Source organism: Medicago truncatula, chromosome 6 (genome assembly GCF_003473485.1).
Source record: "Medicago truncatula cultivar Jemalong A17 chromosome 6, MtrunA17r5.0-ANR, whole genome shotgun sequence".
In the NCBI taxonomy this organism is placed as follows: domain Eukaryota; kingdom Viridiplantae; phylum Streptophyta; class Magnoliopsida; order Fabales; family Fabaceae; genus Medicago; species Medicago truncatula.
In genome coordinates this window covers 6,875,307-6,947,146 of record NC_053047.1, presented here as the reverse complement: position 1 = coordinate 6,947,146, position 71,840 = coordinate 6,875,307, and the positions used below count along the sequence as shown (strand labels likewise).

Genomic DNA, 71,840 nt, shown 5'->3' with positions numbered 1-71,840 from the left:
TTCAATGGAATAAGGACACATTGATTCGCGAAAGAGGTTCTTGGGTGAGGATATATGGAGTACCACTACATGCGTGGAATATAGATTTTTTCAAATTATGTGTCCTTGATTGTGGTCGTCTGTTATGAATTGATGATATTACATTGGATAGAGATTTTTTCAAATTATGTCTCCTTGACTACATACGTGGAATATAGAATTTTTCAAATTATGTCTCCTTGACTACATACGTGGAATATAGATTTTTTCAAATTATGTTTCCAGAACAAATAAATTTTATTTCACTGCCACTTTTAGTAAATGATATTTAGTTATTATAATTTTAAATTATAGGAAATATTTTTGTTTTCTTCAAAATAAAAATAAAAAACTCATTTAACTACTAATTTAAAGATGGATTGGATAGTAAATGATGTTTTTTCAGTCCCGTAAGTGTAGTTCAGTTGGTAGCTACCATGAATAATTTGTGCAGGGGTCGGGGTTCAAACTCCAGATTCCCCACTTCTCCACATATAATGTGTGTGAATCTAGCCACTAGGCTATCCGGAAAAAAAAAAAGATGAATTTTCAATGGTACCATAGAAATTAAATATTTTAAAACACAACTTTTTTTAAGGCAAATAAAATAAAACAAATTAACGAAGATTGACTCCGGTTTTAAAATGTTAAACCACAACTTTTTTTAAAATTTTATTATAAAAAGAAACAATACAATTAGCGTATATATATATATCACTTTCAACAGCCGCATCGTTCTTCTTTCAAAAAAAAAAACAGCCGCATCGTTCTCCACAACTTCTAGGGTTTCTTCCACAAAAAGTTCGAAGGGTTTTCACGTACAACTTCAACAACCTACTGTTCTCATGAATATCCCTCCTCTGGTAATCCTCCATGACGACCTTATCGTCGAAGTCCTAATGTTCCTCGACATAAAATCTCTAATGTCGATGAAGTGTGTTTCCAAGTCTTGGAAAACCCTAATCTTGGATCCCGACTTTGCCAAAATGCACCTTAAGAAGCAATCTACACGAACAAGTCACCTCGCAATCCTCTCAAACATGTCTGAAGGTTCGGGAGAATGTAGGGCAGTGCCCATCTCTCGTTTGCTGGAGAGTAACTCACATTCTATAACCCTTACCGATCCATACCACCAATTCTTTTACAAGGATGCTGGTAGGGTTGTTGGTTCATGCAATGGATTGGTCTGCATGCAAGATTGTTATTTCGCGGAGTATCACGAACACTCGTTCTCTTTCTGGAATCCTGCCACAAGGACAAAATCTGAAACATTGGTGTCTTTTCGCAACTATCCCAAGCCCAGGAAAAATGTTTGCAACTTCACATTTGGTTATGATATTTCAATAGACACTTACAAGATTGTGTTCTTATGTTTGAAAAGGGATGATAGCGACCTTATTGCAACGGCCGTAAGAGTTTTTACTTTGGGTGATAATGATTGGAGAGACATTGATTGTTTGCCTGTGGTATTGGTGCGTCATCCTTTTGGTAAGTATGTGCGAAATGGCGTTTATTTGAAAAGTAGTGTTAGTTGGTGTGTTCGTTGCAGATATTATTGTCATTTGAAAAATCTTATTGTTGAACAATTTGTGATGATCTCACTTGATTTGGGGACAGAGACATATACACAATTGTTGCTCCCTCGATGTTGTGATGAAGAGCTACATAATGTTCCAACTCTTTCTGTATTGATGGATTGCCTCTATTTTTCTTATGATTCTAAGAAAACCCATTTTGTTATCTGGCAAATGAAGGAATTTGGAGTTGAAGAATCTTGGACTCAATTCCTTAAAATTAGTTATACGAATCTTCTAAACAATTTTAAAACTAAGGAGTTATATAATGATTCATTATTTCATCGCTCTCGATTGACACCAATGTGTTTTTCCGAGAATGGTGATACATTGATATTTGCTATCAATATACCAGACCAGGCAATTCTCTATAATTGGAAAGATAATAGAGCAAAGATAATTGAAAGTACCAATAAAATTTTGTGGTTCACTGCCAAGGGATATGTTGAAAGCTTGGTATCGACTTCTTGAAAGTAAGTTTTTGTTCGATGATTTACTTGTTTGAATTTGTGTTAGCTTGTGTATGGTACAATGTATTTTGTGATAATTATATCATGGTTTTGATTTGATTATATTGTTGAATGATTATCTGTTTTATTAACTGTGAATTTTCTCGATTTTATTTACTGTTCTAATTTTGAGTTTTTATGTGTCCATTGATAGAATGCACCCTTTGTTACAGACTTACAGCATTGATGTACGTAAGTATTTGCAATCTAATTGAACCAATTCAATTCCTATATAATGCAAAATCAAAGAAATTTGGATAATAGATAATTAGGAGATATAGAAATTTGGATTGAAATAATCCTGCATGAAAGAAACCGTATGATCTATGCAGAATACTAGGATAAAAAATCGAGTTTGACTATAGATTTTTTATCTTGATCAATTGACCATCGATGTCCCAAATGCATGAAATCTCCGACTACATGGAACCCAAATGAAACTACAAAATCGACCTAGTTTCCAATGAAAAAAAGAAAGATAAAACTTAATCTTTTCGTCACGATAGAAAAAGCGAGTTATATAGTTGTATTTAGGTTTTCAATGTTTGAGCCCCGGATGACAAAAGGTATTGAACTAAAGTTATTTAGCCATGACATATTATGTATAATAGCTTTTTAAAAATACTTTTGGACCAAGCAGGATAGGAAATATAATACCTGTAATTAATGAACATGGTTTTTTTTAATCAACTTTGTTACTTTTGGACCATGCAGGATCACCATAAGCTAAAGAAATTGTGTTTTATCTGCTCCTCCCAATAAGCAAAGGAACTGATCATGCTCATACAAAGAGGTTCTCATCAACTGTTAATGCTACCTTGTTTAGATCAAGCAACGAAGCATTCTGCTTATCCTTTTCATTTTTATTTTATTTTGATTGCATGGATATTATATGATGTTCAAGGCATTTTACATTACACATGTTTCTTGCTACATTCATAGGTTGTTTCCTACTTTACTCTAATTTGTTGTTTATTGGAATACATTTTTATTTTGATTTGGATACAATTACCTTGCTTTCTGATTCATTTTGTACACATGTTGATAGTTTGCATATTGTGGCATACAAAAGTTGGTGCGAGTGGAATTTATGCAACGTCTCGAGTTCAAAGGGAAGTCCATTGATAGTGGCCCCTGGGGTTTATCCGTGTAGTTTACTTCGCACGTATAGTATAGTTCTCACCAAAATATGAAAGACCCTAAGAGTGTGTTTGGATGGGGGAATGTTTTGAGGGAAAGTAATGTTTTGAGGGAATTCAACCATTTAAGGTGAATTCTATTGTTTGAATTCACCTCAAAGTAGTTGAATTCCCTCAAAACATTACATTCCCTCAAACCATTCCTCCATCCAAACACACTAAGGGTTTCCAAAATTGAGAATGTGATAAAATGGATAATTGCAAATTGATTATTAAATCAAAGGTAAAATTTATGGATGACAACTACTTGACCACAAGAATATTGATAGACGAGAACTCAATTGTAGTTGGTGTTCTTAGTAAGGAAAAGGTAAAAGAAGACTAAGTCTAGGACTTACTTAAGTCATTACTCTACAAGACAGTACGAAAGTGAGATGAGAAACTTCATCAATTTTTTTCATACCCATTAATATAATGATAGTCATTTCCCATTTTATGCACAATCCAAACTTTCTTAATTTTAGTATCACTAGCCACATGTCCATTTGCCTCAACCAATTATGTTATGCCAAGTGTATTTTCCCATATGCTATATTGAATCATAACAAAGACTCCTCCTTGTAAAATAAATGAGAATTGTAAAAGATTTGTTCAAGGTGCAATTTGGGTTTATGAGGTAAAAGATTCTATGATTCAATTTTTATTTTTCATAGATGAGTGACCTGGTAGGATATTTAATATAAGGAGCAATATAATGAATCACTTTGATTTAAAATGATCTAATATAGAGATAATATTGAATATGTTATGACCCACTTGTCTTATTGGGAGTGTGCATTTACCTATAAAAATATTGTATGACAATATAATGAATCGATGAAGAATTTCAATATTATCCTAGTTTCTAGATAGGAATAGTTAGGGTCTGTTTGGGAGAGGGTTTTTTTTTTTTTCGGGGGGAAGGTTTGTGGACATGCACTCCCTTGTTTGGGAGATAAAAAAAAAATTGAGGGGAAGGTTTCATAGCTTTTTCCAAACCCCTCAAAACCCTAACTTGGTACATTTTCAGAGTCCCCCCAAAATGAGGGGTTTAGATGGTAATATGACTCACATTTACAAGTTTGACCTCAATATAATTTTAAAATTCCAATTCTACTTAACCCTAATTTCACTCATTTAACCCAACACACACACACACTCTACCCCCGCCCTCTCTTAGTTGGGCGATCTCCGACAAAAACTCGATTTCGATCTTGATCTTAATCTCAGTCACGATCTCGATTTAAATCTCAATATCCATTACGTTTTCGATTGCTGATACCTCCGGGTTTGTAATTCCTATTCACGATTTCATGTTTCGTTTAATTTCGAATCGCGATTTTGATTTCGCAATTTTGATTTACGTGTTTCAACTTGCAATTTTCGTGTTTCAACTTTTGATTTCCATTCCTGTTTTTTTATCTCCTTCAGTGATTTTGATTCATAAAATCATATAGCTATGTTGATTTATGTGATTTATGATTTATGTGTTTCATGTCTTATGGGATGATCTTTGTATTCTCGTGATTTATGTGTTTCATTGTTCTTATGTGATTCTTGTGTATGATTTAGGCGTTCTTATGGTGATTTTGACTAATTTGGTGATAGTGTTCATTCGTCTCATAACTGTCCAAATTATTGAGATGTTCATACAAGAACAACAATTGTTGAGTGTGTTATTCCCCAAATATTGCAAAATGTTTGAACTTTGAATATGTGTAGAGCAAATAATTTCAAACCTCAGTTGAAAGTAGTTTTAAAAAAATTGCAAAATGTTTGAACTTTTGAATATATGTAGCAAATAAATTGACAGGCTTTGACACGACATAAATTGGTGTATTTCTCCATTTGTATAAGGGTAGAGAGAGAGAGAGAGAGAGAGAGAGAGAGAGAGAGAGAGAGAGAGAGAGAGAGAGAGAGAGAGAGAGAGAGAGAGAGAGAGAGAGAGAGAGAGAGAGAGAGAGAGAGAGAGAGAGAGAGAGAGAGAGAGAGAGAGAGAGAGAGAGAGAGAGAGAGAGAGAGAGTATGCGGGGGCCTCAGGTTTCTTGTTTTTTCATGTTTCTTTGTATACTTCAATTGACATTATTAATTTCCTACTGCACTTATGCATATTTTTAAATCAAATTATGTGTATATTTCATATTTTTTTAGGGTTTATATTGTTTTATCCCCTCTAATTTAGGGGGCTTTTGAGTTTGCCCCTTGTAAATTTTTTTTTTTAGATTCGATCTTTTTAAAATATAGATTCTTCACGATTATCCCCTATATCATTTGAGTCAGCAGAATCTCTGATGTGACGCTAACGTGACTTTTTATTTTTATTTTTAATTTTTTTATGCATGCCACATGTAATTTATAATTAAAAAAAAAATGAAAAACATTTTTTATTTGTTTTTTATTAATATTGTTTTTGACAAAATTATTTTAAAACATATTAATGATTCAACAATAATTTTAAAACAAAAACAATATAGGGGTTTTTTGTTTTTGTTTTTGTTTTAAAATAATTGTCTTTTTAAATCATTAGGAGTTTTATTTCGTATTTTTAAGCTTCGTGCTTATCAAATTAAAAATTTAGTCCCGAAATCTGAAAATCAAAATTTCAATAGTTGACTGTTCCCGCCACATCATACACGGTGGGAAATTTAATTTGAGTTAACACAAAAATAACTTAACCATTCCTTCCCTCCACATTTTTCACTCCAAAACCAAACTCATTTTCGCGAATTCCTCAAAATCTCGTTTTCTCTTTCTTCTTCTTCTTCTTCTCTACCAACGATAATGGAAATCGATTCATCTTCTTCTTTGCTAAAACTGAAAGAGAGTGAGGTTGTTGTTGTTGTTGTTGATGCAAATGGAAAACAACAAGTGAGTCGTCGTAACAACTCACGCGGAGTTCGTGTTATTGGAAATCGAATCTATGATTCTGAAAATGGAAAATCTTGTCACCAGGTTCTTCATTTCTAACCTTCTTTCATTCTTCATTTTCTGTTATGTATGTTTAATAACATGATTTTCGGTTTCAGATCTATGTAATTCTGACACGGATATTTCATTTTCCAAAATTATTATTGGTATAGATTTGTTAGTTTCGTGTCTGACACGGATATTCTTCATATGTGTTGATGTCAAGTCGGTGTTGGACACAATACATATCTGACATCGGGATACACATAATTCGAGGAGTATGTGTGCTTCAAAGATTGACATTGACACATGTGGTTACATTCAATTATTCAATTTTCTCAAATTGTTATTGTTGTAATGCGTCTTGTCCCCTGTCTGTATTTGTGTTTAAGTTGTGATTTGTAGTGAGATGTAATCGTTTAATGTGGTAGTAGACAACATATTGAAATGATGAAGTAAAATTAAGAGCAAACAAAGATGGGTATGACTTGTTTGTGAGTGTAGGAAGGAAACACGAATTGTTAATAACAGTGTGCGCTTTATGTTGCTACTACTTGGCATGGCACACTCAGAGTGTGAGACTTGAACTGTTTGTGTTAATGTGATTATTGAAAAGATTCATCTTCTGATTTTGTTTGTGAATGTAATTATGGAGTTTGATTAATGAGCTAAAATTGGTGTTTGAAGTCTTGGGTTGTCGGCAGAAATGGATGTCATAATTAGTTAGCTTTGAGTATATTGTTAGCTCAAGATCCTAAGTTAATGTGAAAACAGGAAAAAATTATTTGATGGGTTGTAGGGTGATGATTTTGAAGGTTTACTCTGTGTGTTGTAGTAGATAATGTATTGAAACAAGGAAGTAAAATTAAGATCAAATACAGATGGTGTGACATGTGAATGTAGAAATGAAACACAGATATGAACTCAAAGAATACGGTTTTACTTGTCAACAATAGTGTGCGTTTGTTGTTGCTACTTGACATGACACTGCACAAAGATATCCTCTGTTTTACTTGTGAATCTGATTATGGAGTTTAATTAATGGGCTGAAATTGGTGTTTGAAGTATTGTGTTGTCAGCAATAACATCTGTTGTAATTGGTTTGCATTCAGTGTATTAGTAACTCAAGGCCCTAAGTTAATATGAAAAATCAAAAATTTCTTTGGTCGGTTGTAGTGTGATAATGTTTGAAGGTTTACTCCGTGTGTTTCTTGTTTTATGATTTTTGTTATGTGTTTGTTTTATTCTGAGACGTGGTGATTTCTGGAGGGAGCACATTTTGAACACTGGTCTACGACTTATTATGGGACACTGAGAATTATATGAAAAATGTGTACTTTGTTGATTGGTTGTAGGATGATGATGTTTTGAGGTTTAATTTGACTAGCTTGAAACTGTGTTGGTATTTGATTTCCTGTTTTGATGCTAACACATTTGTTTACTTGGTTTTCCACATTGAAGTGTCGGCAAAAAACAATGGATTTTTCTGCTGCTTGTAAGAATCCAAGAGGTGGGAAGCCTTGTGTCATCAGGTTCTGCCACAAATGCCTCTTGAACAGGTTTGGTTCCCCCTTTTTTTAATTTGGTTTTATCTATAGACTAATTCTATTTTATTAAGAGTATAACAGTAGACTAATTTATTGTGTTTTTTGAATGCTGATGATTTGTGTTGAATTTAGATATGGGGAAAAGGCGGAAGAGGTAGATCTATTGAATGATTGGAATTGTCCAAAGTGCAAAGGCATCTGCAACTGCAGTCGTTGCATGTAAGTTGTGGTCTGATAATGTGTTTTGAATTTGGTATTGTAGTCTTCATTTTCTACCATTTTGTGTGTTGGTTCTGAAAGATGAGTAACATTGTAGGAAAAATAGAGGTCATCAACCTACTGGTATACTTGTTCATTCGGCCAAGGCATCCGGTTATAACTCTGTGTCAGCAATGCTTGCCAAGAAGGCTTCTGAAGGTTTGGAATCGAACAATATTGTTGTTTTGCCTTCAAAAGAAGCAAATTTGGAAAAGGTGTGTTGATTCTCTCCATTTTTCTGTAGTTGACACATAAGATAAATTTGTGTTTGATGGTTAATAAGTTTCCTCTTCATCGATGCAATTGAAACAAATGATGCAGAAGCAAAAATGTGTTGATTTTCATAGTTGTTTTTGTGGTTGATTTTCATATTTGTTATATACTACAGGAGCTTGTAGTGGATCTATCATGGGAACCTGAGAAGGAAAACTCATTATGTGAAAACATAGGGTTAAAGGTTGAAGATGAGAAAACAAAGAAAATGAAGCGGGAAAAGTTAAAGGAAATATCTAATGGCAACAATGTTGACAATGCTCGTGAAAACAAGAAATTGAAAAGGCCTAAACTTTCCAATGGAGTTTCCGATGGTGATGTGAAAAGAAATGCTGATGCTGAAATGGAAACAAAAGTAGAGCAGAGTCATGGAATGATTCATTGTCAGATGGATGCTCCTAAGGCTTGTTCTGCAAATGATGATTCCTTCATTCCTAATCTAATGCATGGGAGAATTTGCCAAGGTACTGTTGTGATAGCTGATGGTGAAAATGCTGGTGCCAAGTCTCAAACAAATGCTATAGCTTTGAATGCTGAAAAAATTAAGGAGGAAATTCCTTTGCCCCTTGGCACCGAGATGACCAAAATATTAGACCTTGAGTTTGCACCCGAAGATGTTGGGAATGCATTGCAGTTTTTAGAATTCTGCAGAGTGTTTGGAAAGGTATTCCTTTATGCTGAATTTTCTCTTATATCTTTGGTTAATAACCTTTTACTGTTGCATCTAGTAGTTTACAAACTGAATATTTTTATTGTTGCTAATTCCTTAAAGCACATCGGTTAGTTACACACAATATCTTGTTGGTTCAATCAGCAAGCAAATTTTGTTTTCTTTTTAAGTTTTGGCTGGTTTAGTTGGGGTCTAACTTAACATACTGTTATTGGAGTCTAAGATCAAATTAATAATAGCCATGACAAGAAATTTGGACTACTTTACATTTTATTATTATCATGTAATCTAAAAACTAATCCTTAGATTACTCTGCAATAGGTCATTTAATTGATTTATTCCTTTAAATTGAATTAAATTTTCTAGACATAATGATGCTATTGTAGCTTAATATCCGTTCATAATTGCTATATCAAGTTTCCTTACATTTGTTCCCATGTATAATCAGCCTCTCGATCTTAAGAAAGGAGAAGCAGGAGCTATTTTAAGAGCATTGCTACGTAAGCAAAATTTGCGACGTGGACAAAATGCCTTAGTTGTTGAGTTCCAAATCAAGCTGTTGACTTTGATTGTATCTGATTCAGATAATGAGTGAGTTTATTCCTTTTGACTTTTTATTTGTTATTTCATTTTTTACGGGTGAGAGGGATTTATTTTGTATAGTATGTTTGGAATAAACTGTTATTTTTGGATCACTTTGGTGTAGGTCTTCATCCTTAACTGCTGGCAATGGAAAAAATTCATGGTTGAAAGTTCTGGAGGATTTGATTACTGAATCTGGTGCTGCACTAAAAGATTTTCCGGCGGATTGGCTCAATAAAGGCATTAGCGGATATAATGATTTGGACTTACCTAAAAAGCTTATCCTTCTGAACTTTATCTGTGATGAAGCTTTGGGCACGATGTAAGTATGTCAATTTAAACTGGAAATTGCTTTGAGATCTTTCTTGTTACTTCATTGTTTGATAATCATTATTACCTTCTTTTTTTATTATAATTCTTCCTGTCTTTATCTTGTTTAATGTGGTTGGATACTTACTTTATATCTTCAGGAAGCTAAGGAGTTATATTGATGATCAAAATGCAATATTGGCTGAAGAAATGAAAGCAGCAAAATCTAAGGTCGCTGAAGCTAAGGAAAAGGTAAGATGATGCAAGGTGGTTTGTTTTTTGTTTCTGAAATGGTGCTATTCCAAACTGTCACATGGTGTTCATATTGTTGTGTACATGTTATCTACAGGAAAAAAGTCTTAAACAAAAGTTGCAGGATGAGATGGCTAAAGCTGCTATATCAAATGGAACAAACCTCTCAATTTCAGAATATGATGCTCTTGTTTCAAAAATTAAAATTGAAGCAGCTAAAGCTCATAGTGAGTTGCTTGAGGCAAAAGGCACAATTCCTAAACGTATGTTCCGATGTTTGAGTATTTCATATGCTCTACCTTTAAGTAAACTCCATGCATAAATTTCTTCTATCTGATAGTAATATTTAGGTTGTTATGCGTAGTTTACAAGAGTACCTAGGTTGTAAACAAGTTAAAAAAGTTCAAGAAAATGATAAAGAACTTGAATGTTGGTTTTTTTTTTATGATAACACTTTGGCTAAGGTATATAAGCATTATAGACTTCAGTATTAATAATTGGGTGATATGCTGATCCTGAATGATATTAATATTTTTCATATCTTGTTTACATTCCCACAACATTTTATTCACTTTCTCAACATCTATCTTCGTGATTATCTGCACTGAGTTGAGTAGATGCTAATGAACCTTGAATGGAGTCTTGAAACCAAGTGGCTCATGTTAATGCTATAGTGGTATAGTACTGGTATGACACATGCTATTACAGGGGAACTTTGTATTCATGGTGTCATAGTGTGATCAACCAGTCATATTGTTACTGGTTGCTGTCATTTGCGTGGTTGATGTCATGGTGTGATAAAAAAAAGTTTATTGATCGAAAATAAACATCCAATTTGTTTAAATTCAGTTGGTTTAAATTTGCCAATTTCTTATGAAGAATATGATTGTTGCATCAGTAGATATTTCTTTAACATCCAAACTAGAATTTATTTGGTAAACCAAACAAATGCACTTGAATATGCAAGTATATGGTCACTCTTTGTTTTGTAAGAGTTCAATGTTCTGCTATTGCAATGGTTGACATTTTTTTTCCTTATAACATTGCAGGGAACCAATGCTGTGATGCAGTGAGAATTGAGCCTGAGTACTTGGATAATAGTGGTAATGCATTCTGGAAATTAAAAAGCTATAATGGTGAATATGCTTTCTTGTTACAAGGTAATTCTAGAAACAATTTAGCTTAACTTCTGTGAATGATACCTTTGAGATTTAGGCTCTAGCATGTTTACTAATATGTATCAACATTCAGATGTGAAGATCCATGATGAAGATGTTGTTGAAGTTGATGAAAAATGGTTTGTTTATGGAGCTGAGCAGAAGGATGAGGTCACTAAGTACATTTCCTCTAGGAGAGATTGGTTACCAAAACTGACTTCAGTTTAGTTGTTTGACAGATATTATCAATTACATACTAGTAATCTGCCAGGGATAATTTAAGGTTTTAACATGTATTGAAAGTGTCCTAAGTTCCAGTGTTTTGGTGATAAAGACAAGAATCCTTAGGTTTCAATGCAATTAGTTACAATTTGTAGCTGGTTAATTTTATTTTTTGTAACTTTTCAAATAGTAAGGATGCAGATTTTGACCAAGTGTTGAGGTAAAATGTTTTTAAATCAACATTTTTTGCTATTAAATTTTAATTATGTCGAATCATGTTTTCTTTAGATGATGTATGTCTCTTGCATGATGATTCATATTTTTTTCCCAGAAACCTATGTATTCCATGGTTATTGGTTCGTTTTTGGAAGCACTATCCTTGCACTTATTAAATTGGAAAGAAGAATACAGTTTATTTTAGTTGAAGTAGTAATAATATGAGCATTATACTTGTTTGCTTCTTGGATTTTTTTTTGGTTGGGCTTAGATATGATTTTGTTTGTGTGCAATTATAAAGATATTTAAATAATTCAAATATTGAAAGAGTTGGTAACATGACTCTTGTAGTAAAATCTGTCAAAAAAATAAAAATGACTCTTGTAGTAAAAGAATGAACCGAGATTTTCTGCAGTCACATAGTTGGAAGTTGGATGCCACTTGATATTGAATCATCAAGTGGCATATAAAAGGTATCATCGTGCTACAAATTTTTATTGACTGTGGTTAATTTGCTTTAGATATCATTCGTGTAGTTATCCATTTGAGAGACAATCCAACCTCATATAAAAGGTATATCCTATTGTTGACTTGATGATTAGTCTCATAATGAATCCATGAAACGTGAGTTCTCTGAATACCTTGGGTTAAAAAAAATTACCAATTTTATCAAATACCGTTTGTATAATAAGTTGTTGAAATAGTTTTTTTTTACTAATAAATTGCAGAAGTAATATTAAATAAATTTATAAGTCATATCTCAACCAATATATATCAAAATTGTTAAGACAAATATTCATGATGTCCCATAATTAAATCTGAAATCTCCTATTTATGTGTATGAGTTTATGTAGTATTTTCCCCAAAAAAATATTAAACAATTAATTTAAAATATATTGTTCTCATTAAACAAATAGATAAATAGAATAATGTGAAAGATAAATAATGATGCCACGTAATCTCAAATTTGGCGGTTGAGAAGCAACGACCAAAACTGTATGTTTCTCTGACTCTCCTTTTGCTGTGTCTGAAAAAAACAAACCAAAATGATGTTATTTGAATGCAAAACCATGCCAGGTGGAGCCACCGTGTCCTCCTCCTCCGGTCACCGGTTCCACTGTCTACCTCCTCTTCAACTCACAAAGTCTCCACTTGTTTCTGTTCATCCTCAATCCATTTCATGTTTTCATGCTAAGCTTTTCTTCAAAAGCAATAGGTTTAGTTTTGTTCCAGTAAGAGCTGCTGATTCTTCAACTACTACTGCTTCTCAGTCTTCTTCTGATGTTCCTATTGATAGTAGAACACTTGTTCCTGATGATGAAATTTCCATTACTAAGGTACTCGGTTCCTTTTTCATTATCTTTTTTTAGGCTATGTTTGGTGGTGAGATAAAATTTTGAGCTTATATTTTTCTTACATGCTTATGACTCTATTTGGTAAAAAATAGCAGATAGTTGATAACTTAGCTTATAGCGAATGGACTTATAAAGGATAGATGAAAAACATAGTTTATATAGCAGATAAGCTAGCTGATTGAACCCTGTTTGATAAACAGTTTATATCACAAGCACTTATCATGATAAGTGCTTATGTATAAACTTACATAAGCTATTTCTATAGGAAAAGAAAAAAATAAAGTTAAATTGTTTTTGTATATGCTATAAGTTGTTTTCATAACATATCTTGGAGAATTTATGAAATTAAGCTGAATTTTTTCTTATGAAAAGTGTCACAAGCTTATTTTCATAAGTTTTTCCCAAACAATGTCACAAATCTTATGCTAGTAGATAAACTTAAATAGGCTAATCCAAACAGGCTTGTAGTGTTTGGTAGGTTGAACTAGCATGTAAATATAAAATGACATAAACAATACATGATTAATTAAATTAAGATAACAAGAATAAAATTGAGAGAAAAAATGACATGGTATAAGTTTTAAGCTATGAGCTATTTGAATTAGCTTATCAAATCACATTATAGGCTAGTAAAAATAAGCTATAAGCTCTTAAGAAAACAATGGTTACCAAACAAGTCTTTTTTAGTCTTATGAACTTATAAGCTATAAGCTAGTTTATTGTACTTTCCAAACAGTCCCTAAAACATTTTTTGATAAGCCACTTCAAGTAGTTTATAACTTTAAGCTTATCATTTTCTTCTCTCAATTTTACCTATGTAGTGAAGTTTGTATAAGATATTTCAATAATCAATAAAGAGAGAATATAGTGAAGTTTGTATGAAAAGGAGAATGTAGTGAAGTTGTTTTTATAACTATCCAGAACTTACACAATGCCGGAAATCATAAACTATCTTCACAAGCTCTCACAAACAGTTACATGTGTTGTTTATTGTTAAATGAGTTTGGGTTTTACTCTCGAAATCTAACTCAATGGACGAGTCTTCCTAAGTACACATGTACATTGTATAGTCCGGAAACACAAATGCAATTTCAATATTTATGTCATAAAATAAGTTGAAATAAACTTTTCAAAACACAATATTACTGAATATCAACTTAATTAAGTTGTTCACACAACCAACTCTAAGTATAAAAAATCATTTAAGTTATTAAGAATCAATCAGTAAATTTTTCGATCAATGTATGTGACTGACACATCATCCTTTGAAATATACTCTTGACTTTGGAGGAGCCAAATTTACAAACTATCATGTACCGTTGAAGTTTGGGAGATGCATAGATACAATTTCCATATAAGTGAAATGTTAACATCATAATCTTATGTGTATTTTATTATTGAGCAAAGTTTTCATGCTTATTAATGGAATTCCTTGCTTTATATGCTGAAAATTTCATAACTAGTAGTTAGGTATGAGTTATTGATTCTCAGAATATTGTTCAATTTTGCAGATTTCATTTGGTACGATTGGATTAAGTCTTGGAGTTTCACTCTTGTCGTGAGTATTTTTTTCTTTTCCACCTTCATTGATATACAATTATAGTTTTTCACCTTATGATTTTATATTTTTCCTTTTATTTGTTTGAAATATGCAGCTATGGTTTTGGAGCATACTTTAATATTCTTCCTGGATCTGAATGGTCAGCTATAATGTTAACATATGGTTTCCCTCTTGCTATCATTGGCATGGCACTCAAGGTGAATAAACACTTAGTTCATGTGAATCAAGTTATAGGGTGGAGTTCATAATAACAGATGAAGCACTGGCACAGAAACTATGCACGACACTGATACGTAAACACTTAAAATAATTTGAGAAAATAGAAGCAATTGAACGTAAACTTGTGTCTATGCAATACGAGTGTCGGAGACCGACACGATTTGTACACTCGGACACACCTTCGATTTGAAGTGTCGATGCTACAATGTGTTCGTGCAGTTCCTTTGTGGTTCTATGCATTGGTTTTGGCTGATACTCTTCTGGGCCATGGACTCTTTATCTGTAGCACTGACACTTCAGTTTCCAACACACAACACTGACAAATGTAGTGTCATTCAATTTACTTCCATTTTCTCAAATTATTACCCGTGTCGACGTGTCAGTGCCGGGTTTGGTGTCCGTATCTATTTAGTTCTTCCTAGCTCTTTATTATTCTTCGTATTGTTTTTATTGGACTGTCCTTTTTTCAGTATGCAGAACTCAAGCCAGTGCCATGCCTCACATATTCAGATGCTTACAAATTGCAAGAAAAATGTGCAACTCCTATTCTTAAACAGGTAATCTTATCATAACTCATTCTTCTTGCTACATATTGTGTTATTTAAATGTATCTTGTGATGGAGTTCTCTTGTTTTCCACTTCATGTTGTGACACTCTTATCTTGGTATGTTATATTAAATATTAAAGAAAAGAATCACATAAGGATTTTTCTATTAATTACCAATAGATTCAATATTTCTTCTAATCACTTAAAATGGTTCTTTTGTGCTTTTATAGGTGAAGAGTGATGTTACCAGATTTCGCTATGGGGATGAACAGCATTTAGAGGAGGCGTTGAAACGAATTTTCCAATATGGTCTAGTAAGTTATTTGAATTATCTTCTCTCAATTTTTTTATTTTTTTTATTGAATTATCTTCCAAATTGTCTCAAAAGTGCTTATGCCAGCAAATAAGCTCTAATAAGTCAATCCAATCAGACCTTTAAGATGAATTGGTTCTTGACAGCTTATGTACATGTCATATGTTGTTTCCATAACCTTTTCCGAATGGTCTCAAAAGTGCGTACACCAGTAGATAAGTTTTAATAAGTCAATCCAAATAGACCTTTAGGATGAAGGAGCAAAAGTCTTCCTTACTACTTTCTTATATCTTCATCCATACTAGCTGCATTATCTTGACAATGAGGTTTCCTCTATGTGCTCTTGTTGCAATTTTGAGACATCGTATTATCTGCTTTATGTTTCAGGGAAATGGAATCCCTAGAAGAAGTGCACCCATTCTACAGATGGTTCGTGAAGAGGTACGCTTGTCAATTTGAATTAATTCATTAGAAATGACAACATTATCAATAGAGTTGGTGTTGCACCTATAGTAGAATAGATGGTCAGAACTAGGCTTACGTAGTTTGGTTATGTAGAGAGAAGACATGTAGATTTTGTAGTAAGGAGAGTAGATCAGATGCAGGGTAGTCAAATCACGAGAGGTAGATGAAGATCTTGAAAAGCTATAAAGAGACTATTAAGAAAGATCTAGATATTAACGAGTTGGATATAAAAATGTTATAAGATAGGAACATTATGATGTCGATTGATCCATGTAGCCGACCCAACTTAGTGCGATAAGACTTTGATGTTGTTGTCGTCGTCTAATAACATGTCTATGTTTTAGGTCACACAAGATGGAAAATATTCTTTGGTCTTGGTTTTCGAGGCTAAGGCTCTGAAGTTGTCAGATTTTGAACAGAGACAGGTATTCAACTGTGCTTTCCTGAATACATTTTTAATCGCTTAGATTTTGTATTCATCTTTCTTACCTCTTCACGAGCATAAGGACACTCTTAATTATATTACTCTTGCAAACTTTCACACAAAAATGTTGCAATGATACGAATTGTCGGCTCGAAGCTTAAGCATTCCACTCTGATCAAAGGACCAAATTACCTAATCACTACTGATATATTTATTCAAAACCCTACAAAATTATTTACTGTTGAGGTGTTTCATAAGCTCTTATAAAGAGTCTCACAAATGCTTATGTCAGCAGATTATAAGCTCAAATGATTCAATCCAAAAAGGCCTTAGTAGTCCTAACCCTATTCATAACCACATTATAAAGAGACAAAAAGATTTAACCTTAGAGGCCTGCTTCTAGAATTTAATCAATTCAATTCTTATTCTCTGTAAATGTAAGATCCTCTGGAGTTTTAATATATTTCTCAACTTCTTCTATTTGGTGTTATAGGCTAAATTTACTTCATTCTTTGGGCCTGGAATTACAGCAGAAGTTGGTGAGTAAATTTTTTGAAAACTATATTTATTTTGCTTAGTCTTGAGAATTTAAAGACACAAAATGTGTATGAAAATGAATGAATGGATTCTGACATAATATTTGTGCTGCAGGTAACGGCGAAAATGATCTATACGAGGTTCGGCTTATCTCCAATACAGACCCTAATGCTGCATCTTCTCCATGAAGTTATTGACCATTTTATTCTCAGTCCATGTTGCTTGATTTAGTTAATTACAGGACTTAGGTCCTATGAAATATGTATAAAATTCAAAGGTATAGATTATTTTGTCATGTATTAAATGTTGACACAGATTGAAAGAAATAGAGAAGCAATTGAAAAGGAAGAGCCTAGCCAATGTTAATCACATTATTTTATTTTTTTACATTTGATATATGTTGAAATGTTTCTTATGTAGTGTTATTTATTTTCTTGTTTAAGAAGTCATTATTTTACTCCTAAAATAAAGGAGTTGACTATGTATTTCTCTCCTATAAAAGGTTCCTTTTTTTTCCTTCATAATAATATAACAGACAATTATTACTCATATGTTTTTCTACATGGTATCATGAGCTCTGTTAGGGTTAGGGGTTAGAAAAAAAATTCCGATGACCCATTCTTTTATCCGACCCGTTCTTACCGATCCAAATTATGGTGGAACCTACACAAACACCACCACCCCCTCCCGGAGGTCGTGGCGGCGGCGGAGCCAACAACAATTCCGACGGTGACAACGCCAATTCCGGCGGCAACAACAACAATTCCGGCAGAGGAAGTGGATTTACCATGTCAGAGATGCCCAGTTTCATGACAAACAATTTTAACGGTGGGTTCGGTTATGGCAGAGGTGATCCCAACAACAACCTTTTTGCGTCTGGTTATGGCTACCCACTTGATGGTGGTTACAGTAACTCAGGAGGTGGAGGTCAAAATAACTCTCTTCAGGTTAATGTTCAGAAACTGGATGGATCAAACTACACTGAAGGGTCCCAAACTGTTCGACTTATTCTAGATGGCAAAGGGAAGTTGGGTTTTCTTACAGGTGATGTTCCGGTGCCTGCAACAACACATCCTAATTACAGATTCTGGTATGAGAAAAACATATATGTATCTGCCTACAACAAAAGATGTTTGGGATGCTGTAAAACTGTCTTACTCTGATATTAAAAGTTTCTCTCAAATTTATGATTTAAAATCAAAGTTATGGAATTTAAAGCAGAATGTCATGGATGTCACTACCTACTATAATGAATTGATGGCCCTTTGGCAAGAGTTGGATCAGTGCTATGATTATAACCGGAGGTGTATTGAACATAGTGTTCAGTTTATTAAGACGCAGGAGAACGATTGTGTCTTTATTTTTCTTGTTGGTCTCAACAAGGAACTCGATGAAGTAAGAGGTGCAATTCTTGAAAATAATCCTCTGCCAACTATTCGAGAAACTTTTTCAGAAATCAGAAGGGAGGAGGCTAGACAAAGAGTGATGATGGGAAAGTCAAACTCAGCAACTGATGGTTCGGCCTTGTCACAAACATTTTCAATAAAGACAGCAAGAAATATGGTAAACTATGGTGTGATCATTGCGAACATTATTATCACACACGTGAGACTTGCTAGAAAATTCATGGAAGGCCACCTAATTGAAAAAAGAAGGGTGAGGGTCGTGCCCTTCAAGCAACTTCTGATCAAGAGCCACAATCTTACCCAAATGCATTTCTATTCACTAAGGAACAGCTAGACCAAATGAACAAACTCCTCGACTCTCAAACATCTTCGTGCTCCATAGCCCAGAAAGGTAACTTCCCAAAATCAGTCCATCTTAGTGTCATTCCTATTCGTACATGGATTGTTGATTTTGGAGCCACCGATCATATGACCGGTGAATCAGGTTTATTTTCTTCACATAAACCATGTGCAGGAAATTCCAAAATTAAAATAGTCGATGGCTCTCTTTCAGCCGTGGCAAGAAAACGTTCTATTGTTTTGTCTCCTTTACTAACCATCCAAGATGTGTTACATGTTCCAAATTTGTCTTTCAACTTATTATCTGTCTGTAAGCTAATCACAAATGAAAACTGTCAAGTTCATTTCTTTGATACTCATTGTGTATTTCAGGATTTGATCTCGGGGAGGGTGATTGGCACTGCTGAGCAAAGTGGTGGACTCTACTACTTGGAAGATGAACCAAAAACCAGACATCAATCTGTACCAATAAGTTTTTCTTCTGTTAAATCTTTTTTTTGTTTCATAATAAGGATGACATTATGTTGTGGCATTTAAGGTTAGGCCACCCTAGTTTTAAGTATATAAGTTTTTTGTTTCCTAAACTTTTTGTTCAATAAGACATTTCTTCACTTCAATGTGAGGTTTGTGAGTTTGCTAAACATCATCGAAGTTTTTTTCCAATTCAATCTTATAAACCTTCAAAACATTTTTCAATGATTCATAGTGATGTTTAGGGGCCTAATTGAACAAGTACTTTATCCAACAAAAAATGGTTTATCACTTTCACTGATGATCATACTAGACTTTGTTGGGTATACTTGTTGAAAGACAAATCTGAAGTAGGTCTAATAATTCAAAACTTTTGTAAATTGGTGCAGACACAGTTTAACACCTAAATACAAGTTTTTAGAATTGACAATGGTACTAAGTTTTTTTAATAAAATTGTTGAAATTTTTCCCTTCAAAATGAAATTGTGCGTCAAAGTTCATGTGTTAACTCACCCCAACAAAATGGGATTGCAGAGAGGAAAAACCGGCACCTTCTTGAAGTTGCACTCCAACCCCTACCTCACTACGGACATTACACACCGTCCTCCACCAACAAGAGCAATGTCTGCCCCCCCTCTTGTAACTGATCCCCCGCCTCTCCGTACCTAACTTTTAAAACACGGTACCAAAGCTCTTCCTTATCCACCAACATCCTCCAATAACACTTCTCCATCAAAGATAAATTAAAAACTCCATCAAACCATTAATATAAATAAAAATATGAACTATATAAATCATTAATTTGGTCCATGAATTATTATCCTCTCTTCGATTTGGTCCATGAACTATATAAATATATGTACCAAATAGTCACTAAATTATGATGAATCCATCAAAATAAAAATACGATAACTTCATGATCTGATATCCAAACTCTTATTTGTATTTTTTTTTGACTAAATATACATTATTATAAAAGACTAATACCTCAAATTCGTCCTTGAATTTTCAAAAATCAGTCAAATTCGTCCCTAAATTTTGCGAATATCTATTTAGTCCTCGAATTTACAAAATGTCCATCAAATCAGTCCCTCCGTTAAGTTGGTCTGTTAACGGAGGTGACGTGTACCGTTAACCTCTTACAAGACTTACCACGTCAGATGTCACGCAAGCAGAGACCAAATTGATTGATTTACAGAAAATTGTCAAGGACTAAATTGATTGATTTTCAGAAAATTACAAAATTCCCAACGACTCTTTCTTCCCTAAATATATAAATTTGGAACCCTAATGTTATAATTTGTCAAAGTCCCCAAAAAAAAAAATTATTCCCAAATTTTTTTTGTCCCCAAAATTTCTTCCATGAATTGATGCCAAAGTTCTTCCCCAATTCAAAAAACTTAAAACCCTAATTTTTTTTATTCAATTCGAAATTAAAAAATCAGTGGTCATTGTTGAAGATTTGGTGTTCATAAATGATGGGTGGTGGGCGTATGGGCAAAAACAACTACAACAGTCGGTCTTCATCTTCAAGCTCTATGTACAATGATGATGTGAGAGAGCTTCAATGTTGGTGTCCTAGAATTTGTGTAGTAAGAAAAGCCAACACTGTCAATAACCCAGGAAGGTCTTTCTATGTCTGCCCTCTGCCAAATGTTTGTTTAACATTGGTTATGTGATGTGTGAATGGTTTGTTAAAATAGAACTGATTTTGTCTTTTGATTGTATAGGATGATGGTGAAATTTGTAAATTTTTGTGTGATTGAGTTGTTTAAAAAGTTATTGTATTGTGTCAAGTCTGCGTAATGTTGTAATGAAAAGAGGTTGTCAATGAATGAATTTAACCCTTCTGTCAAAAAAATTCAATCAAATTGGTCCTTCTATTGTATGTCTATCCATCATATCGATCCCCAAATTAGTGAAAATATCATCAAATAAGTCCTTGAATTTTCACAACATATATCACCATGGGCGGAGCCAGAAATTTCAACTAGTGGAGGCACTATATATATATATTTTACATAGCAAGAATATATATATTAACAACAAAGTGCTAAAATACGAAGAACAAAAAACACAAATAAACACCTAAAATACTAATAGGTCATTGGAATATATAGTAGGAAAACACAACAGCACTGCAGTAAAAGACAAAAAGAAAAACCTGCAATATATAGTAGGAAAAGAGCACCCCTGCCTAAGCTCCAAAACCACAAAAACAACAAAGGCCATCACCAAACCAAAACCCAGCTGCCTACAACAATTACAATTGTCCTCTACGACTTGTCATATTTTGGAAATATCGAATGATTTTCTCATTTTCAATCTCAATAAAAATCTCTCTCTCTCTCTATATATAAGTAACTAGACAATCATTTAACCATTGATCATCCATTCGATTTCGCAGCTGAGTCTTGATAATCTTCATAGCTGAGAAAGCTCTTTCAGCTGTTGTAGTTGCCACAGGTAGTATCAAAGATAACTTTAAAAGCAAATATACCAACGGATACACAATATGTCTCCTTGTCTCCACCATCTTTATACTCAAATCACCAATCCCCTCTAATTCATAAAATGCATCTTCAGAGCATACATCTACAATATAATTTTCAAGTTGAGAATCTCCTTGTCTTCATTGAATGTTTACTGCTACAAATTACAAGTTTATTGATCAGAGCATAATCAATTTATAATTCTAAAAACACTAGTTTTTTTATAAGTTATAACTACCCTATAAACACTACTCATGAGTACATAAAAATCATAGGAAATCAATCATAAAAAGAACATAAAAACATCAACACAAACACTTAAAGCAATAAAATAGTAGTAAAGTTTAATATTGTTGAATAATCCTAAATAATCACTTATCAAACCCTAACAATAAAGTTTACACAATCAACATAAATTCAATATCAACAAGGTAATAATAGATGTTAACTCTCATTACAATAATAAACAAACAAAACAAATAAGTTTAAAGGGAGTGGTTATGGTGCATAAGGAAATCCTTATGCACCGTGCATAAATCCCAACATAATTGCTTCCTACACCCCCAAAGTGAGCCAAAACCATTTTTGTTCAAAATAAAAGAAATCTGATGGTTGTGATGTGTTTATGCACGGTGCATAAGGAAATAACTTATGCACCATAACTTTGCCAAGTTTAAAATCATAAAAATAAGGAAGAGAGTGCACCTCTTAGATCACCACCAATGGAGGAAGAGAGAAAAAAAAAATAAGGAATGAGAAGATTAGAGACACAAGAAACAAGGAAGAGGAAGTTTTATTTTAAAACAAGGATGTGGATATGGTTGATTTTTTGATGTGGTTGAAACAGAGAGGGTGTTTGTTTGTTCACTGTAAGAAAGAAAGAAAGAAAGCGTGATTGTGAATTGTGGATGGCGGGACGTGTGTTGTGTTGGTGTGAATCAGAATTGTGTTAACTGGGCCTTGGGATTGGGCAGTTGGGCTACTGAGTGGGAGTGTTTGATATTTTAGAAATTGCTAGCAATAGTGGGTGGGGTGTTATTAGCAGTATATGTATATGTATATAAAAAAAAAAATTAGAAAAGTTTGTGCAGGCAGGAGCCCCCACAATCATGTGAGTGGCTCCGCCCCTGTATATCACTGTGATCCTTGGTTCATACATTTGCTGAACAAAGTAAAAAGTAAAAGACATACACTTTGATTGTAAAAGGACAGACATTTGCATACCATTATAAGTCATACATTTGATGTTCATAAGTCATTACATAGCCAAAAAAATAACATTACGTAGCCATCAAGTCATTTGATGTTCTTAAGTCATTACATATCCAAAAAAGTATAAATTAAACAAGTCCAAAAAACATTAATTAAACTAGTCCAAAAACATAATTTAAGCAAGCATCACTGCTTTGGAAATCCTGGAATTGGGATAAAATTCATGTATTGGGGTTGAGTAGAAGCAGATGGCCCACAATTTGGATTTGGAACTCTAATAACTCCAAAAGCAGTTGGATTTTGTGGAGCAGGACCCCTCAGTGGTGTTTGTTTATGCCTGTCATTTGAAATCACTGGTTCTCTCATGACATATCTCCTTGTACCTATTCCCTGCAAATAAAATCAATCATATCAGCCCTTAAATTATAACAATATCCATCAAATTAGTCCTTAAATTATGATAATAAGTATCAAATCGATCATTATCATAGAGGGGTATAATTGAAAACACAAAAAAATGACACTGAAAATTTAACACTATAATTTTTACTATTTCCATCAAATTAGTCCTTGTACACGTGGTTGCCTTGTTGACACGTGTACATGATAACACAACATGCAAGAGGACACATCATCAACACTAACGGAGCTTTTGGACGAAGGGACCATTTTGATGGATGTCTGTAAAATTTAGGGACTAAATAGATATTTCACAAAATTTAGAGACGAATTTGACTGATTTTTGAAAATTCAAGGACAAATTTGAGGTATTAGTCATTATAAAATTATCCATTTACAGTGTCATGTCTCCTGTCCACAACAGTGACGGCTCATATCAATAAAATTATCCATTTTATCTTAAGTTAAAGTTATTTTTGTTTAAATAAATGAAAGTGTTACTAGGGGAATGGATTGTCTCATGTTAAGTTTTTCTCCAGTTTTCTACTGTGCAATCTCAGCGTTTCATATTTTTTTAGAGACAAATGGACGGCTACCAATAAACCAATTAAATCAGATTTTGTCTCTTTCCTTTCACTCATCACTCACGTATCCCGGGAGAGGATTGTCTCCGGTGAGATTTTCTCCGGCTTTTCTCCAGTGAACAATCTTAGCCCTTCATTTGTTTAATGATAGATCAACGGCCAACAATAAACCAATTAAATCACATGGTTTTTTTCAATTTCATTTCCGTCCTTTTTCATCTCTTCTTCCAGGAAAAGTATTGAAACCCTTCACCTTCTTCAATATCAACAACAACACAGTGAATACGATCTATATTGACGTTACTGTTGTGTACTACCTGTTACAATGAAACCCTTCACCTTCGTTGCGTGCTACGTCGTCATCGTGTGCTCTGTTTTTCGTCATCGTGTGCTCTATTTTTTTGTCTGTCGTTGTTTCCAGCAATTGTGGTTAACATTGTCTTTCTATCCGAATCTGTTATCTCAACTTTTGCATTGATGTACTAACAACAATCTAATACAAAGTGTCCATGTCCTTCCAAGCAAATGTAATGACAGAATTGGTGACTATTAGAATTACAAGCAAATTTCATTGTGTCCAAGCAACTGTCATGACAGAATTGGTTATTAGCATGTTTGCGGAAGCATGGAGATGAGTTTGGAAAACAAGATTAGAGTCATGGAAATGTAAATAGCAGGAGTGATCTCATGAACAAGGAGATTTACTAAGATGTTTGTGAGGAAAAAAAAGAATAGAAGTAGAACCAAAACGACAAATCATTTAATAGTTTCTATTATAAGCCGTTGATTTATCATTAAACAAATGAAGGGCTAAGATTGTTCACTGGAGAAAATCTCACGGGAGACAATCCTCTCCCATGACCATGGCCGCTGAAATTGGCTCTATCCTATGAAGCACAAACACGAACAACGGACACGATATGGACACTGACACGCTGACACGTCTAATAATTTGAACAAATTACATAATTAAGTGTAATTACAAGTGTCGGTGTCGGACACGAAGCGTGTCCAACACCGAAACACGCCTAATCCGATGAGTGTTCGTGCTTCATAGGCTCTTTCTCATCTCATTTTTTCATCATTTGACTTCAAACTTGCATGATATCGTCTAGTTGCCTCCTTGGATGAGACCTTTCATATAAGAATGTTGCAATGGTACATATTGTCGGTTGGAGTTGAGAGCTCAGGCATTTAAGAACCACATTGACATAACTGTTTACATTTGGGGCTTCAAGCAAATTGTTCTCATATTTTTCGTGAAGGTAACTGCGTGTGCGGATAAATTAGCCACTCATGAACACACGGTTTATGGCACCATTTGGTTGAGTACTATACCTCAAACTCTGTTGGCAGCCTTCTCTTGAGACCGTAATGAATTTCCTAATTATCGATTTCCTTCAACTATTTTTTCTTTTTTTGTTTTTTAACCTTTCGAGGAATTTGGTTTAGTCTCCCTCGTGTGTATATATAATTTCCATTTTTCTAATAACATATATATTGAGTAGGCTACGTAGAATGGTAGTTTTAATGAGGTGCCAACGTATTTGTTTTCACAAGCTATCCTGAAAAACTTATAGAAATAAAAAAAAAAAAAAAAAAAATAGCTTATGTATATGTTATGAGTTGATTTCGTAAGCTCCACTAAACAATCTTAGAAGTACTTATGTAAGTAGAAAAACTCAACCAATTCAACTCAAACAGTGTTATTCATATTATAAACAAATCATAAAGCTTTAACCTTAGAGGCATGCTTCTAGGATCAATTCAAATTCTTATTCTCTATAAACCTAAGCTCCTCTGGATTTTTAATAGGAGAGGTATAAGTGAACTATTTCTCTTACTTCTATTGTGTTATAGGCTAAATTTGCTTCATTCTTTGGGCCTGGAATTATATCTGAAGATGGTGACTAAAATTGTATACAAGTTTGATTATATGATGAATTTCTTATTGTTGAGAATCAAAGCTTCAATAAACACACTACTAACAATGCATCAAAATTCATGTTACAATTTCCATAGTTCGCAGTCTATTGACCATCAAAATAAAAATGCAAGATCATAAAAAAAAAAAAAAAAAATGAAATTCAAAACCTGATTACATAATAACTTTTGCATGAATAAACTTATGATTTTTTAAATATTAAATTGCTTATTCATATTTTTCAAAGAAAAAGAAGATAAGAATAGAATAGAACATTGAATTGCATAACTAAAATGAACATAAAAATGTACCACATGAGGTATATATACATTATACTCTACACACACTTGCAATTGGTCTACATTTTCTATTTCAAGTAACAATTAATGCACTGCAAAATTGCTGAAGAAAGCATTAAAAATAAAGGGATTCCCCTCTCTCTAGCATCCTATAGTAGCCATTTAAAAAAAAATAAAAATTAATATACATATAATTTTTTGGTTTTTTTAGCAAACATTATTAATTAGAAATATGATATTATTCCTTCTTTGGTTTTCTTTCCCTTTCATCTTTTTCTTCCTTATCCATGAAAAGCAACCACCTTGTCTGCAAAGTTGTTCATCTTTCTTCTCTTTCAATGTTTCTTCTATTGTTTCCCATGTTTCTTTGTCCTTCAATTCCACCTGCACATGCATTTGTACCTTACATCAATGTTACATATATTTGGTACCTTATAGATATACTTCACAAACCCTTCAATAATTGTTTCATTATTTGAGTTTATTTACACAGTTGTACCAAAAAAACTTATTTACATTATTGGCATATGGATATTTGTAATCAAGGTATTTTGCATAATAAAAGTTGATTTTGTATATTGCAAGCAACCACCTATAAGTTATGGTCCTATAGTTTAAGTTATGGTAATTTTCTGGGTGAAGATAATGTGTCTCATTTGATGGTTTAAGAAAAGATGTAAGGGATTCAAAAGGTTTGGAAAAATGTTTGTGAGTGAGTTGTGTCCCTTACTTTATAAGTTGATTTTGTACATTGAGTTAGACTCATTCAAATTTTAAGAAAATATCAGTCTAACTTATATCTATTTTAATCTTTTGTTATCAAGCCCATTAGTAGCAACTTATTAAACAATCATCACAAAAAAAAAAAAAAAAAAAAAAAAAAAAAAAAAAACTTCTCAAACAATAAAACGGTGAAATCAAATCAAATAAGTGTTTGTTTGGTTCCACTTCTAAAGTGACAAAAAATGATTCTGGAGATGTAGAATTGATTATGACATGTTTGGTTGTTGTCGAGTACAATTGATTCTACCTGAAGTTAGGATTTGTAGCTTTTGATTCTAGAATTTATTTTCGCACACGTATTTATAGATAAATTCACTTTTACATGAATGTATCAAAAAACAAACCACTTTTAGTCAAAATTAGTTTTAACCAAAATCAATTCTATCAAAATCAATTATATCCACCGTATAACCAAACACACGCTAATTTAGTCTCTCGCGCTATAACGAATCATTGTTCGAATTTCGAGAGGAGGGTAGGGAAAAAAAAAAAACTTTTGAAACATATCAATGGGTAGGTGGTGTATGTACATGTACGTGTGTAGACAGCAAAAAACTCGGGGAAAGTATGGATACGGAGGGACCAAAACTTGAGTGGCATGTCCAATTGAAACAGAGATAGGGACCAAATATATCTAGTACGTACTGCCCCTCCTATACCACACATTCTTTACAAAATATTATATTGAGTTTATATATATGGCTATTGGCTACAAAATTTGATTCTCTTATCTTGGAAAACATATATTAATGATGTGTTTGATCCGGTATGAAATAAGGAATAAAATATGACAGTTTTCAATTGTACTGTGTTTGATTGTAAAACTATTACGAGACATGACAAACTTAAGGAAAAAAATCTATCACTTACCTCTTCCTCAGATTTAGTTTGATTATCATCTGAATTTTGAGAGTCTTCATTTGTTGATATCTCTACAATGGATGGAGTTAAATTAGTGCTTGGATTACTTGAACTAATAGAAGGAAGTGTACCACTTTGAGTACATGCATCTCTTGTCATTCCGTCATTTTTCTTTTCTGCATAAGGTCAAGTAGAATTATTAAATGACGACTTAAACTCAAAATTTATAAAATCGATCAGGAGAGTTTCTGGATCATGGTTCAATCGGTTTAATCATTATTAAACTCGATAACAAAACAGGTAAAAAGATGAGGAGGGAAAAAAATTAGTTCGAACCGATTATTAGATGTAAAAGTCGGTTAAACTAGTTAATTATTTTCATCGGCTTGATAATTAGTTTTTTCTACCTCCTTGGATATGTATTCAAAATTCTCATTATCAATACAATTTGTATATTACTTTCTAAATTTTTGTCAAATCCATGGCTACCACTAAAAATAGTAATACACCCTCCGGTCACTATTATAAGTAAACATTTTAGATTCATTCATTAAATGAATCTAAAATGTAAATTTTTGTTTATAATAGTGACCGGAGGATGTAATAACTAGTTTAACTAACTTCGGTTCAACCTTGTTCAATAAGACCAAAATATTGTACTGGGGTCATACCAACGAGTGAATCGATGGATTCTCGGTTCAACTATCCGATTCAGTCTGATTTTAAAACTTTGCTTAAAATATGTTATGATATATAGAAGAAAGAATAAGGTAAATTAAGTATGTGAATTAAGAACCTGGACTATGAAATTGAAGAGCTACATCTTCTTTTGTGAAACTATAAGTTGAAGCCATTGCCTTTGTTTGAATTTGTCTTGATGAAAAGACTAAAGGAGCTGACATGGTGATTTTATTTGTTGTTGAGTTTTGAAATAATCTTCCACTAAGAGTTTTTGCAGATAAACATTCCATTGGTACTTCCCCTGAAAGAGGATTGCATATATACTTCTCTGCTTCATTCCATTTGGAATTTAATGCAAATCCATCTGGTGATAAGCATTCCCAACTTTTATAAACTGATCTTGCTTGCAATGCTTCAATATATCACCATGCAATTGGTTGACAAATAGAAGAGGAAAATTAGTTTATATTATAGTTATATGAATTCTATTCATATACACTATTAGTATAAAAAACAATTAGTTTATATTAAAAAGTTATATGAATTTTATTCATATACACTGTTAGTATAAAAAAATTATACTGTCAATCAATCATAATCTCTGAATCGTTGAAAACGTTTCACTTTAATTATAACTTCTTCGTGAAGGTTTGGATTCTTAGCGAGATTAATATAATTATGGTGAGTCATCGTAATTTTGGCAAAAACTACACTTCAGAGTTTTAGTGCATGTTTGAATTTGCAGTGAGATTGACAAAATCATGATGGCTCACTGTGATTTTGCAAAAGCAGCACTTTGAAGTTTCAACGAAACCAAGGTGGCTTAATGTGATTTTGTCAAATTCAATGTGATTCCAAACATGTACTCATCAAAATCACAATGTCACCATGATTTTTCTGAGCTCACCGCTCACCCACAAATGCACAATTGGATTCTAAAGTCACACATATGATTGACTGTAATTTGTTGACAATGTATCAAAATTAAACTCAAATTTATAAACCCTCATGCTAATTATCAAGGTGGTTCATTCTTTAGTACCTTTAAGAGCAGTAGTAAAAGAATAGGTTGAAGGGTCAATTTCATCTGCAAAACAAATCATAAAATTTTAAGAAAAACTTGATGTAACTTTAGTCACAAAAAAATAAAAAAAATAAAAACATTATGAACTTCTTGAAGTGAAATAAAAATGAAATTAATGTACCTTTTAATGTATATCCAGGAGAAGAAGCAGTGCTAGAAATGGTTATATTTGATCTAAAAGACTTTGAATCTTCTCTAATACTTCTAATAATTGATGCTGAATATCTTCTTGATTTTGTATTCTCTCTACTTATGATTCTACTTTTCACACCCCATTCTGTTATATTGAACTCTGAATCATCTTGTTTCATTGAACTATAAGGAGATGGTTGCATTTCCAATGTGGAAGCCATGTGTTTTTCAGAACTTTTCTAAAGCTCAAGGTTTATATACTCAAATTATTACAAGTGGGTGGCAGCTATATATATGAATATATCACATGACCAAAATAGTGGCTTGAAATTATTATAAGGTTGTATCAATCTAGTCCACTATATTATCAATATTTCAAAATTATTTATGGAATTGTAAAATGTAAATACAGATCATTCTTTTGTCTTGATCTATTGTCAAATGCATCATCAACATTATTCATGGAATTTCATTTTCATCCTTGATATTAAAAATGTAATGTTATTCTTGTCCATGCAAATACCAATGGATTGATGAATTTTATTAATATTTTTCAATTTTAAAGATTATTTTAAAATATCGATAATGGGACCTGCATTGTTACAATTCTAGAATTTCAATGACCAATTTGAATATATATAAACGTTGTCTAATAAGTCACATGCGGCATAACATTTTAAAGTAAAGTTACAATCGCAACGATGTTACACACAATACTACATATTGCGAAAAGTTGAAGTCAAATGTAACTAATGATGTTGTAATTATAGTTACAAAGACAAAAGAAAAAAAAAAATTGTATTACTATCTCTTTTAGTTAATTATCTTTTTCACTTTTGGAATCTCCAAAATACAACTGCATTCTTCAAATGTTTTTCTATACTTTAAATCCTTCCTCTAGTTTAAGATTTCTTGCATTCACGTAATCGAGACAATAGTGTCAGTTCATTCAATATTTTAAACTATAAAATCAAATTCTACATTTTTATAGATCATCGGATATTAATCTAACAGTTAAGGTTCTTGATATCCCGATCGCGAGATCTCCTTAATGCAGGGAATCCAAATTCCTACATTTCAAGTCTATTTTTAATCTTGTCTTCTTTTGGCCTCTAATTTAATAATGCATAGTACATCACCAGTTAATTTCTTGTTCTTTGACCTATTGGCTTAGGTTGTAATCTTCCTAGTTTATTTTTGGCACAAAATTCCCATTGGATAGATTCTCTCCCCAATTGAAGAAAGACAACACATACATTTGTCTACATTTTCTCTCAACTTCAATTACTATATCTAGCAGATAAATTTGTATTTCTGACATAATATTTTCATATTTCTTCATTTGGCACATTTTTTTTAGCACATGAATTTGAGTCATTTGTCAATTTTTTTACTTTTTTGACTTCTTTGTTTGCTAATTGTACTGCTGTAAGATGATAATTATTTGTGGACTTTGGTGAAAAACATTTGTGGTCATGCATGTGATTGCAACAACAGACACTTACGTTGATAAAATTCATGATTGTGAAATGTAATCTTTGTTTTTTTTAATCATTACTTGTGTAGTGAATGTACTAAGCACATGGGATTTCTTACTAAACAAACAAAATGAAAATTTGTAGTTATGTTCATGCACAACATTTTTTATTTATGAGAAAACATATGAGTTAGGTTTTTTTCCATTTTATTTTTATTTGGTAAGAAAAATATCACTTGATTTTTTCATTAATATTTGTTTTTAAATATCGGTAGAAATCAAATTCGATATATGAATTTTTTTCTTTTCGATAAACCAAGAGATAGGTGGGACATGAAGGTGAGTCTCAAAGACCGATACCCCCATTGTGTGCCACCTACTCATCATACACACAGACACAGGAGGGTGGTCAATAACCAAAACCCTCGAAAAGCAAGGACAAAAGAAAAAAATAATAAGAAAAACAAATAAAAATGGCACTAAAAGATAAAGTTCTGCTCAACCGTCCTTGGGTTCACCCTTGGATCGATTGTATGAATTGAGTTTATTTAGTTGTTTCTTCTGCTTCTTTGTCAGATAAGATGTAAAGGCGACATCAACATCTTTACCTTGAATAAGATATTCGGGAATAAGATCAAGTTTCTTCATAAATTGTGAATCAATATTCGCGAACACGATATCCTTGAAATGTTTTAGAAATTAAATAATTAAAAAAATTAAAATGGAAATAAATGTTAGTGGTAGTGAGAATTTATAGCAAGTTGAGTTTTATTCCCATGAGAATGTCAGATTTTCATCCTTTAAGCATGTGAATAACAATAGAAGAAATCATGTATAAATAACATTCATGGGAATATAACATTTCTAAGAATAAATTATCAAAACTTGAAACAAACATAGGAATGTTGCATTTCCAATCTTACGTTCCCGGGAATCATATTACAAACCTTAAAACAAACACAATGATTTCAATTTGAATTTTGAAATAGGTTATTATAGTACATTTTCTATTTGAAGATGAGGTTTTACAAACATGCTAATGTACCATATTGTGATAAAGAGATAAAATAATTTGTCAGGTACATCATGATAAATTGTCAAACAACTAGTGGCCTTAGTTTTATTACAGAATTTGTACTAATGTGGTATTGAAAATTTAACATTTATGGTTATCATGTTACCCTTGTTGTTTGCCCTTATAAAGGCCGACATTGGCCTTATTTTATGTTGAATTAGACTAGCTAAAAAATATTTAATTTCTTTTTTCATGATAAAGCACTAATTATTGGTGCCAATTTACAGAAAATTCCTCTCTTATGGGTTGCATTTAGGTCAAGTTGGGTCCCATTCAATGAAAAATTAGTAAGTCATTACTTTTTCTATGTTAGGAGCTTCTCGCACTTCCTATTTGGATTTCAAAATCTGAAATATTTCAATGTGTTTTTGAAGGTTTTATGTGTATTGGAATTTGGACGCGTGAGAAAGTCATAGGATTAAAAAAAAAACAGTCAAATTAGTATCTGAAGAACTTACAAACTTCCGAATTAAAGAATAAGCACACATAAATAGTGGCTTATATAGAGTAACACTATGTAACTATTTTAACACTATTATCTCATTGGAGTGGATTCACTTTTTCAATTTTACTAGAGAGTGGAGTGGATTTAGCTACAAGTCATTTCTTTTTTTACAGCTGCATCATTTAATAGTGAGAAATGTTAACGACTATTTTGGTTTTTTTAAGAAACTGAAACGATAAATTATTATGAAAATATGTATGTTTTATGCGTTGGAAATTGAAGTATATAACTTTTTTAAGATTTTTTTTTTTTTAAATTTTGAATTTTTAAAAAATGTTTTTTGGACTTGTTAGCCGGACTCTTTGATAATATTATGTTAAATAAAAAATTAGAAACATTTTTTTTTAAGAAAAAAACTTATCACAAAAATTGACACATTCAATTTTCAGGGTGATATCATCACCTTTGTCCCACAATAATTGAAATACTTAGTAGTCCCTTTCAAAGGTGATAAAATTAACCATTCAAAATAAGTTTCCTTCATTTCACTTCTGCTAGGTGGTGTTTGTGATCACTTTAGTATTTGTGTTTCAAAAGTGGTATGAGGCAGCAAAAAACCTGACCATGGTAAGGGTGTCAATTGATCATAGGATGTAGGTCGGGGTGAACTTATTCTGCGTGGCTATTTAAATTGATGGGTTCAAAGGTACGCGGTTAACACATCGTTTATGAATGAGTAAAATGTTGAATATAAATAAGATTACACATATATATCTAATGTCATAAAGTTTAGGATGAAGCTATGAGTCTCCCTCTCTTATGCTTCTGAAGTATTGGTTCGTTGTTGCTCTTGTCGCTCCCATGACCTCTCCATCCATCAATTGGTATTAAAGACTGGTTCGACTTGGTGGGGGAGCAGGAGTGGATCTTGGTTCAAATCAAGTATAAGAGGTGGAAACTCGCACTTGAGAGTAATGGATAGTAACCCTAATGGACCTAAAGACTAAAGACCCAACTTAAAGGTCCAACTAACAACAACTCAAAGGAAAGACAAACTAACATAATTTTACTTATAAACTAAATAGCTAAATTATTTATTTGAGTCTAGTTGCACTCTCTAACATATTGTTGGATTCAGGTGATTAGTCTCACGTCACGTATAAATAGATAAAATGTTGGATATATAAGACATGTGATTTATATTCTCAATCTCTTAAAGTTTTGTATGAAAATGTAGCGTTTTTTCTCTTCTGGTCATGGAGTATTGTCCCATTATTGTGATAGTCTAATCTCTTTCTCTGAACTCAAATATCCATTGGTATAGCAAATAGAAATCACCTATCTATATAACATTATTGGCTTAATTACTCTTTTGGTCCCTTAACTTATTTTTTGATTTCGTTTTGGTCCCTTAACTATTAAAAGTTTCGTTTTGGTCCCTTAACTTACTTTTGGGTTTCGTTTTAGTCCCTTAACTATTAAAAGTTTCATTTTGGTCCCTTAACTTATTTTTGGTTTCGTTTTGGTCCCTTAACTCTTCCTCTGTCAACCACTTTGGTCCTTTATGTTAGGATGAATGTATTAGAGTTAAGGACCAAAACGAAATCAAAAAATAAGTTAAGTGACCAAAACAAAACCAAAAAATAAGTTAAGGGACCAAAACAAAACTTTTAATAGTTAAGGGACCAAAACGAAACCAAAAAATAAATTAAGGGACCAAAAGAGTAATTAAGCCTAACATTATTATATAATTTCTTGTAACTTCTATGAAAACCACATGATATTGTAACATAGTAAAATCCCCAAAGGGGGTGAACCTATGTAGCTTATTACTGTATTCCACGTTGGATTTGATAATGTGATAGCAATGTAGTATGAGTAAACATTGGTAAGTTGCTTTCATTATGGGTTGTGAAGTCATTGAAAGAGTATATGTCACTTGTCAAAAGAGTATAGTGGAGAATGACTGTCTCTGTGGTTGCATATGCGAAGGCACATGCTTGTAGTAATCAAGAATTCCTCAATTAGGATATTCTTCAATCACGCATTTAAAACATCGATGATTGTCTGATTTTGATCGAACAATCTTAAATAAATATAGATTTTAATTTTGATTATACAATTTGTAATTTTGTGTTTCAATTTAGATTGTTTTACTTATTTTAATTGATCAATCATTAATATTTTAAATTTATGAATGTGACAAGGAATCTAAATTCCTACCTTTTTAACAATATAAATTTACCACAATCAAAAGATATCACATTCACGTATTTAAAACATCAGCGCGGTCGTCAGATTCTGATCATTAATTAAAAAGATATAAATATTAATTTTGATTGAATAATTCAAATGTTTATATGAACCATTTCATATTGATCGAACGGTCAATAATATCTCAAATACGTGAATGCGATGAATCATGATTGAAGGGAAGTTGGGTCCAGCAATCAAGCAAAAATTGATGAGATAAGGGTCCCCAAACATTATGGAAGTAGATGGGTCCCACTCTGGATGTCTTTCATAGTCTCAACTTTGTCTGATGTGTATGCTAGGTAGGTATCAAGAGAGGTTCTCTTAGTTGGCAGTTCATTTTCATGCTTTTCTAGGAGATATGTTTCATCCCCACTTACTGGCTTCAAATTCATTGTCCTTTGCTTTCACATGCCCAAACACATGTTATGAATCTAAGAGGGTTCACAAGTTAGTTTCAAACTTTCAATATATATTGAGATAAAAAATTATTTGATTTAGTGTATGTTTAGATATTTGTGGTATATTTGGCAGAATTACAATGAGCTAACATAATTTCAACAAATCTAGTGTGATATCCCCTAGAAAAAGTGGAATATGAATATTAAATAACACAAACATGAGAAAGTCTAGGTTGGTTAGAAATATAGATTACATTTGACGTATTAAAAATTAAAATATTATGAAATAACAATATTTGTTTGATGTATAAAACATATAAAATAGAAAAAAAGAAGATACATTGTCATTAGACAATAAGAAAATAGTCTATGTGAGTTTGTTTTAGTTGATAAAAACAACCCATATATATATAATGGTCGTGGTTTGAACCCAAATAAAAAAATAAACGATGAACGGTCAAAGTAAAATAGTTTTACATTAATATTTATATCCGTCAAACCACAAAAATATTTTAAAATTGGTTGTATGACATGAGAAATTGATGATTTTTTATTGGATGACAATGTAAAATTTTACGTTGGTGCATGTCGTTGAACTCTTTTTTTTAACAAACATATCATTAATTCCTCAAAAAAAAAAAAACATATCATTAAACTCTTAACTAATAAGTATTACTAAAAACAAAGAAACAAAATAAAAACATTGAAAATGATAGATTAACATGACTTCTTGTACCGATAATAAATTAAATATATATCAAAATTTATTATATATGTGATTAAGACTCGATAAAGGAAATTAAAATCTGATCCAATCAATTATTCATAACATAATATCCTAAAAATAATAAAAATTGATTTTTTATTTAAATTTTGTTTGAATTGACCATACAACAAAGCTTTTCATCACCTTCTATAGAAAGAAAAAAAAAAAAAAAACATTGTTTCTTATAACCATCACCAATTATTTAGCAATCCATTGAGAATAATATCTACAACCACGTGATCAGTCATTGTCATTGGTTTATCATTGCTTTCTCTATCACTCCTAAATTATTCATATTCATATCATAACTGGATGATTGTTTTTATTTTTGTTCTCACAATATCTCAAGATAAAAGAACGTTTGTGTGTCGCGTAAGTCCTACTCAATTGAAAAAAATATCGAAATTGTTAGGTCAAACGCCACGACTGAGAGGTATTTTTTTTAGCAAACACTATTATCAAATTCAAATTTTAGTTTGAGTTCATCTCTTCACCTAAAGTCTATTAGCCATTTGCACCAAATGTATCAGTGTTTGTTGTTTTGATTCTATGGATAACTGCTTGTTTACTGTGTGATGTTTGTAAGAAGTTTCCACAACGTTTATCATTGACTAATCTCCATCGAAATTATCATATATTGATGCATGAGTAAGATATGAAAATTGAGATTAAATATTTTACAGTTCTAAGATTTTATTTAAATTTCTCTTCCAAAAAATGTGTTCAAAATCAAAAAATCTCAGGGTATGTTTGATTGCAAATTTCAATGGAACAAAACTGATTTTAGAGATGCAGAATCAATTATGACATTTAAATGTCTCCAATTAGAACTAGTTTTATAGATAGATTTTAACTTTGATGCAAAGATTTGTCGTTTTTTACTCCGCATGATTTTCATGTTCAAATTGTTTGCTCAACTCACTTTTACTTACAAGAGATGATGTGTACAACCAATTCTAAACAACTTTTGTCACAACTTTTTATTGGACAATAAACAATAAATAAAGAGGAAAAGAGAATAAAAGCAAAATGAGAATATGATAGAGAGTTGTCACAAATGTTGGTGTAAAAATGGTTGCACAAATAACATTTTTCTTAACTTAAATGTATACAGACATAAACTATCACACAATCAACTCACTTTTAATTAAAATCAGTTCAACAAAATCAACTCATTCAGAATCAATTTTGTCATTCAAGACCCAATTTTGTCATTCAGAATCACTTCTAATTTCTCTATTTTCAGCTACAATCCTTTATTTAACTTATCTGCCAAGCAAACCCTGAACAAGTAAATCACCCCAAGCAGCAAAACTACTAGAATTGGGAAAATGCTTTAGGCATTAAAATAACCATAAATTCATCATAATTGAAAAAGCATTAAAATTATCTGGATTGTCATGTAAAGACAACAAAACATAAAAGGTGATCAACATGATCATTTGATTATTATTACATCAACTATTTTAAAAAAATAAAATAAAATAAACCTAAAATAAACCTCCAACACCACAAAACATCTTTCATGAAAGAACCAAACACAGCTAGAATGAGAAAATTGTAATCAAATAAAAACTATTCCAACAAGCAGAGAAGCAAAATTGCCAAGATCATGTCTTCATATCAACCCTGCTCAGTTCTTTGGCAAGAAAACCATGATTTCAGCCAACCTCCAGAAGATTTGTACTAAACAAGTTTGATGAACATCCAACATTTATGTTGTATTCATGTATCTTGAAGTTTGCTGTGACAGGTTTTGCAGGACAGATAGCTTTGAGCTGTTGAATTTGATGCCACGGATATCTAACCAGTCCCGTGAATCCGATAATCTAAAATAACGGTAAAAAAATGTATTAGATAGATTCATTACATAAGAGAAAAACTAAAACATTTCATGAACAAGAGATGTAATACATAAAGAAAACTGCAACAATTGACGATGATTAAAAGAAACATAAACTCTATCAAAAGGTGAAACAAATAGTTATCCGGCAATGATTATGTATATATCATGTTAGGTCACATTATATTATTGATGACTTGGTTTACAATCAAGAAGCTGTAAATATATCGTAGACTCCAAGCAGCCACATATACACACCAAAAAAAGTTTCGAAACAGGTGAGAACCGAGGTAATCAGAGAAGTTTACATACCTTTCGAGATCACCAGTATCTTAAGGATGCACTGTAGTGAGGCAACCAGAGCACCTAACTCAAGAATTAAGAACATAACAGCGATGTTATTACATAATTTATGCCGGGGAAAGGGAATAAAGTTGTAGAAAAGTGATAGTTAGGTCATCTAATGCAAAACGTTTCATTGTTCTGAAAATAAGTGTATTCTATGATAATTAATAAGATACTTACTATGAAAGATGGAATATATCCCTGGAACCACACATGTATGCATTAGAACGTCAAGCGAGCCAAGATGATTGATTTCCTACAATCAGAGCTTACATCAAAACTTTGTGATAAAGTAAAAGATACAGATCATTGAGAACATACAATGAGACAAATGCTTACCAGATGAAAAAAGATGAAAATTTGAAGCAACTTCAGGAAATAGCATATGCATATAAACTTCCTGTTGAGCAGTGAAACTTTTATACAGTGAGTATGCAAAAGATAAAATCTTTCAAATTGCTAATATCACACCAGGTGCATAATGAAAAATTTATGAATACTTCACTGTAACAACGCCCTTGCATTTAGAATTGAACATAAACGGAAAGAAAGGAAATATTACCTTGTCCAAGAATCATAATGGAATTTGAAGCTATAGGAATGATATCTTGGATCTTCTCACTGGAGAAAAGAACTTGAGTAACTGAAACAAAGAGAAATTACTTAGATTATGAAACAGTTGAGAAAAGAGACAGAAGCTCTCCAAAGGCATTTTGGAAGAATTTATTCAACAATCGATGGAAAATTAGATAAATATGCAGTCAACACTTTCCTAGGTCTAATAATAGCATTGACATGCCATGCCTTCATTAATTATGTTAAAGTAACCCTAAATCCAGATTTTATTTACAAGAGATATGCAGTTACATCTTGCAAAAGTTGAACAGCAAGTACAAAGTTGAAACAAAGGAATATTTACTCGAAGCTTTGCTTTGATTTCCAAGGGTACACGTATTATAAATCATGAATGTGTTAAAACAATATGTTTGAAAATGCAAGGCTTAAATTTTGTTGCCCCTTCAAATATCTCCTTTTTGCTTTTGGTCAATGAAATTTGTTTTATCGCTTTTCATCCATGAAATTTTCAAACTGTCCATTTTTTGTCTCTGCAGTTGGTGGCCGTTACAAAAACACTAACATGGCTAATCGAACTCCGTCTGGAACTTTTATGGTTGTTTCAGATGCTAACAGATGGGGGGAAGTTGTCGCTTTTGGTTTTATTGTGAAGGAAGATGAAAGGGAGGTTCTATGGCTATGGTTTCTTCCCCCCTAAAATGCTGCTTCTAGTTTTTCATCTGCTCTCTTCTTTTTCGTTATTGGTGTTGCTTGATCCAATGTTATTGATGGAAGTTTTTGGTTTTTCCAATGGTGATGGGGACGAGGAAGAGGATGACAATGAAATAGGGTACAATGGGATTGCTGGTGTGGGCATGGGGTCAAGGGAGCGGTAGCGGGGGGAAGAATAAACTATGATGACACAACATCATCCACTCAATGCCATGCCATATGGATATCTAGTAGCCACATCAACACCTTTGTAACAGCCACCAATGGCCGGGACCACAGACAGTTCGAACCTCTCAAGCTACATGTACCCGGTACTCGTTGCGTATTGTGGGCACTTTTTTTCTATTATATTGTATATTCTTTACCAAATTTTCACTATGTAAACAGCATTTATCAACCTCCTGTTATGTAAATACCCTCTTTCTATTCTAATCTTCTTGATTATGTACATTTATTTGGGATGTAGTAAATTATGAAAGACAATTTCTTGTATATTTTCTTGTTAAATCTTACACTTATGAAGACATTTCTAGGGAGAAAATAAATTTTCTAGTATATTTTCTTGTATACTTAAGCCAAAATTTATTTATTTTGGCTTTCGATAAAAATTGAGCTGCAAATTGCAATGCTACTCATTAGCAGAAACTAGGTCTATTTCATACTACTCCATATACATTAGAGACATGTACAGTAGCTTCTAGAATGGGCAAATTCAGGTTCAATAAATAATAACCAATGATGTAAACAGAAGTATGTTAAAACCTTGGAGATGCATAAGCTTTTCATCACCGTCATCATTTACATCTGCTACATTTAAAGCATTTTCCATGTCCATAGTGAACATGTGAACAGAATGGCATCCATCTGATATCCAGATAGTTTGAGATGCTGCAAGATAATAAGAAAACTTTAGTTGCAGAGAGAGAGAAAAGAAACAAAAGGGCATATACTGCTCATTATTTTCTTTTAAATGCATTAGAAATAATATAAAGACCATCATTATATTTGAGCTGACATACTTGTGTTTCATCTAGTATCAACCACAGCAAGCTGTGCATGAAGAAGGGTGGAAGGTATTGATTGCAAAGTCACATAATTAAAAAATATGACTTCAGGTTTGCATTTGGTTTTGTAGTTTGAACCAAGTCTGTACACTTCTTAAAGTAGCTTGTATTTCAATATGTTAGCATCAACCATGAACCCTTTTCCATTCCTTAACCATCTAATAATGTAAATCTTCTCAATGAACAGAACTAGTATATCTAAAATAACAATAAAGTAATGGACAACATGGGGATTGATATTCAAGGTAGTCAGAATTTATATTCTATCGGGGATCGGAAAGGGGTCACATGGGGATTGTAATAGGAATCATAAGATCCATAGTTGAGGGAGAAAAACAAATCTCGCATGGTAGATTTTTTTTTTCTTTCTTTTTAAGTAGATTTAGGGATTTTGAAACAAACTAAAAAGCCTTTAGCCAAACGGGTCTAGCACCTGACCCATATGTTGATTTTTGTTGTAGTGATTTTGCTGGAATAACCGTTTCGAATGCATCTACGGATAAGCATGGTTATTCCCTATCTTCAGAAGGGACGAACGCTAAAATGTTGACGAAGATTGTGAATATGTCCAATTTAATACTCCAGATCACGATTTTGACTACCCATGGTAGTCAAAATCGCAACCTGGATCATAAAATTGAACGCTTACACGATCTTGACAACACCTACCGCATTCATCCCTGATGAAGATCGCATTTGGGTGGGAATGGCAGAATCATCGCGCTATATCGTGGACACCCTGGAATCAAGTGATTTCATCATTCCAGCAAAATTATAGTAGCCAACGTGAATCTTAGGTCAGGTGTGCAACTCGTCTTCATAAAGTCCGTTTTTTAGGTTAAAAAACCGTAAAACTACTATTCTAGAGTGAGATCTGTTCTTTTTTTTTTTTTTTTTTTTGTCAAAACTGATTCTTCTTTCTATTTAGGTATACGATGGACAAACTTGTTTTGGGCTTCTAAATCACCCATTTAGTCTAATACTTGACTTATGAATTGTGAGTTGGTGCCTCATATATTAGGTTGTGAGTTAGCTGTAAATCAATTACATTACCATATTTTTATATTAAAATATATTTTAATAATTCTGATAGGAACTTCCGGTCTGTGTTACAATCCCCTGATTCATGATTGTGTGACCCCTTGCCGATACCGTGTAGGATATTGGTTATGACTACCTTGTGACTACCATGCAACTATTAAATACAGTTACAATCATAGTTGACAAATGTATTATTCTAATACTCAATACCATCATTCACCAACTATCCCGAAAGCTTAAATGGTCAAGTGAAAGCACATAAATGGTTTATATACACACACCCCTGCCCCCAACACAGGATATTTTTTAACTTGAATTGAAGCAACATACAGGCCCACCCAATCTTCTGCTAAAATTTAACTATTATTTAAAAGAATGAGGGCAACAAACAAGGATTGCACTCTAGATCACTCGGTCAAAGATGTTTTGATACCATGTGAATAACAAACTTTCCTAAAAGCTTAAGTTGCTAGGTGAAAGCATATGAATGGTTTTATACCTAACAGACACAGATATGATCATTGCCATAGTATAAATGATGGAAGCATTTTTGCGGAATGTTTCAACACCAAGTCCCAACAAAAATTGTTGATTGTTTTGCTTTTTTTGCCCCTTCCAAAATCAAATCTTTCGCGGAGAAAATATACACAAACTAAATTTCAAAAGATATATAATAAGACACGAAATGAGACTTACTTGCAGATATATCAGGATGAACTGCCAAACTTTTCACTTTCATAACATGAGGCAATTGCCTCACATGACCAGTGATATCTACTCCAAAGCCAGAATTATACAAGCATAGCAAATGTAAATCTCCATGGGAGTCCAAGATCATAAACATCTTTTGGGACAAAGCCTTAATGGAAATAGCTTTCACGGACTTGGATACCTTTGACATGGATTTTGTTTCAACCTCATTTCCCTTCAATGCCAAAAAACATGCACCTCCGTCTCTATTGCCATGCTTAGATTTAACATTTGACTGCCTCACTGAATGTAGAAGTACATAAATTATATGATATATTATTGAATGATAGAGAAACAAACCACAAATTTGCATATAATCAAGTATTCAGATCACGTCATCCCTACAGATCTACCATGTAGGAAAATTTAGGGAGATAAAAAAATGATGTTCAGTTAGCTGGCACACACGAGATTTCAATTGTCAAACAAGAAATTCAAACAAAGGGCAGCCACTTTCATTGAACCCATATCCAGGTCAACAATAAAGACCCAAAAAAACACAGCCAGAAATCACATATAAATCTGTAACTCATCAAATTTGACAAGTGTAAGATTTTGACAACAGCCACCAAGACTGAAGAATAGGCCAAAAAACAACAAGCATTATTACATTCAGGTTCGGGGTACTAACCGTATACTGAATTAATTACTGTTAGACAATGAAAATGCTAGGAACCCGGTATTCTAGTGGAAGGAAAAGAGAAAATCCTCCAAAAATACAGCTAAAAGTTTCAAAAGTCTTAAAAAAAATGCCACATCCAAATCCCAAAGGCCCTAATTATATCTCAAATGACGCGATACTTTCCCTCTGAACCCGTCCTCATATTTATAGCCAATATTCCTCATTTCATCTAACTATCCTGCTAACTGACTCTTAAAATAACAGTTACAAATCAAACCTAACAAATGAACGAATAAACCCAAGAAAATAAAGTACACAGGTACAATTCTAAATTCAAGCAACATGTAACCTATATAACATGCACATTAACCAAACTCTGATAAATAAAATCCAATTATTAAACTAGTGTATCATCTTGAGTCTTTAGCAAACAATCGTGATTGTTAACTACCCATGAAGAATTGAATAAACATATTCCTAGCTCAAAGGACGTGTCTAGTGTCCACAGGTTGTCCTAGCTTTGAAAAGTTTGTATATTCTTTCCTCAATCCATTGAGACATTGATGAGTGTTAAATCTAATTACCATAGACACTAAGAGCAGCACGATTACAATTTTTATAAGAGGGAAATAAATTACAAAACCAGGACAATGCATTGGGTTGGCTATGTCATCAATTCATATACATTATATCAAAATCCAAGTTGACGAGATTCAAGATGGATAACCAATGCAATAAAAACACCACCATTTACTTTTCTCCATTGTTATTGATCAAAACTCAGCCAAGGACTTAGGCTACCATAACGAATGATTATATCCTCAACAAATATCATTATACCAAAACAACAAAAACAGAACTTTGTTTTAAGTTATCACTGTAGTTATTGAATAAAAATCCACCAAGGACTTTATCCGCTAAAATTAAAAATGTCATCATGAATGCTTATATCCTTATTTATACTAGAATCAAAACTAGCTTGCAACAATACTATATAGAAAAGTTAAGTACTTACCAGCAACTCCATGTTTTTCAATCTTCCCCTCAAATCCACCATTGCAATTTCCCTCCAAAACCTTATCACCACCACCACGACATTTCCCTCCTCGATCACCATTCGCCAACTGCTTCAAACTCGATTTCGAATTCCCAACTCTCCTAACAACCACATTCCCTTTCACCAACCTCCTCAACCCAAAAACCCTAACTCCATTCTCTTCACCAAGAATCAAAAACCCAAAAGAAATACTCAAAGACCAAACCGGTCTCAAACAACGAATCACAGCACACTTCATCAACCTCAACCCAAAACCACCACCATCTTCACCCTCCTCAACCATCCTAACAGCAAAAACCCAAACTTTAAACCCCGAAACCGAATAAACAGCGAAATAATTAACATCACCAACAACCTTAACAGAAACCCCATGTTTCACATTCATCAAAACCCCCAATTCACGTTCAAATCTCAATAACCCATTACCTGACCCACCACATAAAACACGATTAACCTTAGAAAAAGCATTATTTTTTCTATTCAAAACATAAAACCTAAGCAGAATTTGTGATCCCGATTTGTGGGGTCCACAAACAATGAAGATAACAGAATTAGGGTTTGTGGAATTAGGGTTTGATGAATTTTGTTGGAGGATGAGAAAAGTGGAAGAAGAAGTGGGTTTTGGGATTAGGGTTTGAGGGAATTGAAGAGAAGAAGAGAGAGAAAGAGGAGAGAGAGAAGGGTAGAGAGAGATTGAAGAGTTGGAGTGAGTGATTGAAAGAGAAAGAGAAGAAGGTTCAAAAAGGATTGAAGATGTTGTTGGATTTGTTGAAGAGAGAGAAGGGGTTGGAAGGGTTAACTTTGAAGCTTCTAGAAGAACCATTAGGAGAGAGAAAGAAGATGAAGGTTGAAAGAAAAAGAGTTGATTTTGATTTTGTGTTTGGGAACGTGGAAGAAGAAGAAGAGATGAACAGGAACAAAGTCTTTGGTTTTTCGGTTTTTTTAATGTAAACTGTTTGTTTTTTTTTTTATTTTGTTTGTTTTCTTATCTTTTTCTATGAATTTTTTTTTGGATTTTAAATGTTATTCATTTTATGATTAAATATGTTTTTGTTTCTATAAATATATAACTTTCATTTTAATTTTTTAAAAAAATTTCTTCAACTTGTAGTCCTTGTAAAATTTTCAATCACCACTTTTGATCCCTATTTTTAAATTTTTTTTTTATTTTTTTTAATGAAATTGTGCAGAAATGTGTAGAGTATCGTAAAAAAAAAATCTAAAAAAAAAAAAATAGTATTTTTTAACAAAACAAAAGTTAAATATAAATTTTTAACCGTCAAAAATATAAAATTCAAATTAAATTCATGTATCATTAAAAACTTATAAAAAAAATTGGGAGAAATACTTATAATATTATGAATTTTTCTTGCAAAATTTTATTCAAAAATATGATTTCTACGTATGAGTTTACTTCAAAGGAGAGACCAAAAGTAAAGATGAAAAAAAATTTAGGAACTAAAAGTTAAACAAAATTTTTAGAAGACTAAAACGAAAACTTAACATATTTATAGCGAAAAAAACATATTTAACTTTTTCTTTTACAAGTTTGAATTTTTATGTTTTCACTTATATGTTATTTTTTTCCTCATAAACACAAATTTGGGTATCCTCCATTAAAAAGAATTCCCTATTTCTTCTATTTTAACTAACGCTTATATATTTACTCAACTCTTCCCTCTTATGTAACCAAAAAAAACTCTTCCCTCTTTTTATAGTGCTATTATAGTGCTAATTGGTATAAATTAAGAATAGTAATTTTTTTAAATTTAGATTTTGATTAAAATTATTTTGAATAAAATATCGGTATAGATATTTTACACTTTTATATCATAATAAACAATATTTATCATTTTCGATGACAAACACAAGTATATAAATGTTTGTTGTTTTCAAATTATATCAAATCAAATTAACTTTGTTTATTTATTTCAATGACACCAACAATATAACAAAAAAAATCTAAATTTTTATCATTTAATGACACCAACAAAAATCATTATTTTAAAAAAAATATTTAAAGATATAATTGAGATAATGAAAATGTCAGCCCAAAATATATTTTTTTAAGAATGTCAACCCAAAGTTGAACAAACAATTTCCTTTTTAACTTGAATTTAGAATTTTGTGAAATTTTAATGGTTTGAACTCATGTACGGTCTTTGTGGAATTAGAATACTTGTGAATGATATAACAAGGGGAACTACAATACGAATATAGTCTCTGAAGGTATTTGTCAGAGTTGGCCTAAGGGTAAGGCGACACAAGCCTTTGCTTTAGGCCACCAAATTTTGGACTTAATTAAGGTCTTACAATAGACAAATTTATGTGTATATACACAAAGTAACAAAGGTCACACAACAAATAGATTATACAACTTTGTCATGAACACAAAGACGGTAGACGCGAGGTTTTATGATGCTTACAACATGAGTTCAAGACTCCCCATACAACTTGACAATGTGCACTATTTTTGCTGCACTTACGGCACTTCCACTTATATAATGCAATATTTATTTTTATTTTTAATTGTAATGTTTTTTTTTATAAAACCTATGAATTTATATTAATTACTTTCATTAAAGAAGCCTCATATTATAATCCGCAAATTTGTTGGGCCAACACTGGTATTTGTTAACCATGGAAGACCTATGACCTCAACAAGAATGACAAATCCTCAAAATACACTAGGTAAAATCTCACAACCCTAGTTGAAAACTTTATAATTCTAATCCTTCACAACATCATTCCCAAGTCCCATTTGTCCATTGTTTTCTTTAAAACCTTTTATTTGTTATATTATATTCTAATGGGGAAGGAAGTGGACATAGCTAGAGTGATAGCCAGTGAGATGAAAAGTATTGCTCAATCTGATGCCTTACCAGTGTAGAAGATTGCTAGCCTTTCCCAGTTTGATTTTGGGGTTATGTCAAGCAAGAAACTATCAATTTTAATCCAATTAATCTTAATTTATTTTGGAACCATTTGCAAGTTAATATTTGAACTACTTTTTAGTTATTTTGCTTTGATAATTTCTTCGTTATATATTTTGTGCTTTGATGGTTATGTACTTTAATCATGAACAAATGGATATTTTATGTTAACTAAGGGTAGTTGGTTGTTTTCAATTTTTTTTTTATTGGATGAATGAATGATGCATACTTATTCTTCCTCCTAAGAAAATAGTCAACACCGTCACTTCCAAACTTCACTACCCTCCTCCATTTAAAAAGTACATTTCAGCCACCGTTGTCATCTTATTATCAATAAGATAAACAAGCGACTAAAATTACTCTTCAAAATTATACAATCAATCTACAGATTCCACCAAAATAATGTTTCAGTACCGTCACCTACCTCCTTTCCTAAACAACCACCAACCTCCTTGTATCTCGCCACTAAGACTTTATACCACAAACTCTTAACCCCCACCACCATTTGTCAAGTAATGTCATATTAAATTCTTTAACCCGCCTCACCCCAAACCTCCATTCTCCTTTTTAGAACAAATAGTTTCCCAATTACTCCTAGAAATTTTCCTACCTTTCTCACTCACACCCCCTATTAAAAATATATTCAATAGGAGAAATGATACATGTAGGAGCTTTGAAGAAGAACAAAAAATAAACTGGAAAAGAGGACAAGACAAGCTTTATGAGAACCAATCAACCAGCCAAATAAAGGTTTCTACTCTTCCAACCAGATAATCTTAACTTAATTCGATATAACAAAGTACTCCAGAAGTTAAGCTTACGGGGATATCCACCAATAATCATGGAGACTGCCTCAATAAACCAAGAATCGTGGATGTTGATACCAACATACTCTTATGAAATTTTACCTTTGAGACCAGACAATGCTTCAAAAAGGAGGAGCAATGGTTTTAGAGCTCTGGTATTAGCCTAATTTTTCTTGTAATAACGATTGTTGTTGGTGTCATTAAAAAAAAAATTAGATTATACTTTTTTGTTATATTTGTTGGTGTTATTGAAATAGATAACAATGATTAGTTTGATTTATTTTAATTTGAAAGCAACAAACATTTATATTTTTAATTTTAATCAAAATCAAAATTTCATAAAAAAAATATTTCCTAATTTTTAAACGTTAGCGCAATAAAAAGAGAGAAAAGACGGACACCGGTGTTTCTTGCTTTGAAATCGAAAATAAATCGGTGTTTCTTCACTGATTTGATTTCTTCTTCTTCTTCACCGGTTCAATCTTCTTCGTCTTCTTTCTCTTCTTCTTCTCACTGATTCTGTGTGATCGGTGCTGGAGTTTGTCACTTCCAGTAACGAATTCGCACCTTGAATTGCAGAGAAACCAATTCGATGATGAAGATTCAGCAATGAATCACTGAGAATTGTGAGGAATTCGTTGAATTTGGTATTGAATTGTGATTCTGGAAATTTAGGGTTTGAGTTTGTTCTTCACGTTCTTGGTGATTTTGGATTTTGATCCTAACTGAAAAGAGAGAGAAATTTCTCTCTGTTTGTGATGTGGTGTGTATTGTGTGGCTCTCTCTTTCTGACTTGTGCAGTGAATGCACCTTTTATAGGCTGCCAAGTGTGCTTGAGACCCAATGGGAGAGGGACACCTGTAATTGGACTTTAGCTGGCTCGGCCTTGGACCATTTGGACTTGGGGACCTTTCTGCAAAATAAGAGAATTGAAGGACTGGACTGCAAAATAAGAAAAAGGACTAAAAATGCAATTTTAAAATGTTTGGGACCAAAATGCAATTTCTGAAACTGTTTTGGGACTAAAATGCAATTAAAAATAAAATTGGACTAAAATTGGTAAATTGGAAAAAAAAAGAGTAAAGTGAAACCTAAAATAAAACCAACAAAAGGACTAAAATGAACCAATTACAAAAATGAGGTATTTTAAAATACCTCTCTGTCGAAATTTTGATGGGAAAAGACCAAAATGCCCCTAGGGACTAAACTGACTCAGATGCAATTTTTGAAATGGTTTTTAAACAAAGACTCAAGAGTGATTTGTAAAACAAGTTGAAAAGACTCAGAGATAAACACAGGGACTAAAATGGGTTCCACTGCAGGGAATGACCAAAATACCCTTCTTGTATAATTTTTGCAAATATTTGAATTAAAATGCAAGAAAACAAAACAATGATTCAGAGAGTTTTCAGATGACTTGTAACGCAAGAAAGGACACTTTGGATGGTTTTATGCAAGAAAATCACAGACAAAATCACAATTGAAAATACTTTGAGACAGAGACAGTAAAAGGTGCAGATGAAACGAAGTAAAAGTTCAGAGTAAAACAACAGTAATTTGACAATTATCAGTAGTAGAAAATAAATTTGAATGAGTATTTTTAGGTCCAAAATCAGGGTATAACAAATGTCAAACAAATATTTGTGCCACATGAAATTCTTGAAATATATCGATGGGATACAAATGAGGATTGCTTTATCGGCCCTCCCAAAATCTTCTGTGCCCCAAATTTCTTTCCTATTTTGCCCTTATTTAGAGAATCTAGTATATAATTATCGGAAGTACCATACTATGTAGTCAGGGGCTATATGAAAATGCATTCACTTTAGCTTTATCATATGCAACAACAACACCAAGCGAAAGTTGAAAATGACAATGTTTAGCAAATGAATTGCTTTCTAAAAATAATTAACATAAAAAAAAAAATTTGTTCATATAATTAAGGCATGTGTTCATGTAGACTTTCAAAGTGATAGGAAGAAATAAGATTTACCTGCTAATTGATTGCAATTGAGTGAAGTTAACAGTGTTTGTTGATATGATTGATATGGAAAATCCCAAAATCGCAAGGTTTAGAATAAAATTCAAGTGGAGTGCAAAAGAGGAAATAAGAGAACCAAAACCGTGTTATGTTTTATATAACTGTGGTAACATGACAGAATTTCTATAAATGCCGTTTTGAAGATGTATGCCTATAACATACACGATTTATATCTACCGGATCTTGTAATTGAGCATCCTGTAGTTATCTTCCTAACTAGTTCGGTATATATACCTTATGTTGTATAAAAGGCCAAATTCAGTGTTTTAGGGGGACTCTGGTGATTTTGGGGTTAAAAAGAAACGTTCAATACACATAACAAATGAGTTATGGGTCCAACTTCAAAGAGGTGGAAAACCCGGAAACATCAAAGCTGAATATTGTTGTTCTTTATGAGAAGATGTCAACCATATCTTCTTTTCATAAACACGTCCTTTCACAATTGTCCATTGTGTTTTTTGTTTTAAAAAACTTGTTCATCGTTTATAAAGACAATAATATCTGTTTTAACTTTTGATGTGGGTACTATTATTTTAAATTATCTCTTCACATATTCATACTCTTCTAAATATATTAGCACACTACAAGTATGGTAACCTATATGTCACACGAGAACAAGTTACAAATGTTGATAAGTTTATATTCAAAATGATCCAGTGTGATAAATAAACAGCATATTGAAAATTAACGTACTAAAATTAAATATTCTTTTGAGAAATCTAGTTTCAGGTGTAAAGTATAACATGTCATATACTAGACAAATTGATATTGATAATGTTGTGTTGGACTTCATTTTGTTAAAACAATATGTTTTATCAAGATGTGGTACTAGATATCCTAAACATGTACTTAAGGTGTTGTGCCGTTTTTTGCATTCTTTGGAATGATGTACTTTCGTGTGTGATCTAAGAAGATTTGATTGAAGATTTGGGTTATGTTACTTCAAGAAACGTGTGATTCTTGAAGTTTTTATCTGTCGGTTTATGCTTCTGCATATTTGAAGTTATTTCCAAAATAGATTTGAGAAAAATATATTTCGTGCTTCTAAAAGATTGTTGCTAAAAATATAATTATGGACAATTGAAATTATTTAGATAAAATAAACAAAAGAGTTATATTTTTTTGAAACAAAAGAGTTATATTTTGAATGAATATTCTCATTAGATTATAGAGATATTTTTTATTTTATCTACGCGACATAGAAATTATTTATCAAATGAACAAAAGAGTAGATATTCTCATTAGATGAATCAGTTATTACATTGGTATTTATACAACTATGTCATAAGCTTGGTAACTAACTGGACTAAAACAAAGAAGAAGAAAGTGAAGTGTCTAAAATGCCCTCTAAGTGTCTTTCTCAAGCTGTAAGCTATCTATTGAGTGCTTAGTATTTTCTGCATTCTCTTCTATGTTCAATAGTTATATCAATTTCAGAAATTCATCCCAAAATACAAACTCTTATCAGTACATCCAAAAGTTTAAGAGGTTTAATCATTTTCATTGTTTGTTGTATGTTATTACTTAATTTGCTTCTCTCTTTATTTCATTTTTTGACTCTATAATGTATATTGTAACTCTTTATAGTCTTTTCTGGTACACCTTGGGCCGGAATGACTTCCTTGATTTGGTTTATATATTCCATTTTGGTCTTTTAATAAAATATAAAAAATACGTCCAAAAGTTTGAAGTTCTAATAACTTGAAGGTGCCTACAAAATATCAAAATTTTAATAATTGTTAAGTTCTAATTATTTTGAAACTAATTGAACAAGAATGCTGCCAACATTTAGTTACATCATTGGTTAGGTTGCTCTTAGAAACAAAATAGTCATGAGACCACATACAATCAAATTGAGAGATCATTAGGTATTATCATTGATTCACAACCTTATATTATTCATAGTTTGTAGCTTTCTGTCTTGTCAATCTTTAAGGAATGTTAATATAGTTTAGAAAAATTTATAGTTGGTGATATGATATGTGTGTTTGAAGAGAGTTGAGTTCAGCCAGATTCGAGATTTACTTAATAGAGTGAATCGCGAGACCTTTGTTCACGATGTATAGCTACGCTCGGGGTTAAATACTCGGTCTTTTTTGGAGAAAAATCAAAGACTTAGTTGTACTTGCACGCACTTGAACACATCAAATTTTTATAATTGGTAGCACTATGCTCACTCTCTAAATCCGTGTCTGAATAATTTTGGTATTATGATTAAATTTTGAAGATATAGTTAGTTAAGATCACTTGTTAGTTAGCTTATAATCTTAGTTAGTATATAAGTCATATGATTAACTCATTTGTACCTTTTTATTTTTTATTTTTTTAATAATGAAATATCTAAACAAAAAAGATTAAGAACAATTCAATGAAAACAATCATGAAAAATAAGAAGGAACACAAAGGAGTTGCAACTACTCCACCAAAATTGCAGTAAGTTTTGTGGAGTTGTTGAATTACATAAGTTTTGTGGAGTTGTTATAATTTTTTTTTAATAAAAAAAAATTAGGTTTCCTTGGTTTTTAAAGTTAGAAACAGAAAGACTACAAAAATAGGTGATGATGCCACTAAAAAGCAAGGTGGCCAAAAGTTCTATGGGTTTATTTTAGTTCTAATAATGCTTATTCTCATAAACGTAAGTATCTGAGTTTTTAAATTGTGATTAAATGAACCTCTTTAAAAGGTGGTAGTAAAATTTATTAAAAAAAAAAGTGGTAGTAATAAATCATATCGAAAATTGAAAGAGTGCTGCTATATTTAGTGAAATTCAAGAGCTTGTTGTCTAGAGGAGATAATTCAAGGAGCTAGGTTTGGTTAGCGACAACCACAAACCTTTTGTATTTAGGCACACTAATAAAAAAAGGTAGAAGAGGAAAAATTATTATTATAATTATTGAAATAAATAAATGATGTAATTGTTAATCTAATTAAACCTTTCTCGAATTTGAGAGATCTATTTGCCTTTTATTATCGTTCATTCTTAGTTATAATTTACTTTCGATTATTGAAATTATCGAAAACATTGTTTTGTTTTTCTATTTATTTCCCAAGAATGATAACTTTGTCGAGTGAATAAAATAAATAAAAATCTCTACGGAGTAGATTATACTTATCAAGCTCTTATCGCTTTATTACTAGATTAGATAAAAATCTCTATGGAGACGATTACACTTATAACTTTATTACTAGGTGCGATTATGTACGCACTTAACTTGCCAAATTGTTATCAACTTTTGCATTACTCCATTCTTTAATCCTCTTAGGTCAGCCTCCAAGCCATTCTTATATGTCCTATAATTAATTAATTTTTGGACTCTAAATTAAAACTCTTTTGCACTTGTTTACTACTATATATGTAGAGGCAGATGCAACTAATTAACCCACCACAACATACAAAAAACAACATCTTCAATTATCTATATACTCATCAAGCAAACCATATGAAGCTTGTTTTGTCACTCACCCTTTCCTTCCTTATATTTGCTTTCATCACCACTCTTTCATTAGCTTTCTCTAATGATGAGCAAGTATTGGACACAAATGGTAACCCCATTGTCCCAGGCGGTGAATACTACATTTTTCCGGCAACTCAAGACCCCTATAAAGGTGGACTACGACTTGCAAAAACCGGTGATTCAAAGTGTCCAGTTACTATCTTGCAAAATGAAAATATCACAGGTTTACCAGTGAAATTTACCATACAAGGAATAAGCAATGATATAATCATGACAGGTACCGAACTTAAGATTGAGTTCACTAAGAAGCCTAATTGTGTCAAATCATCACAATGGTTGATGTTTTTCGATTATGATGCTAGTAGTTTTAATGTTATTATTGGTGTTGACGAATACATTCCTGAAATAATAATAATTGATGGCACATTTTATATTCAGAAATATGGAAATGCTTATAAGCTTGGATTTTGTAATGATGATATGGGGGAACAAAATTGTCTTGATATTATGAGATGGAATAATTCCAAAGATGGTGGATCACGTTTGAGATTGATTTTGAAAGCTGAACAAGAAGTCCAAGACCCTTATCCGGTTGTGTTTGTTGATGCTCCTTCTTTTGAATCTGGAATTCTTATGAATGTGAGTCTTTGAATGTTAGTCTAACTAGAATGCATTCAATAAGTGATGTAAATATTGTTGTTCCTTTAGTGTGTTCCTTTCTCAATTAATAATAAGGCGACGTCTAGGCTACCCTTGAAGAATTGTATGTAAGTTACCTAATGATCAATGAGAATAAGTCACACATGTATGATTAAATATGTGATACTCACAAATTAATTTCTATTGCATTTACAAATTTACTTATGTGATTAATTTTTTTAGATAGAGTAAAATATTAAAATATTTACTCATGCTTTGTTGGTGTCGGTTGATAAGTGTTGAAAAGTGATATATTTCTCATGTTAATTTAGGCACTTTAGTGATTTGTTTTGTAAGTTACTTCAGAAAAAGCTACATTTTGATGCAATTTTGCCATTTATGCTTTAGGTGCCTTATTCTATCCAATTTGTGCAAGAAAATAAAAGCAAGGACCAAGAAAAATATTGAAGATGCAAAGAAATCCAAAGAGCAACTCGCTTAAGTGAGCTCAACTCACTTAAAGCGAGAAAATGGCAGAAGGTTCCGAGCAGTCTGGCTTTCAGCACGCTTGAAGCGAGATCACCAGCAAAGAGCAACTCGCTTAAAGCGAGAAAACACCAAAAGGTCTCAGATCATCACGCTTTCAACACGCTTGAAGCGAGCGAGAAGCAAGAAAACTCCAGAAAGTCCCAAGATTGCAAAGTCAAACTCGCTTTGAGCGAGTTCATCTCGCTTAAGCGAGTTGAACATGCTAAGGTGGCTACGTGGCAGCAATCCCAGGATTGCAAAGTCAAACTCGCTTTGAGCGAGTTGAACATGCTAAGGTGGCTACGTGGCAGCAATCCAGTGGCTAGCGTGAGATTTCAAGGCAAACATTTGGCTTAAGCGCGTTCACCTTTTCCAGCCACCTATAAAAGGCTCTTCCTCTCATTTCTAAGGGATCTTTTCATTGTTTTATACATTTTCTGTTTTTAGAGAGAGATTAGGGCATTTCAAGAGTGAGAAACACAAAACAAGGGTGTTAGAAGTAGATTCCTCCCAAGATATGTAGAATATCATGAATCTTGTCATGGAGTCTTCATATTTCTTCCATCTTTTGCAAGGCTACTATGAAAATTTGTAGCTACATCTACCCTTGTGGGTTTTAAGGTATTCAAACAAGCTATTATGTAATCTTTTGATAATTTAATATATGGTTCTAGCTCATTTTTTTGATATTTTTATTAGTCTTGTGTTTAATGCTTTATTTAAGATTTGAAATGTTATTGAAAGGTACTTTTGAATCTAGGGTTAGAATAATAATCTATTAAAGCCTTTATTCTAGACATAGAGTTTAGGTTTTGGTAATCACTTTAAAATCAAGAATTTAATGTTATTGGATCGCTTGATAGATTGAGTAATCGTCGATTAAACGATATAATAGATATCACAATGTTATTTAGACATAAATAATGTTATTGAGTGATTGTGATAATATCGATTTAAAAGGTTGAATCCGTTATGGGATCACGAAAATGCAGTTGTTACGGTTGGTTGAAGAACTCTAACCCCAAGCGAAATGGCACTATCTAGTCTCGATTTATCTTAACGTAAATTAGTTACAATAGTTTTAAACAAACAAACTTTTAAACCAAACTTGAGATGATAAATGACGTTGAATGGCTTATGGTATACGCTAGTCTCTGTGAAGACGATGCTTTGGACCGTGAACACCTCTACAAATATGAATTGTAGAAAAGATGAAGGGTAAAAAAAGAAACAATTTTATAATAATTTACTGGAGATCTATATGAATGAATTTAAAATGTGAATAAGTGGAATTGTCTCTCGATGAACCATATTTAAAATTGTGTTTTCTGTGCATGACAATAATAAGAGAATTAAAATTTAATCACTCAACATTAGACAAATTTTTCTGAACTCTTATAAAGATATTTTTGTTGACATCCTAACATAATAATAAAAATAGAATACAATTTATGAGGTGATTATACATTTTCTATTTTAATCACAAATATTATTTGGGTGACCTAAGAATCCTAGCATGCATGATTGAAGGTGGGAAAAAGCTTGTATGATTGGGAGATATGATAAGACTTTACTGCTTTTTCGTAATATACTACGAGTCCGAGACCAGAGAGAGTATTATGATAGGAAATGAGAACTTTGAAAATGTAATTATTTCTTTTGGGGCATTGGATAAGGGGATAAAAATAAAAATATAGCATTTGAAAATGGTGAAAAGTGATAAATTTAACCTTTTAAAAGTCAAAATGTTGTTGAAATCAATGCAAACATGCTCACCCTGAGGGCAATAGTTAACAAGACTCATATTTTATTACCAAAGATGTATTAGTATTATAAAATGAAAATAATTAGAAACGACAAAATATTTCAGAAAAGAAACATGCATTTGATAGTATAAGACAGAGAGAGTACTCTGTCAAAAAATAAATTATGATTCTTGTTTTTGTTTTTAAACTCATGATCTAGTATTGTACTGCCCAACACCGAATACATGCTCTATATTTCAGATCCGTGTAATGCTCACAAGAGTTTCTTGTTTATGATGTGTTGACCTTTTTGCAGACGCAGTACCTCTGTGAAAATCTTCTAAGGTTAGTCTCAGACTATTTCTCCCTCTTTATTTTGTTTTCAGAGTTGTGATACTTTAGTAGATCATAATGGAAGCTGCAAGTATTGCATCAACCGGAATAGTTCTTGAAGTTCTTACAAGAGAAAATTACTTGGATTGGAGTGCACTTGTGAAGAATTACTTGATCGGCAAAGATCTATGGGACGACATAGTTGAGGGTAATCTCGATGCTCAACATTCGGATTGGAAATCAAAAAATGGTCAAGCTTTACATGCTATTCAACTCTCATGTGGTCATTATACTCTTGGCCAGATAAGAAATTGTGTAACAGCACAAGAGGCCTGGAATCGGTTAAAGGCCGCTTTTAGCGAAAATTTAAATGCAGACCAAGATATTGAGCAAGGAGGTCTTCAAACTGACATTGACAAGTTTCATGTGGCACTGAAGAAAGGCATGTGGAATGATGCAATTCTGTTTATCAGCCAAGATGGAGATATTATTTCTCAAAAGTCGTCCTCGAAAGGCTGGACTTCTCTTCATGTTGCAGTTGATGCAGGACAAGATAAAATCATGAAGGAGTTGGTTGAAATGGGGGCATTGCTGACAGAGGAAGATTGGGAGGGCTACACACCTTTTGCTCTTGCTGTTAAATCAACCGACGATATTAAAATTGTCGAGTGGATGCTTAACAAAGGAGGAAATGATCTACTAACCATGAAAATCAAAGCTGATGACGATAAGGGTGACATTCCAGTACTTCTAGCCGCAACCAAGGGACACAAAAAAGTGACTAGATTTCTTTTTTCCAAGACTCGATGGTTCACGCTACTCGACAACAATTGTTATTATGGTGCTAAACTTCTTTCGCATTGCATTCATGCACAAATATTTGGTAAGTGTTGATGTCTTAAATTTGTTTAACTTCTTTTGTTTAAATAGATTTTGAATCAAACCCTCTTCTTTTTATTTTTCACTGGATTGATAAAATATAAAAACAGACCAGAACAACACTAATCTATAAGCTTATAATTCAATCTTAGAATTTTTAATATTCATATGATCGATCTTCATTTTCATTCTCTTCATTTTGCAAGAATGCAAGTATTCTCACACAATATCCAAGTTATGTTTTATTGTGAAGTCAATTTGCACATTACATTGTAGCCAATCGCACTTCTCATGAAGGACAAAATATATTCAAATGAGTTTTTAACATTTGGAGTTAACATCCTCTCTATTTGCTAAAAATAAATGAACAATGTTATTTAGCGAGAGATAGATATAAAAAGTATGTAGTGGGTCCTGCCATTAAGCGTGTCCCATAACTACTACTCCCTCTGTCCCTGTATGTAAGCATCCTTTGCATCTAATAAAAGGGTGCTTAGATATATGGATAGAGTAATTATTTTTAAACTTTGTGTCTTTATCTTTCAAAATAGAAGAAATAGAGAGACTAATAAATAGAGAGGATCAAATACCATTTATATTTTTATTCTATCTTAATGAATACAACCATAATATTTGAACAACTTATTTTTTACTTATATTCAACACCTTATTTTAACCTTATTTTCTATCTATCACAATACTCTCTATTACTCTTTTTTTATTTCGTATACACCCATAAGAGATGTACACTAAACCTTTTCCCAAAAGAATTATTATAAGTTAATTATTTGTATTTTATATTGGTGCAGATGTTGCATTAGCATTAATACAACATGATGGTACACAAATACCCCTTAGTTATGAATCTCGTGAATGTAAACGGCCTATATATGGATTAGCTCATACCCCTACCGCATTTCCCAGTGGAACCAAACTTAGTTGGTTTGGAAAGATTTTTTACAATGGTACGTTCTTTTAATTTCTACATCAAGAGACATCATCAAATATTTTTATAGTTTCTAGTCATATACATAACACAATAAGTTTTAGTCTACCCAGAATCATGATTGATGATAAAAGTCTATAGCTTTGCTATTAAAAAAATTACATAGTGCAAAATTGAAAACGATAAAATTTAGACTATGTGGAGACAGCACCGCCAGGCCAATTTATAAGCCTGTCTGATTAAAAAAATTTGTTTGATAACGGTCTTTTATATAGAGCTTATAATTTATTTTACGAGTTTATAGTTTATTTTTCTGACGCTATTTTAAATAGGATTTGATCTTAACTTATAGTTTATTATTTTTCTCTCTCTCAGTTTTACTCTTAATATCTTATCATTTCCCTTTTAATTAAAACTCATGTTTAACCATTATATTTTAAAACAAAAAGAATGATAATACGGTTAAGTTCGGCACCGCTTGTTTCAACGTAAAAGACACATTAATTTTGTTTTTAATGTCAATGACTTTTTTTTTACTGTATTTAAATTGTTTTACGTTATATTTAAAACATTGCTAATATTGTCTCCATGAGCTTAACTCAGTTGAAAAGGACAATGCATAATATATGCAAGATCCGATATTCAAACCTCGATCACCACCAAAAAAAGTAAAACATTGCTAATACTTGTACGTACTTTTTTTTTTCTTCCAATCATAAGCTATTATAGTTATAAGCTATCAACCATCAACTATTGGTTATAAATTAGTTTATCAATTACTTACTATTTTTACCAAAACAGAACCTAAGAGTAGCTAAGGTGCTGGCAGGTAGAGGCGCAAATTGTTTCACCGTCAAAAGTTTTCTTATTTATTGAAAACGTGTATACACACACACACTTTAGAAATAGGTTAATTTTCAAAGTTTAAATTTGGGCCATTAGAAAGGAATGAAGCAAATATGGGCTCGGTTAATAGGGGTGGCAGGTTATTTTTTTTAAAGAATATAGAGGTGGCTGGTAAATGTGCACTAATTCCCTCTACACACAAAAATCTAGTGTGCATTAATTGGTTAAATATGAATTATTTATTATGCTTTGCAATGTTATAATGTAACGAGACAAAATGAAAAGTAAAAACAGAGGGAGAGTCGAAACTAAGTTCTAAGTTTATCTTTTAGGATGAGAGATTCTATGCCAGATGAAGGGCAGTTTCAGTGAGCAGAGTACCTTGCATGTGATCCTTAGCAATAAAATCCGCACACATATTTTGTTCCCTAATATTTTCATTTCTATGTATAGCATCTCTAATCAGTGGCATATCCAGGACCTTGAGTCACGGGGTTCAAACTTTTAAACTTTGATTAATAATTATAGTAATATATATATTAATTTTTTTTTTGCATTGTATTAAAAAAATTACATACATACTCGACAATTGTTATCTACACAATTTAGTCTTCACGATTTTCATGCACTATCAAGGGTTGTAAGTTTTAAAATCTTAGACTTCATCAATTTACCTTTCAAGAGATATAATTAATTTAATTTTTTTATTTATTACAGGTAAAATATGTAACATAATTAGAGGTATGTTTGTAAAAAATTATATTACTAATCTTTTTTGGTTACAAAATTATATTATTAATCAAGTTACAAATTTGAAGCAAGCAATATAAAAAATGATAAAGAAAAATCTCAAGAGAGGGCCTATATTTAAGAAGAGATAATAGAATCATGAATTTTAAGATATATTTAAACAATATGTACATACTTTAAATATACCTTAAGACCAATATAATTCAGATGGTGACTTTGGCTCAGTTGCAATTCTTTTGTTTAATTTCCCCAAAGTAAATTTGTGGGCGATTTTTTATTTTGAATTGCAACCTATGAACGAATTAATTATATAACTAGCTATAACATGTCATTGTCATTGGACAACGGGCTCCTGCAATGTGAGTGAGCTTTGTCACAACAGCGTACTAACTAGTAGCAACCACAGGGTGAGAGAGGTGCGAGTGTGGTGCAATGTTTAGATTTGAGGGGGTTCAGTATGGAAAATGACTAACATTTTGAATGTAAATTTAAGAAGTGAGGGGGTTCACTTGGACACCCAGAACTCTATGTAGCTCCGCCCCTGTCTCTAATATGAAGGATGTCAATAGCATAAGTGTGTAAACTATGATCATGATTAGAGGTGTCAAATGGGTCGGCCCGGTCCATCCCGGCTCGGGCCCGAGAGGCCGACTATAGAAATGGGTCAGTCCGACCTGGCTCGTTTATGTTTTATTTTTAAAATTTATTCACTTTTTTTTATGTATGTTCTTATGTATTAGTTACTCACCATTATTTTTTTTGCTAAAATATGATTGGATGGACATAAAAATATAAATAATTTTTACATTAACATTGAATAATAATTAAACTCTAGATTATTCTTTCAATTAAATCAAATTAATAATTTATAAACTTTAAAATTTTAAAACTGTAAGCTAAATTCATCCATATTTATTAAGTTTATTTATTTAAATATTTTTTTGTTAATAAATTTTAAATTAGTTGATAATTTTTTAAAAAAATATGTTGTTTTTTTAACAAAAATAAAATGAAATATGGGCTAATGGGCCGGCCCAACTTTTTTATGGCCCAAGCGCCCGAGTGCATTTTTTGGTTAATTTTTTAGGCCCGGCCCCGCCCAAATATGGGCCAATGGGCCGGCCCATGAGCACGACCCATTTTTGACAGCTCTAATCACGATCAGCAATAATCAGGTCAACTACTTCCAAACAACTACTCTTACAAATAATGTTGACATAACCATTTTTACTACAAAAATCAAGATCTAACTGAATAGCACGTAATTATTTATTGTGCTTATCAGTAGGAAATTAACACTATAATAATCTCTCAAAAAATAAATTAAAACTATAATAATAATAATGAGTAATATTATTAAATAATAATTTCTTGGATGTGTGGTTGGTATTTGAGTATTGTAAATTCTGAGAAATTGAGTTCTACTCATACGCATAAAATACTCTATTTATAAAAATACAAATCTAGATATTGGGAAAATATTTTTTCTAATATTTTATTTGTTTAATCACTAATAAGTTTTTGTTACAGTTTTGTGGATACCACCCTACATAGACCATGAAGACAAAAGAATAAAAATTGAATCACAGGATGGAGGATCTAGTACATATACTTTTTTTCCAGGTATGTTTATATAGGTTTACATAACAAGCCTTTCTAACACTCTCAAATACCTATTTTTTATTGGATGAAATTCATGTGGATTTCACAGAGAAATAAGATAATGAGTATTAGAGAGAGTGCTAGAAAGAAAGTATTCTTAGCATTTATCTTGTATCCTAGCATTATTTGATGATACCTTGTCTAGGTAAAATTTTCAAGCTAACATTATGTGATACCTTGTCTAGGTAAAATTTTCAGGTTGGTGAAATCTCTTGCGGGTTTTCTAACAAAAGTATTGAAGTACTTTTCTTCAATAATTTCCCAGTTTGGTCAATTTATTTGGAGAAATGCTAGAGTCCCACCTCTAATACTCTCTTTAACACACTTCAATAATAATCCAATTGAGAATATCTGGATCGTAAAGGTTCCTAATTAATTTTGTTCGCTTTTTGCATTGATTATTGGCTTTAATTATGTCAACCTTTTTTCAATGCTTTCAGGTAGTATTAAGAGGTTACACGAGATAAAAAGGAATCATTACCTAGTACGTGATATTCTAAGAGGTTTTTGTGAAAAAATTGAGAAAATATCATCAGAATCAGCAGAGTTACATCAATGGTCAGTTGACGATGCTATGTTACAAGCAGCCAAGCATGGAACTTTAGAGTTTATAAATTCAATGAGGGAAGCAAATCCTGACCTTTTATATGCTATGGACAAAAACAAAAGAGGTATATTTGCACATGCAATTTTAAATCGTAAAGCCAGTGTCTTCAGACTCGTATATAAGATTGAAGGCCATGAAGGGTTGAAAACATCCATAGACATATTTGGAAACAACTTACTCCACCTTGCAGCTGAATTAGGCCCTTCCTCTTATCGTGACCGTCGATCCAATGCTGCTCTTCAAATGCAAAGAGAACTTCAATGGTTTCAGGTATTTATAAATTATTCTTGAATAAAATTACTTCAATGGTTTCAGATCAATTTTATGGGAGGTTATTATTTGTTTAGCATTTGTTTGTTTAAAATGAAAACAATAAAAAAAATTATTAAGAAAGAAATCCGACAATGGATAACCTTTTGCTTACACAACTTGAAGCATATTTTATTAAACAACTAGATCCCTGCTCAAGATGAATATAGATCGGTGAAACTAAGAATACAAACAAAAGACGCCGTATATAGGGGCGGAACACCCAAAAATAAACACCCTAAAAACACCTATGCGGACAACCCCACAAAAATACACGTCATCACCTAAAACACCCATGTCGCATCACCACTGCCAGGATCCATATCTGGCCGATTGATTTGGATAAAATGGAGGAAACTGTTAGTAAACATGATATCCAAGGAAGGAATGAGAGAAAACTCAAATAATGTTTGTATTGATGATAAAAGTGAATATTACAAATGATAAAGTTATCCCACTAATGAGATTATTACAATTTACAAGTATATATATACTACTACAAACTAGTATCTAACATATGTATCACTAATAGAAACTACTGTGCTTTTGGCTAGAGAGAGGTTAGAGAGAAAGATTTTAGAGAGAGAAGATTTTACCTTTCATGCTGCAGCTGATTGATTGGAAGATGGTGAAGTATCATCATCTAATAGAAATCAACGTTCATTCCTCTTGGGAATTGAAGGAGAATAAAAGTTTGAAGTATTGAATGGGGAAGGATCTGTATAAATGGGGAAGTTATCTTTACACAACCTTTTAGCATATAATTTCATTTTGGTTAAACTTAATCCTTTTTTATTTTATTTTACAACTTTCACAAGCTCTAATAATTTATGGGCTTTGTTTTTGTTGGGCCTATTGAATCCGAGACACCGTTATTGGTATTGTTTTATGTGACTCAAAATCTTGTTTGCATTTTTCTTTCTTTCTTAAGAATGTTGAAGACGCTAATTGTATCTTAAGAAAGCGAAAATATAAGATGGTTTTTTTGCTTGGCAAGACTATTTTTTCAAATGGAAGACAAGAAAATGTTGCTTTACTTGTTTAGTTTCTTTCTTGGAAGACAAGCAAGGTAGTTGCTTCACTTGGTTACTTTCTTGCTCTCCAATTATGAAAGGCCAGGTGGTGCTTGTGTGCATGCGCGCACGTGTGTTTTCTTTGGAAAAGAGTGAGAGAGAAGAGGTGAAAGTAATGTGAACTAGGGTTTACCGATCCTTAGGAAATCAAGGGTTGGTTCCTTCTGGGATATAACTAGGGTTGGGAAATACATGTGTACACCTTGGAGATTAATCATTGAGTCTTTGGCCACATGAAAAGATTCAGAAAAGAAAAAAATGTAAAAATTAAGGTTTATCTTTGTTAAGGCTAATTTCTTGTAACTTTTGTGTTTCTCTTTGTAAAGAATTAACTAATAGTGGATAAGAGTGATCTCTCTACTCGAGACGTCAGTCAAATTTGGGCAGAAATTGATGAACAAATATCACCCTATTTTATCTTTTTCTCCTTTATCTTGTTGTGATCACTTTGGTTTGGTTGCTGTTAATTTTGCCCCATCCATCAAAGTATTAGTGTGAGTTCACAATAGGTATATTTGGGAAACAAAATTGAGAATTTTAAAAATGTTTTTCTTAAGTGTTGTGCGGTTGCGAGACACGTGTCAAAATGACCCTTTTAAGTGTTCTTTGTAAATTGTAAAGATTAAGATAAATAAATAGATATTGGTTTAATCAAAACCGACATGATTGATTCCATACAGATGGTAGAGAGCATTGTGCCTCCGATGTGCCAAGAAGCTAAAAATGCAGATGGTCTAAAGCCTCGTGAATTATTTAAGAAAAATCATGAGCAGCTTGTGAATGAAGGTCGACAATGGGCGAAAGATATAGCGAGTTCTTTCACAATTATGGGTACTCTTATTATTACCATCATGTTTGCTGCAGCTTTCACTGTTCCAGGAGGAAACAATCAAGATAAGGGCACACCTATCTTCTTAGGTAGAAATGCATTCTCTTTCTTTATCATATCAGACGCATTATCTCTCACTGCATCTTCATCATCCGTTTTAATGTTTATTGGGGTCCTTATATCACGTTATACTGAGGAAGACTTCGTCACAAGTTTGCCAATTAAGTTATTGTTTGGCCTTTTCACAATTTTCTTGTCTGTGGTATTCATGATGTGTGCTTTTTGTGCTGCACTTGCTCTCATGCTCAAGGGGTACCGATGGATCATAAAAGCAGCAATAGTATCTTCAATTATTCCAATCTTAGTGTTTATGTTCACGCTCTTGCGACTATTTTTAGAGGTTTGCACTTCTTTTGTAAAATCTTGTTTCCTCGGAAAGAAACAAAAATTTATAAGACGGTTGTGTTACTTATGATGTACCTAATACTAATAGTACTTGAAATAGTTTATCTTTTTTGTTTGTTCATAAATTTATCTATATATATATATATAATGGCAGTCCAATAGCACAAACAATATTGCATTTCCCACTAACTGCGTTAGCAAAGCTTTGTACAACAATAAATATGATGAGAAATTAACACATAAATATGGTAACACATCAATATGCAGCGGAAATAAAATTTCCCAAACTTGCAAGAATCTATGAGCAACAACAAATAAATGGCAGCAGTGAAAAACAAATAAAAAAATACGAGTGAACACTGATATTTTAACGTGGAAAAACCCTTAATGTAAGGGTAAAAACCATCGGTCGTCCAGACAAACGAAATAGCTCCACAATAATAAAAAATAGGTACAAGAGAGTCCCAAAAGTGATGCACAAATAGTGCCAACTACAAGCTAAATTAAACATGGCAACAAAACCCGCCCCCGTCAGACCCGGCCGCTCCCACCCCCAAATTTAACGGGGAAAAGTCGATTTAACTGGGTGCGGGTGTGGGGAAATCTGGAATTTTAGTACGGGGGTGGGGCCGGGGGATGCTTACACCCGCCCCGCACCCGCTTTTTAAAATTTACTTTATTATATTTTATAATTTTATTTCTATAAGCATCAACCTATTTTAATATATTATAATTACTCTTTAGAAACATATTTATTATAATTATTTTGCTCTTTTGAATTTTTTTTTATTAATCTTTAATTATTAATTTAATTACTGTTTTTGGTTACTATGAAAAATATGTATTTTTTAAATATTTTATAAAAAATAGAGTTTTCGCGGGTGGGGGCGGGCGAGACCGAGAGACTCGTCCCCATTGGGGCGGGGTTGGGTGTTCAATTTTTACCCCCAATATAGTTTTGGGACGGGGGCGGGGATGCTTAAACCCACCCCCGATCCGCCCCGTTGCCATGTCTAAGCTAAATCAACAAAGCAACAAAGCTTACAAATGAGAATAGGAAACCTGAGAAATACCCTAAAAGTACTGCTTCAGTGCGAGATGAATTTGTCTTATCTAAGACTTTTTTTTTATGATCTAAACGGTGAAAAGGTAGACACAGGTGTTGCAAACCTTCTCTCCAAAAATCACCCCGATCCAACGGTTAATAAATCCGAGATCGTTGTTTTACCGAGACATACTCGATAAAAACATGAATTACTTTCTCTCTTTTGGTGGCTACTCTTCTCACATAGACATTATATTCTTGACCCTAAATATGACATCTATATAAGTGAGACATAATGGTCTAACATATTTGGGCTTTTCTCCACATAGGAAGGGAGCCCAATACTCAACAAATCTCCCCCCTCACAACTATGTGAAGGAAATCACCAAACCAACGAACAATATCACAACAAGTTTCTAACTTCCCTCTTGGTAACACTTTAGTCATCATATCATAACTACTATAATCAATATGAACTTTAGATAACTCCAACAACTTAGCATCCAAAACATCACGTATCCAATGATACATCATATCAATGTGCTTGGAACTACTATGAAAAGTTGGATTCTTACCGAGATGAATAACATTTTACGACGGATTAACTTAATAATTTTGATCAATCTCTTGATTCAAAACCCTTTCCTAAACTATAACCTCGCAACTTCCTATCTATAGTTTCATATGTAAAGCTAAACAGATCAACACATCAAAGTAAATAAGCAACATAAAAAAAGAAAATAAATCCAAGAGTTTGGTTGTTCACTTCCGTTTCCTTTTCAATTCCAGTGACCTAGTTGGCTGCTCTTTTTAATTTCAGGTCAACACATCAAAGTATTACTATCCATTGACCAATACACCAAACCCACTTATGTCTACTTTATACACCCTCCAAAAGTTTCTTCATGTGGCCAATTCATGAATACAAGTTTAAAATGATATTTGTTTCATTTCACATGTCCCTGACCAACAACGATTTATTCAAAACGACTCTAAATTAAATATTAAACTAATAAAAATAGAATAAAAATATAATTAAAAATGACTCTAGAAATAGTGTATGATCGATTGTCATCAATACTTACATTATATTTTTATTTTATCTCTTTATTGCTTTGATTTTCTTGCCAATACCTATTTTTTCTTTATAAATCTATGTTTGTCTCATAAATTGTCAACCAAATGGTTGTTCAAATAACATACTTCATAAAAGAATGAGTATTGAAGAGAATGACGAATGTTTCAAAGGTGGCCGCCCAAAGGGTTTGCGAGCGGCCACGAATTGGTGGACTAATATATCACTCGTAGGAGTGGTAGAGATGTTTCTGCTGATTGTTTTTCTAAGGCTTTGTTTGCGAGTTTAAAGGGAGGGAAAAGAAAGGCTTTGAGGGGTGGAAAATATGAGGGAAAATGAAAAAATATTTTAAAAAATTTGAAAGAATAGTTTTTTAAATAATGATAAATTAATGTATATGATTAATATATTTTTAATTTTAAAAATAATATAACAATATAGATTAAATTTTAATAATTCATTTTTTTTACTAGTAATTTGAATAATTAAGATAAACTTCAAAACCCTCCGACAATACAATTTTTTAGTTCCTCCAAACGAGATAGGTTTAATATTATGAAGAAAAGTTAACCCCCCAAAGCTCTTCCCTCCCATTTTCCTCTATTTATTTCATTTGCTCATTCTTTTTTTCCAAGCCTTCCCCTCCCTTCCCTTCCAAACTCACAAACAAAACCTAAGATGTGATGTGGATAATTGTGAATGGTTTGCCGACATTTTTGACAAAGTTAAAAAATTAAAAATATTCTAATCATAAATGTCTCAATCTGAGATTAAATGCATTTTTGGCATTAATTAAGAATGTTATCGTTTGATGCATGTCAGCCAAACTAAAACAGTAGAAACATAGAATTTAGTTGCCGTCTTAAGAAAAAGATGACATCCATGCTTGTATTTGTATAAAATAAATCATAAGAATTTGTCATTTTCTGTTTTAATTTTTCATTTGCAATTTTTGTTGTTAAGGACTAATGTCACTTTCTCTTATATAGCACCATGGATAAATGCAATGTAGGGCATGCACACCAAATTTTTTCTTATATTTTTTTTTAGATATGAAGAATGTCTATTAGAACAAGTGAGGGATGACAATTTTTTATAATGTATTTAATTGGGAGATGGGAAAAGACTTTACTGCTTTGTGGTTTCAACATCTAAATTCATTCGATCCAACACATTATTTCCCCTTATTCTATCTTTTGACTATTGCCTAACTTCAAAACGACCCATTGAAACTAGAATCACAGGCAAAATGCAACACGAAGATAAATAAGGATTAGTAAACTGAATCCATTAAAGATATAGTTATAATAAACTCATTGAATCCAATTGAAACTATTGTCATATCATGTTTTTCTACTCTACGCACAAAAAACTCTTAAGTATTTCCTTTAAAAAAACTCTTAGATATTAAATTGTCTAAATTTCCAAGCTATATTTCTATAATAAACTAGCGACGAGGCGTTTAAATTTATTCTGTGGCTTATGTTGAGCGGTGACAATTTTCACGAGTTCAATTTGTGATTGGACCCTAAGCAAATAAGAAGGTTTACCGTAACGATTGAGTTATTTGAAACAAATGACTTCAATGACCAAAGAGGAATCCTGAAACCCAAGAATCACATCCAGTAGTTTTCATTGGGAACTTTTAAGAATTGGAGGAAGGTGAAGACAAAATAGGTGAACTCTAGTCTAGAAAACAAATAATGTCTTGTTGCACAAAGCCCTTCTATAAGTTCCTGGGAATCTCTTCACTTTCTTCTAATTCATTCAAGTTTCTTATATCAACTATCAAGTTTAATCATAATCTTCAATTGGTCGCAAGTTTCGGATCACGCCTCTACAATTGACGAGTTGATTGTTTCAAATCATTCAATCACAAATGTTAGTATAAACTTTCATATAAACAAAAAGTCTAATCACGAATTCAACTCACCAAAATTCTTTGTCGTCCACATAAGTGGCGAGATCATTTAATTATATACTTTGTTAATTTTATAAAAACATAATTTTAATAGATTGATGACCCTATACAGTCAACTCATTCATCACCTTGTTGATCTGGTTTGCGTTTGAAGTAAACAATTAAAAAAGTGTGACTATATTGGTTGAATTTACTTACTATGATTGACATAGTTTTTGACATGGTGGCGGTATCGTGTGATGGTCGCCGACGAAAGTACTTATGACATAAAACAAATTTATTGGTTCTATAATTTCTTACCACGAATGAGATGATTTTTCTGCACCTTGGTCGCCAGAGAACCTGCTCAAGTTATGGAAAATAGTTAACCGGTTCCTTTTAATTTCAATAAAATAGATGGTGATAGAGCATGTTTGGTATCAAATCGGATTTGTCATAATCACATTGAGCCATATTTATTCTCCCAAACCTACCCAGTGGTTCATATGTGACAAAGACAAACACAAACGAGATACCAAATCCAAACATGCACTATAGAAGGTGGTGGTTGAGATGTTTTGAAATCTCTTCCATCTATAAATATTTTAGTAGAGGAAGGTGATAGGAGTTTATTGGTGGTGGTGGTTTAGCCAAAAGAGATGGGCGTAAATGGCTACATTACATGGTTGTTGAACCATAAGAATTTAGCTTCTGTTTTATTTTCACTCAATTCAAAGGATAATGAGATAGAAAGAGGTTTTTAAATGTGCTCATTATTAGTGTTTGTGAAAGTGTGTTGGCCGTGGGAATATATAGGAAATAGTAGCATCTTTTTTAATGGCATACCTCCAATACTATTGGAAAACCAAAAACCTACTCAAAAAGTTAATTTGACTTGCACCAGAAAATAGAAATGTTTAGATACCATCTTTTTTACTTTGAGAGATATTATTGTTATTTGCTACCATATTTTTGTTTTTTTGGGTGAAAAGGTTAACATGATAAAATGTAAATATCGTTGTTTTCTTTTGTGATTCCTAATTAATCATACATGTAGTCGACCCACTTAATATGATAAGATTTGACCGTTGTTGTATTAAAAGTGCTATAGTGATTATTATCAGCTGGACATGCCTTCTTCAGAAACCTGTTTAATCATTCTATTGTAACCGTAAGCGGTTGTATTCAATAATAATTCTCGAAATCGTTAGCCTTCCAAGTGATTTATATTGAACCAAAATTTTACCTTTAAGAAACTGTTATAATCTTGATTCAAAAAGTGCAAAAATTAACACATATTGTAAAATGTGTAATATCTCACAAATTTGCAAAAAAGAATCAATCCAACAAATGTGGCATTTGTTAAATTGAAAGACATTAAATATAAAACATTTTCTTCTCATGAGATTTCTCAATTGAAAAATGTATTTCTTTCTCCAAGTTATGTGATTAAAGTTGAAAGTTGAAACATATGATTAGATATTCTGCACCATATGAGGAAACTATGACAAGTACTCCATGAAAATAAAAGAAAGACCTCATTTTGGCAATAGAATTGGCTACTTCTTAATCAGTTGCTATGATTTCATTATTTTGATCATCCCTTTGTACCATTTTCCTCAGCTATGCTGAGGTTTACCAACAAATTTACCATATAATTATCTCAACATTAGAAGCTATCAATTTGAAATAGTACTGTTTTAGAATTACCATAGATGAAACCAATGTAAATATTTATCATATAAAAAGAGAGAAACTTCCAACTATCATATGCAAATATAGCAAAATATTGTGCAGAGTTATACTTATGTCTTTGCAAGTAAAAATAGTAAAATCCTAAAATGATTTGGAGTGTCCCGCCATATTTGCTCTTATACTAATCCTAAAGAAATACGAGCCTAGTACTTCCATTGACGTAATCTTGAAGTTCTTCACGAATCAAATTGTGCCCAGTCTCAGTGCAATAAGAAAGACGGTCATAACCATCTACCAACGTCCATCTCCTAAATAGTTTCTTGAGCGAGGGCTAAAAGTGACATGCTCTAGTGAAATCACATTCTTTAGAAAATGAATAGCAAACTCAATTTCATTCATTTGGCCAACACAACCGTGCAATTCATATTTCAACTCACAATGATACAATTATGTATATATGGGTTTTGTAAGAAAACACCTTTTAGATAAACTACTATACAATACTCCAAAAAAAACATTCACTAGTTTTTTTTTTTTTTTGCAGTATTGTATATTTTTTTATGACAATTTACTTCTTCTTTTTGACAAAGTATTGTTTTTTTTTCCTTCATGAGACAAACTTTTAAAGAAATAATATTTGGAATGATGAAAGTGGGTGTAAATTAGTAAATATTGTTAACTTGCACCTTAATTATACTTATAAAAATAAGTGTAAATAATCAAGTGAGTGTAGGTTGCTAACTTGCACCTTAGTGTTTAGAGATGCATAGAGGTTGAGGATGAACTCAATGAAAGTGATGCAATCATAAAGAAATTAGATGATAGGAGTACAAATTAGATGTTCGTAATTTTCCTGACCACATCGATATGGTGAACATAAATGGCATCTAAATCTAGATGTCTGCAAACACAACTTCGATGAGTTTGGTTTGAAAAACATTTCTATGATTCAAAATTTGTGAATATAAACAAGGCTTAAATATTGCACCGTCTCTGCAAATATGGCTCGTTTAAGTTTTCGTTCCTGTAAAAAAAAAAATTGTTTTTGGTCCCTGCAAATTTTTTTGTTTTTGAAAATAGTCTAGGGATTATTTTCAAAAACAAAAAAATTTGCAGGGACCTTTTTAAAAAACAATATTTTGCAGGGACCAAA

The 71,840-nt window shown here is 32.3% G+C and overlaps 7 protein-coding genes across 9 annotated transcripts; 5 read left to right on the top strand and 2 right to left on the bottom strand.

The window, feature by feature from the left end:
• The first annotated feature begins 941 nt into the window (after positions 1–941).
• LOC120575962 (F-box/kelch-repeat protein At3g23880) lies at positions 942–2,063 on the top strand. The gene has a single exon (XM_039826889.1). The coding sequence runs from the start codon at positions 942–944 to the stop codon at positions 2,061–2,063; it is 1,122 nt and encodes a 373-aa protein (XP_039682823.1).
• A 2,368-nt stretch (positions 2,064–4,431) lies between these two features.
• On the top strand, positions 4,432–11,696 carry LOC25495611 (uncharacterized). 2 transcript variants are annotated; one of them, XM_039827141.1, is made up of 11 exons: positions 4,432–4,567; positions 7,648–7,745; positions 7,866–7,952; positions 8,050–8,206; positions 8,380–8,928; positions 9,383–9,525; positions 9,641–9,838; positions 9,987–10,077; positions 10,175–10,340; positions 11,127–11,237; positions 11,329–11,696. In XM_039827141.1, exons 2-11 carry the CDS (start codon positions 7,663–7,665, stop codon positions 11,460–11,462), a joined length of 1,719 nt encoding a protein of 572 aa, XP_039683075.1. In that variant the 5' UTR covers positions 4,432–4,567; positions 7,648–7,662; the 3' UTR covers positions 11,463–11,696. The 2 variants fall into 2 exon arrangements, with proteins under 2 accessions (XP_039683075.1, XP_013451291.1); XM_013595837.3 differs by lacking the exon at positions 4,432–4,567 and adding an exon at positions 5,863–6,231.
• Positions 11,697–12,632: 936 nt separating this feature from the next.
• On the top strand, positions 12,633–17,482 carry LOC25495610 (thylakoid membrane protein slr0575). Its single transcript, XM_013595836.3, has 9 exons — positions 12,633–13,009; positions 14,539–14,585; positions 14,683–14,785; positions 15,278–15,364; positions 15,585–15,668; positions 16,055–16,108; positions 16,477–16,557; positions 17,050–17,095; positions 17,208–17,482. Exons 1-9 carry the CDS (start codon positions 12,719–12,721, stop codon positions 17,279–17,281), a joined length of 867 nt encoding a protein of 288 aa, XP_013451290.2. The 5' UTR covers positions 12,633–12,718; the 3' UTR covers positions 17,282–17,482.
• Positions 17,483–26,214: 8,732 nt separating this feature from the next.
• On the bottom strand, positions 26,215–30,052 carry LOC25495609 (uncharacterized). Its single transcript, XM_013595835.3, has 5 exons — positions 29,750–30,052; positions 29,587–29,631; positions 28,660–28,956; positions 27,873–28,039; positions 26,215–26,603 (listed from the first exon to the last, which is right to left on the bottom strand). The coding sequence occupies exons 1-5, from the start codon at positions 29,979–29,981 to the stop codon at positions 26,427–26,429; spliced, it is 918 nt and encodes a 305-aa protein (XP_013451289.1). The 5' UTR covers positions 29,982–30,052; the 3' UTR covers positions 26,215–26,426.
• Positions 30,053–37,536: 7,484 nt separating this feature from the next.
• Positions 37,537–45,110, bottom strand: LOC25495608 (uncharacterized). Of its 2 annotated transcripts, none has more exons than XM_024786277.2 (8): positions 44,145–45,110; positions 42,454–42,750; positions 40,415–40,540; positions 38,928–39,008; positions 38,705–38,765; positions 38,546–38,621; positions 38,333–38,390; positions 37,537–38,006 (listed from the first exon to the last, which is right to left on the bottom strand). In XM_024786277.2, the coding sequence occupies exons 1-5, from the start codon at positions 45,007–45,009 to the stop codon at positions 38,737–38,739; spliced, it is 1,398 nt and encodes a 465-aa protein (XP_024642045.1). In that variant the 5' UTR covers positions 45,010–45,110; the 3' UTR covers positions 37,537–38,006; positions 38,333–38,390; positions 38,546–38,621; positions 38,705–38,736. The 2 variants fall into 2 exon arrangements, with proteins under 2 accessions (XP_024642045.1, XP_024642044.1); XM_024786276.2 differs by having other exon boundaries at positions 38,333–38,386.
• Positions 45,111–53,338: 8,228 nt separating this feature from the next.
• On the top strand, positions 53,339–54,258 carry LOC25495607 (kunitz-type trypsin inhibitor-like 2 protein). The gene has a single exon (XM_024785451.2). It carries the CDS (start codon positions 53,407–53,409, stop codon positions 54,070–54,072), a length of 666 nt encoding a protein of 221 aa, XP_024641219.2. The 5' UTR covers positions 53,339–53,406; the 3' UTR covers positions 54,073–54,258.
• Positions 54,259–56,530: 2,272 nt separating this feature from the next.
• On the top strand, positions 56,531–65,042 carry LOC112422453 (uncharacterized). The gene is made up of 5 exons (XM_024785353.2): positions 56,531–57,549; positions 58,355–58,510; positions 61,618–61,710; positions 62,190–62,626; positions 64,419–65,042. The coding sequence occupies exons 1-5, from the start codon at positions 56,745–56,747 to the stop codon at positions 65,040–65,042; spliced, it is 2,115 nt and encodes a 704-aa protein (XP_024641121.1). The 5' UTR covers positions 56,531–56,744.
• The last annotated feature ends 6,798 nt before the right edge of the window (positions 65,043–71,840 follow it).

Coding starts and splice junctions, on each gene's coding strand:
- LOC120575962 (XM_039826889.1), top strand. CDS start 942: ATGTCGATGAAGTGTGTTTCCAAGTCTTGGAAAACCCTAATCTTGGAT.
- LOC25495611 (XM_013595837.3), top strand. CDS start 6,061: ATGGAAATCGATTCATCTTCTTCTTTGCTAAAACTGAAAGAGAGTGAG. Junction 7,746..7,865: donor CACAAATGCCTCTTGAACAG/GTTTGGTTCCCC, acceptor TGTTGAATTTAG/ATATGGGGAAAAGGCGGAAG. Junction 11,238..11,328: donor ATATGCTTTCTTGTTACAAG/GTAATTCTAGAA, acceptor ATCAACATTCAG/ATGTGAAGATCCATGATGAA.
- LOC25495610 (XM_013595836.3), top strand. CDS start 12,719: ATGATGTTATTTGAATGCAAAACCATGCCAGGTGGAGCCACCGTGTCC. Junction 14,586..14,682: donor CTTGGAGTTTCACTCTTGTC/GTGAGTATTTTT, acceptor TGAAATATGCAG/CTATGGTTTTGGAGCATACT. Junction 15,365..15,584: donor CAACTCCTATTCTTAAACAG/GTAATCTTATCA, acceptor GTGCTTTTATAG/GTGAAGAGTGATGTTACCAG.
- LOC25495609 (XM_013595835.3), bottom strand. CDS start 29,981: ATGGCTTCCACATTGGAAATGCAACCATCTCCTTATAGTTCAATGAAA. Junction 29,632..29,749: donor TCCTGGATATACATTAAAAG/GTACATTAATTT, acceptor TTTGTTTTGCAG/ATGAAATTGACCCTTCAACC. Junction 28,957..29,586: donor TTTTACTACTGCTCTTAAAG/GTACTAAAGAAT, acceptor GATATATTGAAG/CATTGCAAGCAAGATCAGTT.
- LOC25495608 (XM_024786277.2), bottom strand. CDS start 45,009: ATGGTTCTTCTAGAAGCTTCAAAGTTAACCCTTCCAACCCCTTCTCTC. Junction 42,751..44,144: donor TGAAAAACATGGAGTTGCTG/GTAAGTACTTAA, acceptor TTCTACATTCAG/TGAGGCAGTCAAATGTTAAA. Junction 38,766..38,927: donor CATTATGATTCTTGGACAAG/GTAATATTTCCT, acceptor ACTGCTCAACAG/GAAGTTTATATGCATATGCT.
- LOC25495607 (XM_024785451.2), top strand. CDS start 53,407: ATGAAGCTTGTTTTGTCACTCACCCTTTCCTTCCTTATATTTGCTTTC.
- LOC112422453 (XM_024785353.2), top strand. CDS start 56,745: ATGGAAGCTGCAAGTATTGCATCAACCGGAATAGTTCTTGAAGTTCTT. Junction 57,550..58,354: donor CATTCATGCACAAATATTTG/GTAAGTGTTGAT, acceptor ATATTGGTGCAG/ATGTTGCATTAGCATTAATA. Junction 61,711..62,189: donor TACATATACTTTTTTTCCAG/GTATGTTTATAT, acceptor CAATGCTTTCAG/GTAGTATTAAGAGGTTACAC.